At 34.9% G+C, this 72,089-nt stretch overlaps 4 pseudogenes; 2 read left to right on the forward strand and 2 right to left on the reverse strand.

Moving 5' to 3' along the window:
- Positions 1–1,391: 1,391 nt before the first annotated feature.
- On the reverse strand, positions 1,392–29,435 carry LOC149577863 (metal tolerance protein 11-like; annotated as a pseudogene).
- Positions 29,436–29,569: 134 nt separating this feature from the next.
- On the reverse strand, positions 29,570–34,250 carry LOC149577864 (65-kDa microtubule-associated protein 3-like; annotated as a pseudogene).
- A 3,955-nt stretch (positions 34,251–38,205) lies between these two features.
- On the forward strand, positions 38,206–49,289 carry LOC149577865 (type I inositol polyphosphate 5-phosphatase 4-like; annotated as a pseudogene).
- Positions 49,290–56,942: 7,653 nt separating this feature from the next.
- Positions 56,943–58,398, forward strand: LOC149577866 (heterogeneous nuclear ribonucleoprotein 1-like; annotated as a pseudogene).
- The last annotated feature ends 13,691 nt before the right edge of the window (positions 58,399–72,089 follow it).

The following is a 72,089-nucleotide window of genomic DNA, read 5'->3' on the forward strand; positions in this document are numbered from 1 at the left end:
TGGTGAAAGCCTTGAAATGTGCACAGAACGTGTTATTGTCTACTTTAAGGAACAGGTGTGGTACATTTTTATGAATCAGATATGCTGCATTAATTTTTTTTTATAAATGTGCTTTTTGTAGTGCTGTATAGATATATTATGATTGGGTTGTTTGCTAGGCTTTCAAATTCTGTATGACTGCTAGTCACAAAACAAGTAACTTGCACATATCCATCTTTTGGATCTAATATGTTCTGAGAAGGATCAAATCCTTGTGAAAAATGATCTTTTTGTGTTTAAATTTATTGTAATGACTAATTAAAATATGTTATACTACACATGTAGGTGATGTTATACGGAAAGCTTTCATATACTTTTCATAGTGCTACTTTCTTAGGAAAACTTTGATTTATATGGTTTTTGTATGTAATGTCCCCTTTCTGTAAATGCTTGAGTATTTGCTTTGAATCAAAGATTCCAAGCAGAACAAGAAGTAGAATAGAATGTGTAACATCATGTACTTGGTCCTGCAACATTTTAGGAAATCTTTGACACATAATCCACAAATAGATCTTCCTTATTTGTAATATTAAAGCATATATCATTCCAACTAGGATTAGGATAGTTAATTTAATCATATGGAATACTGAATTTGTTGATGGAGTTCAACTATAGGAGAGGTAGGATAAGGGGCATATTAGGGTGCCTTAATCAATCATCTACTCTAGGTCCAAGAGAAAATGTCATCACTCTTGGTTTCCTGTGGCCATTGCCATCTATACAAGTGGGTGTACTTAGTGAAAAATCCATATCTAATCATTCCTCTACCTAAGGCCCAAGAGTGGATACCATTCCTTGTGGCCTTATGTGGCCCTTTACCATCCATTTGAGTGGGTGTACCTAGTGAGGAATCCATAGCCATTCCCCTCTTCCATAACCACCCTTATCCTCCTTCCTATGATTAAAGTTCCTTCACGTAATGGCCAAAATGGTAAGGATATGAGAAAACTGCAATAGGATTTTATGCTCTTCCTTTCAGACTAAATAAGTTTTTCCCGTCTGTCTAAAGAATTAGCTCTATTATGTTAAGGTTGGGAATACCTCTATTATAGGTAGGTAGGCAAATAATAATTTTGTATTCATTCGATATAATTTCATCGTAAGAAAGCCTTAGGTCTTAATATTTTACTACTTTTCCCCATATAGGGAAAATTTTTGAGAACTTCCTTAAATAAGTCTATGCCCTGGTCAACAATCATTTAGATCTTTTTGATGGCATGTGCTTCATACACATCATTGATAGTGGTTACATATAATGTTGCAAGAAATGTACTGGTTGACAATAATAGGTTTACAAAAAGGGCAAAAGATGCTAGAAAAGTTAGTTAAAGTATACAACCTATCATAGACATCTAGGAATTTTTGTTCCCATGCTCAAGTCTATGAGAATATTCATAGTCTAGATGCACAAAAGCCCATTCTATGTCAGGAAGAGATTCCAATTTTTCTTGAAGTGCTTCTCCAATGTCATGAGCATCCTATAAGGGCATATCACTGGGTAGCACAATGTCAACTTCAACAAAGAAATGAGACACAAATGTGCCAGCTCTGATAGTATCAATATGGCATATGTCTTTGTGATGATTCCAACAGAGATATGTGAATTTCTACAAATAATTAGGCAACACTATTTTCCCCACCAAAGAATTCACATTCTCCAAAATTGTGCTTGACCATGTCCTAATTGTACAGAGTGCTAACTGCACAAAAGACCCACTATCAGCTTTAGTATATCAAATTATACACATTAATATAAACTTGAAGCATAATTGGCATTGTTGTGGTCTCCACAACATAGCTAATAGTTGATCCTCAGATCTAGGATATTGTTGACATACATGTGGTTGACATCCCAGAAACATATAGATTACTCTTGAGCAGAGAATGGACAAAATGTCTTAGAGGATGGTTCTCTACAGATTTCACTCAATTATGGTTGCCATGGAAAGGTTTGAACAATCAAATCAAGATAGATGTTGAGCCCAAACTGAAAACAATGATCACGAATTAAAATGCCCCGAATGAGGTAGCATTCTTACAATCTAACTTGGGTTTGTACAAATTAATGGCATTGAACATGGTTCCAACCAAGACATATCAAGACCAAAATGAAGAACCTAAGGTGTCGATACCCAAAAGTGAGACCATGACACAATTCATAGAAAGTATGGTGACTATACTACATTGTTTAGGAGAGGAAGCTAACCCTAGTATCCTCCTCCTTCCAAGATTTTGTTGGTTGCACAAAGCTAGTCATTCAAAGTTCAAATGTTCACTATGCCAAGAAGTAGTAGCAAAGGTTTTGACACAAATAATGGAAAACAAGAGTACAAAGACTGCAAGTGATGGAATTATTGAAATTCAAGATTCAGTGAATTCATCCAACCTTATTGAACAAACTGAGGAGGAAAGTGAAGATCTAAATGTATCATACAGTGATACTTCTTCAGATGGTGGAGGTTTATCTCCTCCTCCTCCTGGGATGATTAAAGTTCAGAGAAGAAGATGATATGTTAAAGGTAAAGGAAGGATCTCAGTAGTCATTCATCCTAAACCTAAAGTTGAACAAATCACTGAGCTAATAGGGGAAATTTAGGAGAAGCAAGAAAAACACACTCTTCCTCTATCCATGGGGTATGAAGGAGATTCATCAAGCCCTACATGAGAAAAGTTACAATGGGTTCCCAAGAAACAATCGTTCAAGATTCAAGTAAAAGAAAAGTTAAGGACAAATAAGTACAAATTCAGAAAACCCAAGGAAAATGTAGTTTGGACACTCCACTTTGATGGTTCCAGATGCAAATTAGGAGCCCGTGTAGGTATTGAACTAATCAACCCAAAAGGTAGGTCTTATTATGCCGCATATTGATTGTAGTTTAGATGTACTAATAATGGTGCAGAATACGAAGCCTTGATTCGAGGACTTCTCTTTGCATTGGAAAAGGGAGTCACTGCTCTTATAATTGAAGGGGATTCTCAACTAGTGATAAGACAAGTAAAATCCATATACTCATGCAATGACACAAGATTAATCACTTAGAGGAAAAGGGTATGGGATATAATGGATGACTTTGAAGCTCTGAACATCAAATTCATTCCAAGAAGAAAGAATGTGGTAGCAGACGCCCTTGCTATTTCAGCTAGCTCTTTGCAACTAGTAGAAAGAACGAAGTTGAAAAGATTCTTGGTTGAATTAGTTGTCGTTCCTGCCATTCTTGACAATATCACAAACTTTTAGGTTTTTCAAGATGATCAACATATACTCGAGTTTATTATGTGTGGTCACCACTTCCAAGGACAAGAGATTGATGATACACCTAAAGACAAGCTCGAAGATGATGAGCTTGAGGATGATGATGGAATCCTTAATTTGAAAACCAACAACATTTTGAAAGGGATGGTTGAACTTGAATGCATCTTTGACCATGACGAATCAGCACTTAATAGAAGGGAAACTCAAGAGAAAGGAATTAAAGAATGTGACTCATACAATTAGGTATCGATGAGGAACCAAAAATGGTGCAAATAGGAAAAGCATGCAATCAAAAGGAAAGGGATGACAAGTTCAAGTTTCTCACCGAGTATAAAGATGTTATTGCTTGGAGCTATGAAGAGTTAAAGACTTATGATTCTGAGATTATCACACATGATATCCTATTGAAACCAAATGCTAAACCTTTTTGGCAAAGACAACGACTGGTAAATCCAATAATTGAACCACTAATTATGAAAGAAGTAAAAAAACTACTTGATGCTAAGATCATATTTCCTATCTATCATTCCACCTGGGTAGCAAATTTGGTCCCTGTACAGAAAAAGACCAGAGAGATTCACCTTTGTGTTGACTTTCATAACTTGAACTTGGCATCTCAGAAGGATAACTACCCTCTACCCTCATTAGATGAAGTGCTGCAAATCATTAATGGTTCAAAGATGATGTCATTCTTGGATGGTTGGTTAGGATATAACCAGGTGATGGTTGATGAAGAAGATAGGCTAAAGATTGCTTTCACAACCAAGTGGGGAACGTTTGCCTACAGAAGGATGCCTTTCGGGTTGATTAATGCAGGAGCTACATTTCAACGAGCAATGGATGAAGCTTTCAAAGGATTGATAAATAGGTGTATAGTCATATACATGGATGACTTGACTATCTTTTCAAAAGATCAAAGTACTCATATTGCTGATCTAAGGCAGGTATTCAATAGATGTCATAGGTATGGCATATCGCTCAATCCTAAGAAATGTTCATTTGGTGTTACTAAAGGAAAGCTCCTGGGACATGTCATTTCTAAAGTTGGAATTTCCATTGATCCAGATAGAGTTGAGTCTATTTTGAGGTTAGCACCTTCTCATAATCAGAAGGAATTGAAATCATTTTTTGGAAAGATAAACTTTGTATGCAAATTCATAAGTGGTTTCACAGAGATAGTCTGCCCCCTCAATGATTTACTCAAAAAGGGGGCTAAAACAGAATGGGTACTAGAGATAAAGAAATCCTTCCAAGATATCAAGGTTGCCATTTCCACAGCCCCAGTTTTGGTAAGTCTAGATTACAAGTTACCTTTCAAGATCTATTCATTTGCTTCTGAACATTCTTGCGCAGGGATCTTGATGCAAAAAAGAGAGGAGGATGAATGACCCATTGCTTTCATGAGTTGTCCTCTATGGAACACTGAGTTGAAATATTCAAATCTTGATAAAAAGTCCTTTACGTTAATCAAGGTAGTAAAGAAGTTCCATCACTACATACTCAAAAGTAAGGTGTATGCAATTGTACCTGACCCAGCAGTAAATATGCTTTTGATGTAGAATGAACTTGGTGAAAGAAGAGGAAAGTGGATGGCAATACTTCAAGAATTTGATCTAGAGATTCAACCTATACGATTAGTTAGAGGCCAAGGATTATCCAAAATGATCATTGACAACCAAGAAGGAAATCAAAAGGAATTTAAATTTGATGATGAAGCTGATGAAGATGATCAAAAGAAGATGGTTGTATCACAAGTTGATATTAGTCAAGGTGTGGTGATAGATGTGTGGTACCAGGATATTGTCTATTATCTCCTACAAGATCAATGCCCCAAGTGGATGAATAGTTCACAACGTAGGGAACTTAAGATGAAATGTGAGTCTTACAAGTTACTTGGTAACAAGTTGTATAAAAGGAACTATGAAGGGATTTATTTGAAATGCTTAGGAGATAAAGAAGCTAAGGATGTCCTAGAACATTTTCATGATAAGTATGGTACGGGGCACGGTTCAGCAGAAGCAACAGCTCACATGATTTTAAGATCAGGTTATTTTTGGCCCTCAATATTCAAGGATACTTTTGAACATGTGTGTTCCTATCATACATGCCAAACTAGTGCTAACAAAGACATGCACCCAACAATGCCATTGCAATCGGTATATGAGGTGTGCCCTTTCACAAAATGGGGAGTGGATTTCATTGGCCCAATAAACCCACCATCATCAAATGGACACACATTCATCCTTACAGCTATGGATTACTACACATGATAGATGGAAGCAGAGACTTTCAAAAATTGCACTGCTAAGGTGGTGATAGACTTTTTGGAAGAACATATTGTTACTAGATTTGGAATGTTGTTCGCTCTTGTATGCAACAATGGATTTGCATTTGCATCTTCATTCTTGACACAATGGTCATTTGAAAAAAAAGTCATCATTAGATTCTCCTCAAATTACTACCCACAAAGAAATGGGGTAGCAGAGTCTACAAACAAGAATTTAATCATTGTGATAAAATGAATGCTGAAGGAGAACCCTAGGGATTGGCATACACAATTGAAATATGCCTTGTGGACAGATCGGGTTAGAGTGAAAAAGGCCTTGGGTAATTCTCCCTATCTACTTGTTTACGGGCAAGAACTGGTATTCTTGCTCAATCTCAAGATTCTTGTTTTAAAATTCATGAGTGGGTATGCTAATGACACTGACAGAGTACAAATCCGATTGATGAATCTTATGGAAATGGATGGAAAATGAACAACTGCATTAGAACACATGGCTAAACATCAAGCCATGGTTAAGAGATGGTTCGACAAGAGGGCCAAGATAAAATTCTTTAGGATTTTTGACCTAGTCCTACTTTGGGATAAGGCGAAAGAAAAGCCGGGAAGCCATACCAAGTTTCAATGCTTGTAGACAGGCCCATATCAGATTGTAGAAATTCTCAGAGAAAACACATTTAGGCTAAGTTCCTTACAGGGGAAGTTTCTACCTTTGCCCGTAAATGGGCAATTTCTGAAACATTATTTTGAAGCCTAAGAAAAAAAAAAAACCAAAAAAATAAAATAAAATTAGTTAGGTTTCATTTCCACATGTAGATTAAATTTTCATTTCTGCAAGAGTGTTTACTTCTGCAAGTGTGTTTCCTTTTTTCTAAGTTGTGTGTTTGCTTTCAATCGTGTGTTTTCTTTCAAAGTTAGGTCAGTCCTAGGGGGTAAGGTGTACTTGGAATTTTTTCTCGAGATTTCATTAACCACTTTTTGGTCCTAATTTTAGGAGGAGGTATTTCTTTGTCAAAATATTTGGACGATTGTTTGTTTTATACCAACCAAGCAACAAACATCTCTTGTGGAATTTAAGGAACTTTCAGTCTAGAAATCAGAAGCCTAGACTAACAATCTCTCAACACTTTGCAGATTTAAAGATTTGATTGTGTTAGGTGTTGTTCAATTTCAAGTCAAAGATGACAAGAAATGATCCAAATTCTGACTAGTTCAAATAGGAGGGGTCTCCTCAAAAGGTTGCTAAGATCATTGTTTGGCGTAAGAGTTTCCTTAAAAAGTTCTAAAAGAGGAACGCAAGGGATGTTCATAAGAGATCAAATCCAAGAAATGACACCAATGTTCTGGCTACACAATCTAAGCGTAGTCAAGATACAAAATAAAAAAGAAAAAAGAAAAAAGGGACAGTGTTAAGTCAGAAGGATTCTACCGATCTGAAATGGCTAGAGATGTGTTACAAAACAAAGCGCCTTGCAGTCAAAAGTATTGTTTCATCAAAAGTAATGTTTTAAATGATATGGATCAATTATGAAAAAGGCCTACAATTGAAAGAACGTGGCATCCCGCCAAGAGCCCTCGAACTGATTCTCTTATCTGGTCAAGCAATTGATGAACAAAGAGCCTTCATGGAAATTCCAAATGAATGAGCTAGGAGGGGTGCAAGATTGTTTTGAGTTGACAGAGGACTTTGATTGATGACATCCTAATATGTCAAAGAGAATGAATACACAATGCACACACCGAGTTTGAAGGTTTAGACTTCAGAAATTTGGATTGCAAGGTCATCTGAGATATGCTTGAGGTGTTTGAAGTTCGATTGGTGTTTGACATACAGTGGAAAAATGTTTGCTGATGAAGAAATGCCTTGGTCATTTCTTCCTTTTTTCGGGGCTATTTGTTGTGGTCTCCACAACACACGACCCATTCCTTACTAGGAATGGGGACCCCCTACTTTTTTTTTACTCCCAAACTCATAGTTTAAAAGTTGGGAGAAGAAAACTCGATTAAAGTCAAAAAGTCAAAAAGTTAAAAAGTCAAAAAATAAAAAAATCTCACATGTGCATGCATATCGAGGTGCATGCACTTTGCAAAGACAAGGAAGGAAGGGAGGTTATAAAACCCCCTTCCTCCTTTTTTCACTTCATTTTTTTTTAAGAGTGCTTAGAGGGAAAGGTATGAAACCTCCCCCCCCAATGTCCATGTAGTCTTCGTGCTTGCGCGCTCACGTGACCAAGAGAATAAGTGTGCGGCATGATGCTGCGTGCACCCTTTTGGATGCACATGCATCATCGTAGTGCCTTTTTGAGCTATGCGCAATGCTGCACTATTGTGGCACCTTTCTAGGAGTGCGCACGCAGCGTAGCGCTATTGTTGCACCTTTTTGGGCACATGATGCCGCCATTGCTGCCACACCCTTCTATGCACACGGTGCAACATTGCCATTGCGTGCGCCTTCTAGACCACACGTGGTCACCACTGCACGCACCTTTTGGGTGTGCATGCGCAGTCACTACCGCGATGCCCTTCTGGATGCACGCGCGTGAATGAGCTGGGAGGGGTGGAAGATTGTTTTGAGTTGACAGAGGACTTTGATCGATGACATCCTGATATGTCAAAGAGAATGAATACACAATGCACACACTGAGTTTGAAGGTTTAGACTTCAGAAATTTGGATTGCAAGGTCATTTGAGATACGCTCGAGGTGTTTGAAGTTCGGTTGGTGTTTGACATACAGTGGAAAAATGTTTGCTGATGAAGAAATGCCTTGGTCATTTCTTCCTTTTTTTGGGGCTATTTGTTATGGTCTCCACAACACACGACCCATTCCTTACTAGGAATGGGGACCCCCTACTTTTTTTTTACTCCCAAACTCATAGTTTAAAAGCCGGGAGAAGAAAACTCGATTAAAGTCAAAAAGTCAAAAAGTCAAAAAGTCAAAAAATAAAAAAATAAAAAAATCTCACATGTGCATGCATATCGAGGTGCATGCACTTTGCAAAGACAAGGAAGGAAGGGAGGTTATAAAACCCCCTTCCTCCTTTTTTCACTTCATTTTTTTTAAGAGTGCTTAGAGGGAAAGGTATGAAAACTCCCCCCCCCCCATGTCCATGTAGTCTTCGCGCTTGCGCGCTCGCGCGACCAAGAGAAGAAGTGTGCGGCATGATGCTGCGTGCACCCTTTTGGATGCACATGCACCGTCGTAGTGCCTTTCTGAGCTATGCGCAATGCTGCACTGTTGTGGCACCTTTCTGGGAGCACGCGCAGCGTAGCGCTATTGTTGCACCTTTTTGGGCACGTGACGCCGCCATTGCCGCCACACCCTTCTGTGCACACGGTGCAACATTGCCATTGCGTGCACCTTCTAGGCCACACGTGGTCACCACTGCACACACCTTCTGGGTGTGCATGTGCAGTCGCTGCCGCGACGCCCTTTTGGACGCACGCGCGTGACCGCCATCGTGCCATGCCACCACACCCTTTGGGCCCCTGCCGTGTTTCAAACCCCATTTTTTTTTTTAATTTAATTTTTTAATGTCAAAAACCAAAAATTAAAATAATTTAAAAAAAAAAAAAAAAAAACACAACAAATTAAATAAGTGCTAGGAGATCTTTTTTTTTAATGTTTTATATATCCAATAATTAATCATTCTTTTTCTCTTTGTGACATGCAAGTAATATAATCAAATGGCATCCACATCTGGATCAACAACAAAGCCAGTTGCGTACAAGTTCCAAGGTGTAACCTCAAAGTCACGATTGCATGATGAACACTCTGAGATCAAAGACATAGAACTTGGACACACGAACTTGGGAGAGTTTTTGAGGGTTTGTAACAACCCAACTGAAAGATCTTCTTTGAGATCTGCCATAATACAGTTTGGATTGGTAAATGCAGCATCACATCCTGGGACCGTTCAGTTAGCTGAATTGATTATGACCTTATGTCGACATTTTGTTCCTGAGGAAAGGGTGGTAAAGAGCATCGCTAGGAAAATGGTCTTAGATCTACGACCTGATAATATCGAGAGGGTTTTTCACCTACCTAGAGCTGATTAGTTTATTAGGCTTTCATATGAAGTAGCCAAGAGGTGGCATAAGGATTATCACTAGGAGGCCATCGACGTCATATATTCCTCATACTTCATTAAGAAGCCATCTCAAGGAAAGACAATTAGTAAAGTAGATATGACTCGACTAGGGACTGTATTGAGATAAAGTTGGTGAAAGGCCTATCTTAAATACAGAAATTGATAGAGAGGAAGGAGATGATATTAATCATTGAGCAAGACATGTCATCAGGATGACAAAGAGTTGGATCAAGAAACCCTTTCCAATTGATCCAATTCTGGACACAATGATATTCCATGCACATGCTCACCCAAAAAGGGTAAAGGGGAGGAAAGTCATAGTTCCTATCCTTGTGCTCCAATTTCCTATCAGGCTAGAAATAGTCTACCAGATTGATCACCCAGTGGGATACTACCATCCTTTAGAGAAGAAGAAAGAAAATAGTAAGAGAGCCTCTCCTCAGAGGATCCAGATAGAGCATGTTGAAGAATAGGAACCTTCACAGCAACATGAATCTACTCCCTAGGACCCCCGAGACCTTGGAATTTCTCATATCCAAGTTGATTTTCCATTGCCTCCTATTTTGTCAAGCCAACAAGAAGAGGGAGAGATTCCAGAGAATCCATTCATCCGATGCATGAAGAGCTCGTTTCTCCTATGGTTCCATAGAAGCAAAGGAGGGTTAAGGTTAGAATGAACAAGAGGCAGAGAGTTCATAAAAGATTAGTGCCTAATCCATCTATTCTTGAAACCATTCCCAAGGAAGAATTAGATGAGGATGAAATAGAGTAAGATGGGGAGGAAGAGCAAGTGCCTCTACAAGGGAGAACCTGACTGGCCAAAGCCATAGAATTGGAAAGAAAGAAGAATGTCACAAATACCCCACCACCCCCCAAGCTAAAATGGTAGAGCTCTCTTCTTTAGAAGATGAAATACAATGATGGGTGAATGAGAAAAGGGAGCTAGGTGATGATATTATCTCCATTCAAAATTTTGATTTCATGCCAGTGTTTATAGAATTGGTTGGAGATAAGATTAGAGATACTCCTACAAGTGAATTTTAACAGCAAGATTGGACGCAGATGCCACCTAAGACACAAGGTCCTCATCCAATGCCCCCATCTTCACCTCAGGCTATGATGGTAGATAAGGTTTTAGTGACACCTCCACCTCCAACTTCAGAGGAACATGTTCAAAAGGAATCATCATTACAAGGAGAACCAGAACCAAGGGTTACTAGTGAGCCATCAAAAGAGGCACAAGTAATGGAATGTATACAACAACCTTCTCAAGAAGTTGAGGATCAAACTATGGTATCTATAGAAACTGAGACTATAGAAGAAGAACCCTCACAATAGGAAACTCCAAGAAAAAGTGACAAAGGGAAGGAAGTAGTTGAAAACATCCCTTCATCATCTAGAGCCAAGGTTACAGAAAGACATATCTCGAGGTGGTTCCGAAAGGAAATAATGAGAAGTGCTAAGCATCAATTCCTTTCTTTAGAGGATGATATTCATGCCATTACAGAGATTTTGAACAAGCCTAACTCTCAATTATAGGATGCAACACCATTTTCATTCAGTACTACTAGACTCAGAACTAGGACTTATTTGCACAGGTGGCTCACCCTCCGAAAGGTATAGATGAAGAAGTTGTCAGCCTTCAGGACTATGAAGTGAAGGATATCATGTTAGGGAAGCGTACATAGGATACTTCTTGACAGATGATGACTATGGGAGTCAAAGAGGTTCTTAACCATATGGAACGTGATGAGATTGAAATCAGAGCACTTCAAAGGCAAGTTGTGATCTTGAAAGGATATCTAGCTGAAGTTATTGGTCCTCTTGATTTTGAACACCCTGAGGAGACTTTGACTACCATTCTTAAAGAAGGGGAAGGTGTAAAGCTCAGTCCATTCTTATGAGCTTGTTAGGATTGGTGAGACAACCTTGAGGATAGGGGTGTCACTACAATTATAGGAAGTCTAAAGTTATTACATACTAAACAAGATAATGTTGATAAGATCATGGCAATTTTGAGATAGGACTTTAGTATTATGGATGAGGTATGGGTTTCGAGCAAGGATTTACAAACTCTACAGGCCATAAAAGGACAAAGGTACTGCATTCTGATTGATGTATATACTGGAGAAGAGCTAGACATGATAGATGATTGGATAGAAAAGATTGTAGAGGGAAATAAAGTGATGAAAACATTGCATGATGAGATACATAGGCTCAAGGACCAAGCTCGAGAGCGAATTTTGGAAGTAGAAAAGTTATATAGTGATGCATGCTTGGATATTTTTGAGGACGATGAACAAGAGAAGCTTTTACCAGTTGAGGTAGTTGTTGAAAACTTTAGAAAGACTTTAGAGGAAGCATCCAGTGATGAAGACATCAGACAAGCCTTCAAGATAGAAAAAGCATTGTTAGAGTTGGATACCAAACTCAAAGATTTTGCAGAAACTCGAATTGAGGTGGACAACTACAGATAGAAGGTCAAAGATAAGTATGAGGCTTTGGATCTTCTTGATGCTGCTAAGATTACTAAGATTATAGAGAAATTCAAGGGCAAACATCCAAACATATCTTTAGGATAAAGATGAGCAAAACCCAGATGCCAGAATTTCAATTTTGACACTTAGTAGAATTTTGAGATTTTGACCCAGTTGAGGTCTGTAGCTCTGCAGGTCCGCAGTTCAGAGGTGCGCCGACAGTTGACTGCTAGTTCCAAAAATAGCACTTTCCATGCATTGGAAACACCTTTTGATGGCAAGTTAACTCTGACACACATCAAGTAAAGGGCCAACTTCTATTTTTGGTGTCTCCATGCACTTCTACTTCGACTGATGACTTTCTCCTACTTTTTCTCTCATGCTTTCATTATTTTCGACATGTAAAGGGCTCATACATCCAAATAATGAATAAAATGTGGATGGAGTCCCTCTAAGCACTAGTTAGATTACTAGTTTGTATATATTTAGTTTTTTTTAATGTTTTAAAAGCATTTTATTGCATCAAGATATCTCTCACTCTCAACACAAATTGAGGAGATGATTTCTTATAAATACCCCATTGTAAAATGTAAAAAAGGCCACCGTTATTATGCAATAAAATTATGCTTTTGGTGCTAGCATTTGGAGTGTAGTTATTCTTGCCTGAATGTGTCATTATTTTGTGAATTTTATTCATGGGATTGTGATTGAACCAAAGGTTTATTGCATTGTTTCTGGTTGTGTGATCTTTTAGTTCTGGTGTTTGCTATAGATATATGAATTCCATTGATGTAATGAGCTTGAGAAGAGATCATTTAATTGTGTCTACATATCTTTTTGTCTCGCATGAGTGCACTTTTCGTGGCCTAACGATTTGATGAAGAGTGAAACATCATTCAATTTGTTAAAGATTCTCACTGACGATTGCATCAGTGGATTCTAGGAAGTGCTACTTCTATTTTCATTGGTTCCCTACTGATTTCTTCAAAGGTTTAACTCGCAATGTGTTGTGTTCTGTAGCTTATGTCCGTTTAGGAATTTCAATTTCAAGTTATTTGATTTCATGTTATTTTATTTTATTTTCATTATTTGCTTTGCTAACTCCCCCTATTAGAATAGGACCTCATAGTAGTTGCATTGTTAGAATTGCATTCATTGAAAAATAGAAAATACAAAAAATATCGTTCTTTCAGTGTGATATTTAGAGACAGCGAATAGATTTTACTTGATTCCAAGGTAAAAGAGTTTTGGAACCAACAAAGGCCTCCTCGTGAACATTCACATTTATCTTCTACTGAGCGGATTTTGGTACGTCCCAAGACAAACATTGAACCTTGGAGTGAGTCCTTAAAAAGATTTTCTTTTCAAGAGAGGAATTACACTATGGATTCCTGCCATTGACCTCATGCAAAATGAATGCCCAACAGGCATCTTCTCGGAGGAAGCCTGGTAATCTGTATTTTGGCTTTAGTGATCACAAGATTATACATCCTTCTTGCTACTACCACCACACAAATAACTTGATAGACACTAATGATCAAGTTTAAATAAAAAAGAATACATCCTCTTCGTTATTGTGCATGCCTGCAGCTGTTATTATTCACTAGCATTCTAAATACTTCTAGGATATAATAGGTTTATAAAAAGGGCAGAAGATGTTGGGAAAGTTAGTTAAACTATACAACTTATCATAGACATCTAGGAATTTCCATTCCCTTGCTCAGGTTTGTGAGAATATTCATAGTCTAGATGCACAAAAGCCCATTCTATGTCAGGAAGAGATTCTAATTTTTCTTGAAGTACTTATCCAATGTCATGAGCATCCTATAAGGGCATATCACTAGGTAGCACAATGTAAACTTCAACAAATAAATGAGACACAAATATGTAAGCTCTGACGATATCAATATGGCTTATGCCTTTGTGATGATCCCAACAGAGATATGTCAATTTTTGCAAATAGTCAGGCGACACTATTTTCCCCACCAAAGAATTCACTTTCTCCAAAGCTATGCTTGACCATGTCCTAATTGTATAGAGTGCTAAATTCACAAAAGACCCACTATCAGCTTTAGTATTTCAAATTATACACATTAATATAAACTTGAAGCATACTTGGCATCTGCTTGGAGGAAGCCTGGTAATCTATATTTTGGCTTTAGTGATCACAAGATTATACATCCTTCTTGCTACCACCACCACAAAAATAACTTGATAGATACTAATGATCAAGATTAAATAAAAAAGAATACATCCTCTTCATTATTGTGCATGTCTATAGCTATTATTACTCACTAGCATTATAAATGATTGTTATCAGTGTTACCATCTATAAAGACAAAAGTCTATATCCCTATATGTACATACAAAGAGAGGTTAGATATGGTAATCTTGAAGGAGCCAACTAGTATTATCTATAGTCATGTGCTCTAAATACATTGTATACATACATATGCCTTGCAGTAGTCATTACTATCATCTTTAAGGAAATGAAACCCCAATACTATTATAAACAAATAAGATCTCTAGAATCAAGTAATGCAAATGGTCACATCTACTTGGACTCTTTAAAACAACTACTAATTAGTGGAAAGTGGAAACATATTCTATATTTGATGTGGGTTATACGAGTTAGCTAGGAGCACATATATAGACATTATTTGGCTTTATTAACTATGTAGGCATTATTGTAGAAAATCAAAATGTGAAGTATCCTATGTTACAGTGTAAAGTAAAAGGTTAGAGAAGTGCTTACCACTATTGCTCCAGTTGGATCAATCCACCAGTAAAATTTACTTCCAAGAACTACAGCGGTGAGACCAATTGAACTGGTGATGACATCAAAGAAATGATCTTGGGCATATGCCTTTACTATATCATTTGTAAAAGTCCAACAATAGATTACAAGGACCAACTTCACAACAGTAATTGAAACCATAATTCCAATAACCCAGAACCACCTATCTCCTTCAAACAATACACCTCAGTTCTGCATAATTTAGGAATGAAGTTTGTGTAAGAGTATTACTTATTTGTAATATGCAAAGTAGTTCATTTAAAAGAAAATACACTAATGATGGAACAGATGGAAAATAGCAGAACAAAAGTAGAATATTTGGTGCAGAACAAAAGCATACTCCATATCACATTTAAGCCCAATATTTTACAGCTCCAAAATAATGACCAGAATAAACAAGTATAAAACTTAACTTTTAGGACAAGGAAGTATGCCTTCATTTTGTTCACTTTTGCATCACTGGCAAACCATGTAAATCAGGCCAAGTAAAACTCAACATCAAGGATTTCCATGAGTATTTTCATTTTTATCCACTTACAGAATTTTTCATAAAATAGAAAGCTAGAGCTTAAGCCACTTATACCATGTAATTCCTTCAAAATAGTGAAGGGGGTTTACTAATCCACAATATTAACACTCCCCTGATGATGTTGTATTTAAGAACATACATATGGCCTCCAACACTTGAATATTATTTTAACTTAGCAAAACCATGTTGTTTAAAGGATTTAAATCATGAGCGCAAAATTGTATCTATGGTTGTAATTATGTCCAATAAAATATACTATATTTGCAGTAATAGGATACAAAGCTAAACAAGTGACCAAAAAAGCATCTAATATATCTTCCATGTTCATGAAAAGTTCAAATCATCACGAGAACCATTAGGGGGAAATATATATCTTGTTCTTAAAGGTATATCCTTGAATGGGGAATTTACCTTTGAAACAAGTTGTCGAATAGACTCTAACACAATCTACAGTCCCAACGTAACAATAACTGAAGCAAAAACTAGAATTCCCTACACATGGAGCATTCTATTATGAATTAACACTAAATTAGTGTTGGACAATTCACAATGCTCATTCTTTGAGCAATTAATACAGACCATGACAAAAAGAATATGAACATTCACACATCAATGAGTAACCATAGCAATAGAAAACACAAACTACAATGAACAATCTAAAACAATTTCTTACATTAATCAAGAATAGAATTCATCTTCAGTTATATTGATATCTACTATGAAATTACTCAAAGATCTTAATGAGTCTCATCCTAATCTTATTCATAAATTAAAATGAAACCCCCATTACTAAGGATGCACGATAACACATAAATGCAATTTGAAACAATAAAACATCAAGTTGCAAAGGTTAAGGTTAAAAAATAGTAACATCTTTGAATTTTGGATTTTGCAATGAAAAAGTTTCCTATATGGATGCTTCCCTATTACATGGGATCTCTTATCAAATCTCAAATAAGAAACCAAAGGATAAGAATTGAAGAGGCCATGAGAAGAGCTTAAAGTACATAATATATAACAAGCACAACTAACAAGTGGAAAACCTAATTAATAACCATCAAAGTTGCATAAGTTTTAGGTGATGATATTTAAATACCTAACCTTTTAGGTGATGATATTTAGCTATCTTATTCCTTAACTATATTAATACTAATATCATGTTATTTCTTCCCTAATTTTTATCTAGAGCATTTTGGTGAATATTCAAGATACAAAAACTGGGGGTGAAACAGTAGTAAGAGCATTACCTTCAAGGATGAATGGGTTTATACCTGTGTGAATTTGTAAAAAGTGATCTTTTCTTTTTTTAGTAGATTGTCCTTTATCCATAAGAAAATGATATACCTAGATAAGTAGGCATATTGATATACCTAGGAACTGGCATTATGTGATGGGACTCAGCCAACAATATATTTGTACCAAGTATAGTGCACTGTAATAGTATTGTTCATACAATGTTGATATTTACTCAAGAGGACTATTTTTATTTAGTTTTATTTGCCAAGTTTCCTTTTTAGTTTTATTTTGTGCTGGTGATGCTTCAGACTCAAATGCCTACAAATGCTTCATGCAGTGTCCAGTCTCAAGCCCTAATCACTAGGCAAGCTCCTAGCTCTTGTTACAGTTTTCTTATTGCAATGTCATATCTAGTTTGCATGTGATTCTACTAACCTAAAGGATTCTTAACCACAAACAATAGTAGTCTCCTCTGCCCAAGATAAAACAACTTTCTTTGGATTTAAACAAGAAAATCACAACAGCATTATTAGTGAGGATTTGTGTTTGCTTGAAAACTTCTTATCTAAGAAAGCCTTCCTAAGGGTTGTGAGCTTGTCTATTTCTGTTGGAAATATAGATGAATTAACTGAGAGGGGAGGGGTGAATCAGTTACCAAATTAAATCAATTCCAAAATAAATCCCTTAGATGTCTTTATATACTGTTGATACTCAGTAAACAATGTAGGAAAACTGTAACTCGATAGATTAATTAATTACTATTTATCTAGCATTCATAGTCATTAATATGCTTGCAAAGATTAAAATAAATGAACACAAAAGACACCAAATTTAACGTGGAAACCCAATATGGGAAAAACCACCAAGTAACTAGTCACCAATTTTCACTCTTCTGAAGTGAGCCCTATTAGGAGCCAACCCTATTAAAGGTTACAAAACACACTATTAGGTGTGACCTTGTTAGAGGATTTAATCACCCTGTTAAGAGTGGCCTGGTTAGAGGTATTGAGAACAATTCAACTGAACTGTCAGCTTATTAGAGGATTTAAAAAATGGCTGTTAAACCAACTCTGTTAAGAGATTCTAGATTCACTATTACAATGATTAGAAAGAAACAATGAGGTGACCTGAATGATATGCAACTTATCTTTTTCTGATTACAGATCTCTGTTATGCTTTTACTGGATCCTAGCTGATCGAATACAACTTTGTATTTCCTCCAGGATATCTAATCCTTCATCAGAGTTTTTTCAATTCGCTTATTCCATCCTTATCCATATGCTCATTTTCACATTCACACACTAATTCACAACTTGAACATCTATATATATACCTTTCAGATTATCAACTCGGCTTAAATATAGGTTCCAATAACCAAAAAAAAATCATTACATCAGTCGGCCGCATGAAGCAATTAAACTTAATATCAAAATAGTAAAATCCTTTTCTGACCGACCAAGCTCAGTAACCACTGCTCCAGAATGGTTTTCTAGTGTTAACCAAGTGAAGCTCAGTAAACAATGCAAACCTTACAGAAATCCTTTGGAGACCGAGTGAGCTCGGTTAGCATTGACCTTCCTTTGTTGACCATGTGAGCTTGGTAGACATTGAATTTCCTTCATTAACCTTGGGAGCTCGGTAGACATTAACTTTCCTTTTTTAACCTTTTGAGCTCAGTAAATACTAACTTTTGCTACAAAATCCTTTGATGCCCGAGTGAGCTTGGTAAACATTAACTTTTCTTTTTTAACCTTGGGAGCTCGGTTAATACTAACTTTTGCTACAAAATCCTTTGATGCCCGAGTGAGCTCGATAAACATTAACTTTTCTTTGTTAACCTTGGGAGCTCAGTTAATACTAACTTTTGCTACAAAATCCTTTGATGCTCGAGTGAGCTCGGTAAACATTAACTTTTCTTTGTTAACCTTGGGAGCTCGGCAGACTCTGTCTGATGACTGATATGACATTTGTGTAACATCAAAGACAATACACAATTAACAATTGTATCTAACAATTTCTCCTTTACGTCAAAGGTTCAATGCAAGCATGTTGCTAAGAGCCTGCCCAAGGTTACAAATGCAAAGTGAACTAGTTTTTTATTACCTCTTTTATTAGAGTAGATTTACTTGTGGGGTGTAGAGAACATGGAGAGCTTTCCTTAGATGACATTTCATGGAGGTAGTCAATAAAACAATTCAAATGCCTTACCTATGATTCCACATTTTGTATGCATGTCTACCAGGGCAGTTGCAACTTAAACAAATATATTCTCTCAATATATCTATTTTGTGCATATCCAACAACCATGGCTTTTGATGACCACATTACGTTCAGGCATCCTGTCAAATAGTTCACATGACTTATCTATGCTTCCATTTTGCAAGCATGTCTCCCAAGGAAAATGCTACTACTTCATCTACATCATCTGAGAAAATCCTTTATGCTTTGATGGATGCCTATAGCTTATCCCAAATCTCTCATTCAACAATTATGAGATGATCAATCAAGAGGAAACAATTGAGAGCTTAGAGTGACACAATTTTTAGATGATCATATAAAATGAAATGGGCGTGTGAGTAGAAAGAAACTAGAAAAACATTGTGTAAAAATGATGGCATGAAATGGATCATTTTGGAGCACTCAACATAGACACCTAGCATTAAGTACATATCATCATTCGAGATCAAATGGGTGTGTGGGATTATATGCATAGTGAATAATAAAAGAGGGAATTGAACCCTCCCTAAGGCTCACACTTGTTGAGGTCCACTTCAGAAATGGCCCTTCCTATGAAATTGTTGTGTAAAACCTTTCTAATGAGATAATGTGTTATGAGCTCTTCATCAGTGGGATGGAATGTGAATCCAGGAGGCAGTTGTGCATCACCCATATCATGACTATAACTAAAGTTAAGAGAATTCAATAGTAGAGGCTCTTAACTTTAGTTACAGTCATGATATGGGTGATGCCCAACTACCTCCTAGATTCACATTCCATCCCATTGATGAAGAGGTCATAACACATTATTTCATTAGAAAGGTTTTACATAACAATTTCACAAGAAGGGTCATTGCTGAAGTCGACCTCAACAAGTGTGAGCCTCAAAAAAAATTTGACCAAGCATTGGTTGAAATTTTGACCAATGCCTAGTAGTTTTCTACGAAGCATTGGTCAAAATTTTGACCAATGCATGGCTATTTTTGACCAATCATTGGTCAAAATTTTGACCAATACTTAGCAGTTTTTGACCAAGCATTGGTCGAAATTTTCACCAATGCTTGGCAGAACTTGTGCCAACATTTTTGAAAGGTTTTGGCCAACATATTGGTCAAAATTTTGACCAACTAGTAGGTTGGTAAAAATTTTGACCTAAAATTTTTTGACCAATGGGTTGGTCGAACTTGGTCAAGATTTGGTCAAAAATTGGGTCAAAATTTCGACCAATAATGGTCAAAAAATGACCTCAAATGTACTAGTGCCTTAAGTAGATTGGTCAGAGTTTCAGGCAATGGTGCAGTCCAACCCAAAATCTATTGAGGCCATTCCCAACATTTTTGTGTATATGAACACTTATATAATAGATGATCAGTGTCTTCATTGTCATTCTTGCATAGCACACATCTCAAAGGTCCCTCAATGCCTAATTCTCTTTGTTTGTCATTAGCTAGAATCCTATCCTAAAAGGCGGTCCACAAAAAGAAACATGCCTTTGGTAGATAGGAAGAATCCCAACATAGTTTAAGGGGAGCATACACTTCTTCCCATCTTTGAGACTGAAGTTTAATTGCTTTATATCCATTTTTCACATTATACCTTCCATCTTTTCATGTTGCCCATATTACTTTATCATTCCCCTAATTGTTAAATTTTCTCTAATTAATGATGTTTTAATAAACCTTTTTAACTATTGGTTCTAAGTCAATTTATCTAAATTTTTCCATTCCCAACTTATACTCCCATTTATATCTTTTGTGATTTTATAATTGTTGACTTTACATCCCTAAACTCTAACTAATTGTTCTTTAAGACTAGCTGGGATACTCATTTTGTCTATCGAGGGATGCTCATCCCAAGAGCCCTCCTAGAAGAGAGCTTCCTCCCCATTACTAACATCCCATGTGAGATATTTACTAATTAGAGATCTTATTTTAACTATAAAATTTCAACTCTCAGATCCTTTAGGAAGGCTCCTCATTCTAAACAAGGAATAAGGATCAACTACATTTAGTATTTACTATACATAATTTTTGCTCATTTTTTATTTCTTTTTGTGAATAATCTCCATGTCTATTTGGCCCCTAATGCTTCATTTTGCCAGCTTAAATTTTTGAGACCAAGATCTCCTAGTTCCTTTGGTTTACATAATTTCTCCCAATTAATGAACACCAATTTGTTATGCTCTTCATTATCATTCTAGATGAAGTTTTGACGTTTTTCCTCAATCTTCTTATTCAAAATTTTAGACAAAGGTAAGCAAGAAAGTGGGTAGGTTGGAAGGGCCACTAAAACTACTTTGACCTTTATAATTTTACCCATTTTTGTGAGTCATTTATCTTTCCACACTCTTATCTTCTTATCCATTCTATCTAGTATATTATACCATCCCTTATTTGTTTTGCTACCTTTTTCTAACTCTATTCCCAAGTATTTGCATGGGAAGGTTCCTTTTTTATACCCCAAAATATTACAAATCTAGATTTCTCTTTTGGGTTTAGTATTTATGAAAATAATTTTTTATTTTTCTGCATTCACTTTTTTCCTAGACACTTCCATATACTGTTGAATAATAAATTTGAAGTTTCGGGCCTCTTTTATTGTACTTGTAAGAATTTGCCTAAGGGCAAAATTCACCTAGGAACTAAGAACTCAAACACTAGCACACAGTAGACCAAGAGAGAGAGAGAGAGAGAGTATGATTAGAATAACAATGTATTCAATAATTGGTTCTCCATAAGAGTACACTAGGAGTGCCTGAATATAAAGGCCTTAGGAGAGCTTCTAGAATGCATAGAAGTTAGCATCATAATGTGTCATACAACCAAGCACATGTCCATCAGATATGGATTATCTTCCATTAAGCACAGAAGTAAGTGTTGTGATGAGAGGATAAGCCTACAAGGGTGGGACACGTAGAACAGTGTTGTAGACACCATGTGCTCAAATAGAGTTGTGTACTCCTATGTTGTCTACATAACAACTCAAAAGGTGTGCAAACTCCTAAGTGTCTCACAAATAAAAATAATAAAATAATGCAAAATAATTAAATAATGTATTAACCTAAGTAAACTTAAGTAAGTGTAAATAGTAAAGTACATATTTACACCAACACCCCCCCTTAAGTGCAACTTAGGGGAATGCCCTTAAGCTTACGAACTAGGATGAAGATGCAGAATGGGTCCTGACTAGTAGGCCATATTAGGTACCCATGTACATAATGAAAATGCAAATCTTCCATAAAGCGAGGAAAGAGGGAAAACCTCATGGGAAAAACCCTCCCCCAAAAAAAGAGATAAAGACTGATGCATCGATGGATGGAGTAATCAAGACCCCCCCATTACGACATACATCCAATATATACATAAGAGAATAAGAGAAGGAAGAGAGACAGAATAGGCTCCCCCCCCCCAAAAGAAGAATGTTGACAAGTGAAAGCTGCTCCGATGAAGAAGCTGGTCCAAGAATGCAGAATGGTGTTCCTCCCCTTAGGAAGAAACAATGGCAAAGGTACTGTCCTAAAGATGTGTGTTGGCCCTGAAACCTACTCAAGTATCCCTGTACTGATGCTGAAGTTCACCCCTTCCAACTGTGCTAAAAAGAATGAATGCAGATCTGTCAAAGATGTCTATTGAACCTAGTCCACTAAACCATATGTCTCCTCAACTAACAAAGAGACCTCCACTAATTTTTGTTCATAAGGATCCATAATCACACCAACCTATTCAGATTGATCATGTAGAGAATCGACATGAGGGTCAGAGTGAGCCCTCACAACAATTGTAGAAGAATCATCATCAATGAGAAGATGTAAGTCCTCAAGTCTATCTCCCAAGTTAAGTGAAGCTAGAGCTGGAAGATGAGATGTACCATGTTGTGATGGACCTTTCACAGTGGCAATATAAGCACATGTACTTGACTGATGTGACCTCTCACTACAACTGTTGATAGAACCCCACGTGTTTGAACTTGTTGAAGCACTATCACTGGTGTCACTATTAGTTTCCATTGTGTATGATGTGTGGAGAGGAGTAGAGAACAAGCTGGGAGAACTTTCCTCAAAGTGAACATCCTTCTCCACAAAAATCTCATGTGTCTCTGGATCCATTAGTCTGTAAGCCTTTGCATTGTCTTCATAACCGATAAAGGTACAAAGCCTTGGTGTCGGTGCCTTGCAACTCTTGGAAGAAAGGTTAGCCCATGCTAGACAACTGAAGACTCTAAGGTGACTCACAACTGGTTTTCTACTGCACCATGCCTCAAAAGGAGTCTTTCCATCTAAGGTTGGATGAGGAGACCTATTAAGTATGTGAGTAGCACTGCTAATGGCTTCAACTTCAAGTGTAGGATTGAGAGACTTGGCCTTTATCATGCAACTTGCCATGGTATTGAGAGACCTAATCCTCATAGCTACAACATCTGCCTTTTGTAGACTGAATGCTGGTGAGTTCTGAAGATCAATCCCCTCAATTTTGAAAAAGTTCTTAAGCCTTTTGTCAAAATATTTGTTCTCATTGTCCACCCTTAGTACTTTGATGGATTTTCTTGAATTGTGTTCAACATGAGTCTTGAAGCCATGAAGCTTATGAACCACTTCATTCTTATGATGAAGGAAGAAGACCCAAGTGAATCTTGAAAAGTCATCAACAAATATGAGTATGTAGCAGCCTTGGCTGACTGAAGTCATGGCAAATGGTCCTGCTAATACCATGTGAACTAGCTGAAGAACAACTGGAGCTGGAGAAGACTTCCCTTTATCATACTTCTCCTTGAGATTCATATCCACTGAACAAGATGAACACTCTCCCTTAGAAAAGTTGATATTAGGTAGACCTTTGACCATGCATTTTGAGAAAAGTTGCTGAAGAGAGCGGAAGTCAAGGTGACCAAACCACTCATGCCATAGGTTGATTTGAGAATTAGAGTGAGTTAACAAGGCTTGGGAAGGACTCTTAGGCATAAAGTGGGAGGAGGAGTATAACCTCTTGTCATTATTGACTTTCCCAACTGCTATCAATGAATCATCTTTGAGACTTCACCCCATCACTGAATCGAGAAGGAACTCAACCTTATGACCATCTCCAAGGTGAGTGATTTGGTAAACTGATAGTAGATTGGAGCTTAGATATGGAACATAGAGAACATCTTTGAATTCCCCATCTTCCATTTCAACATGTCCTTTCCCTTTAACTTTCATTTTAGCATCATCTCCTACAAACATGTGTGGCACCTTTGACTGTTTCAATGAAGAAAAGTCTTCCCTTGAAGAACTCATGTGGTAAGAGACACTTGAGTCAAGTATCTATTCCGAAGAAGAATTTGTGTTAGCCATAAATGCTTGACCTCTACCCTTCAAAGAGGTATGAGTAGAATCCTTGGAAATACCTGGCACTTGAATCTTGTTCTTCTTGAGTAGATTTTCTATCTCATCGATTCTTTTTGTCTTGCAATGATGCTCATCATGATTTGGCTTTTTGCAATATGCACAAAAGAGTTTGTCCTTCTTTTCATTACTTCCCTTCTTGTTTGAAGAAGAACCACCTTGTTGAGAGGAGTCATGTTGTGTCTCAGATTGTGTTTTCTACTTCCACTGATTCTTCTTGTTGTTGCTTTTTCCCCCTTGACTAGATTTCTGAGCATCACTAGCCACCAAGGCTTTGGTCTTAGATAACTTGAGAAGTCCAAAATCCACCAAGTGAGATTGTTCAACAATCAACGTATCTACAAATCCATCAAAGGAAGGCTTCTGGTAAGCAGATCCCATGGTTAACTTGTGAGTATTAAAACTTGAAACAAAGTTGGCGTACTCAGAAGGTAGCCTCTTCAGGATGTGATGTATCAACCTATCATCCTTCATGGGATTTCCACAATCTTTTAGAAGTGCCCTATACTCATTGACTTTGATGATGTAATCTTGAGTTGTGTCATAATTTTTAGGATCCAAGAGAAGTAGACCATCCTCAATTTGAAATCCCTTTTCTTCATCCACTTTACCATACAACTGTTCAAGTTTATCCCAAGCTTCCTTAGATTCTAAACAATTTTTAATGTGAAAGAGAAGATCCCCATGTACACAACTCCTAATTACACCTAAATCTTGTCAGTTTTGTCTTGTCCATTCAATGAATTCTTTAGCATCAGTAGGTTTGGTAATTGTACCATCAACATAAAGACTATATCCTTTTTCCATTAATCTACTCCATGCAATATCTTTCCATGTACAATAGTTGTGTGAAGTTAAAGAAGGACATTTAAAACCCATGATGCAAAAATGAAAAGAGCACAAGAGAGAGACACAAGAAACATAGTACACCCCCCTCCCCCCCCCCCCCCCCTTTTCACTCAATCAAAAGAACCCCCCAAAAAAGATGTTGTTGGCACTTTATAAGTAGTGCATTTACAATGGGCCACTTGTCAAAATGAACAAAGTGAACTTTCTAATTTTACTTGTACAACTACCTTATGAGGCTGAAATCTATCACTTAAGCACTGTAGCTTAGTTTTACAATAATTATGAAAAAGAACCAAATCTTTACAATGCCAAAGAAGGCCTAATTTTGAAAGTGAGAAATTTGTCCACACAACCCTAGAATATAATTTTAGATCTTGAAAGTAGACCAAAAAAATGCACTTTTAAAAAAAATAGAACTTGAAAAAGTGACCAAATGTGCCCGTACGGAGCTTCTAAAGTTGTAAAATGCAGGATTGTGCAAGTACAATCACCAAAAAATGCAATTTCTGCAAAATTTGTGCACCAAAACTAGAAAACAAGACCACCACTAAAAAATTCAAAAAATTCTACCTGATTTCAAAAAAAATTGCACTTGAATTGGAGTCCGGATGTCCAAGTTATGGGCTCACAAAGTCAGGCTGCCAAATTGAAAAACAATCTAGAGAGGGGTCTGGAGGAGAAACTGCAAGTCTAAATTTGATGGTCAAATGACCATCACTGCAATTTAAAAATGACTAGGAATGATGTCTTGATAGGCATCAATTTTAACCCAGTAAAATGATGATGTCAGCAAAAAAATCTACCCTAGGTGACGTGGCAGGCTGAGTCATGCATTTGTACTGTATGGATCTGGGGACATGGCAAACTCTGTACAGATGATGTGGCAAAAGAAATTGGATTCCACGTGGCACGTAGTAGTTTTGGTGCTGACATGGTTGAGGGCCTACATGGTAGAATGTGATTTGCCCAAGTGTCTGCTAGCGTGGGCAGGAGTTTTAAGGGCACCGAGGGTTTCAAATGACACCGTGAAATCAAAATGCATCACCAGTAATATCAAATCTATGGGAGAAAGACTAGGAAAAGAAACCCCGCTAGAGTCTCATGATGCAGGGCACAGTCACCGAGAAACGTGAATGCGTGACGCTGCTAAAACGAAATCGATGCTAAAAAAATATTGTTGGTGCCAATGCTTGGCGGGAAAAGTAAACCTGTTGTCAGGGAACACCAATGTGGGCTGGAGTCTCTGTAGATTGGAAAAGTTTGAAAAGCACGGGCAAGAATCTCACCAATGCTGGAAATCAGACTACGGGCATCAAAAAACGTGAGCTATCGTCGAGATCAGTCGCGGGCAGGAGGATTAGAAGCTGCCGGAGGTAGGTCTGCAATGCCAAGAAGTTTTTTTAATGGCTAATGGGGTATGTAAATAGTCCCACATGCATTGTGTTATGGGTTTCACGGTTATTTAAATAAATTATGCCGCGTTAAGCAACATAAATGTCGCAAGAATCATTTGAAGGGCTCCACTAGTACATTTGAGACCATTTTTCAACCATTATTGGTCAAAATTTTGACCCAATTTTCGACCAAACTTCGACCAACTTCGACCAACCGATTGGTCAAAAAATTTTCGGTCAAAATTTTGACCATCCTTCTGGTTGGTCAAAATTTCGACCAATACGTTGGTCAAAAAACCTCCATAGCCATGGTGCAAGTTCTGCCATGAATTGGTCGAAATTTCGACCAATGAAGGTAGAAAATTTCGACCAATAAAGGTAGAAATTTTGACCAATGAAGGTCAAAAAATTTAACCAATGAAGGTAGAAATTTTGAACAATGAAGGTCAAAATTTTTGACCAATAAAGGTAGAAATTTTGACCAATGAAGGTCAAAAATTTTGACCAATGAAGGTAGAAATTTTGACTAATGAAGGTAGAAATTTCTACCAACAGATAGGTGTAAAATTTTTGTAGGCATTCTATAAAATAGTCACATGCCTTGCATATGATATGACATTTTGCATGCATCCTGCACTCTCTCATCCGGTTGATGATGGATTATGGAGAGTGATTTGAAACCATCGTGCTAAAAAACACACACAATCAAATCCAAAATGAACTTGCATTACAAATGGATTGTGGAAATCTGATATTGTTAATTTTGCATGCATGTCTACTAGGACAAATATATGTTTAAGTTGTAATTGTCTTGGTAGACATGCATGCAATTTTACCAATATCAGATTTCCACAATCCATTTGTAGTGCAAGTTCATTTTGGATTTGATTGTGTGTTTTTTAGCATCATGGTTTCAGATCACTCTATGTAATCCATCATTAGCTGGATGAGAGAGAGTGCAGGATGCATGTAAAATGTCATATCATATGCAAGGCATGTGAACTGTTTTATAGAATTCCTGAAAAAAACTGATAGTAACTAATATGAAAAATATATAATTAGTTATATGATTGAGACAAATCATGTACTAGTGAGTTGGTCAAAATTTTGACCAATGGGTTGGTCAAATTTGGTTGAAAATTGGGTCGAAAATTTGATCAATGAAGGTCAAAAAATGAACCCAAATGCACTAGTGCAAGTATGCTCGCCAAATTGACTCTTTGAGTTCAGTCATCAAGTCACCCCACCAAAGTGCCTCATCAAGGTCAGTCTTTAGGTCTGCTCATCGATCTTGCTCACCAAGTCAGCTCACCATGTCATGTCTCTAAGTGGCCTTGCTAAGTTGGCTCGCCAACTTGCCCCACCAAGTTGCCACTTTAAGCCCACTCACCATGTTAGATCACCAGGCCGACTCCCCAAGTCAGTTTGCCAAGGTAACAATTGAAGTACGCTCACCAAGTCGACTCTCTAAGTTTGCTCACCAAGTCTGCCCCCTAGGCCAACTCTCTAGGTCAGCTCACCAAGTCACCCCCACCCAGTCACCTCAACGAGTTGACTCATTAAGTTAGCTCACCAAGTCTACTATTCAAGTATGCATGCCAGGTCGGCTTGCCAAGCAAGCCCACCAAGTCATGTCACCAAGTCAATTGTTCGAGTATGCTCACAAAGTTGACTCTTTAAGTTCACTCATCAAGTCACCCCACCAAAGCACCTCATCAAGGTCAGTCTTTAAGTCCACTCACCAAGTCAGCTTGCCAAGTCACCGCACCAAGTTGACTCACCTCTCGCCTCACCAAGTGGACTCGCTAAGTCGGCTCACCAACTTGCCCCATGAAGTTGACTATTCAAGTATGCTCGCCAAGTTGACTCTTTGAGTTTGGTCATCAAGTCACCCCACCAAAGTGCCTCATCAAGGTCAGTCTTTAGGCCTGCTCATCGAGCTTGCTCACCAAGTCAGCTTGCCATGTCGCATCTCTAAGTGGCCTCGCTAAGTCAACTCACCAACTTTCCCCACCAAGTCACCACTTTAAGCCCACTCACCATGTTAGATCGTCAGGCCGGCTCCCCAAGTCAGCTCGCCAAGCTGACAATTGAAGTACACTCACCAAGTCGACTCTCTAAGTTCGCTCACCAAGTTTGCCCCCTAGGCCAACTCTCTAGGTTAGCTCACCAAGTCACCCCCACCCAGTCACCTCAATGAGTTGACTCATTAAGTCAGCTCACCAAGTCTACTTATTATATTTTGTATCTCACAATGATCACTCTGTAAGAGAGCATATTGGCTTTGGCACCCATTCAGTGCAGGCATATAAAGTCTACCATCAGAAATGGCATCATCTTTGAGTATATTTATATTCTCATATCAGACAACTTATCACAATATTTAGAGCTTAAATATAAAGTTATATTAGAGACGGCCTGCATATTTGCAAATTCTTACTTGTATATCAGACACAACGAACAGTACAAGGTACTGAGAATTTCCTCAATCATTGCATGTAATTTCTTGTATATCAGAAATAGCAAATATATATCATCTTGATTGTTATGCAATCATAATTATTTTGATCTAAACCATATTGTATATGCATTTGGAAGTAAGAATCATTCAAATATTACTTTAATACAAGAAACTGTTTCTATATTCATTGAATTGTGAAGAATTCAAGTAGTATCTCGTAATCAGAAACATAAGGAAATTACAACCACCAAATTATGTGACTGAGAAGTGAGTTTTCAGAGTCTACAGTTGTACATTTTACTATAGACAACATTTTCCTAAGAAGCTTTACCCTAATCAGGAATTGATACTCCAATGACACATACTCACAACCACTAGTTTTCTGTCCACCAGGGTCCCTGCCAATATTTGAAGGTTGCATATGATGCATGACTACTACTAGGATTTTCTCCACAAAAAGAAATTCATGTTATCATAAAAGCTATTGTCTAGTAACATCCTAGAAAATCTCGTGCCTCTAAAAATCTAATGATGTCTGTATATGTCGGATCCCAATTGTGACGGTCACAAATAACACATTACATATCTTCCTAGAATGTTCTTGACAGGAAGAGATCCCCTGTTTTAAAATAAGAAAAATCAGAGTCAATCCATTTAAAATTCAGATATAAAAATATAGGTGGCACATAGTCTATTAGAAACTTAAGCTTCCACTCTACTTACCAAACATGAGAGTCACAGTTGTTGTTTCGGTTATTGCCCATCACAAAAACATAGCCATGAGGCACATGCTGCAAATCGATATAACATGAAATGTAGAGATTTTAGTTAACTTTTTTATTGATCGTGTAATCAATGAATAACAAAAGGATATGTGATGTGTGAAACCTATATCTTTATGGAACACATTCACACAATCAGCAAGGTTGGATTTTTAATCAGTTCAATGTTTGGTTTGATATGAAATTTCAAAGTTTGGAAGGAATTACTCTAGTAAGAAGTAGAATTCTGATTTGCTTGAGAACATCCACAATCAGAATCAGAACTACAAGGTTCTAGTGATGAATCTTTTGGTCCATCCAAGCTATATGGTGAAAAACTTGTATAGATGTCATAGATAAGAAACAACATCCATTGCAATGTCATAGATGTCTGAGTAAACAATAGTTGATCCTAGCAGTGAGCTCTCCAAGTTGGAGAGAGCAGGTGCCCAGTTTTTGTTGAAGTAGAGTGATGCATCATTTATTCTTACATTGCATGGCTTCGCTGCCATAGCAAGAAATGTTCTATTTTAAGGTGAACATCCCAAGATTGACAGCCCTGCTACTATGAACTTTTTGGCTCTAGCATTGTACAGATCCTAGCACAGTTACTGTTAACATTTCCTATATTGAAGAAATAACTAGCACCCCAATCAGCATTCCCTGCAGCCAAGTAGTAAAGTGAAATGCTTACAATACTCAAAGAACGCTTTGCCCCAACAACGATTGTTATTCGAGATGTATATTCCCTAAAATACTTTACTTTCTTCCACAATGCTCATTTAACAATACCTACACCAATCAGCAGACACCAAAGAACCAGCAAATTCAGAGCCAGATGTTACAAACACATTGCAAAACTAAGTCTTATATGACAAAGCATTATCTACAAAATTTGTGTTGGGTTCATTTAATAGAATTTGGAAAGACTTTAGCAAGAATATGATAAGGACCAGACTTTTGCAAGAATGGGACCAGACTTTGGGCTTGCCAATGAAGAATTTGATAACATAGTACTCAACGAAAAATTCCTGCAAAATATATTCTTTCAAAAGAAATTTTGACCAGAAAGGCACCTGATAAGCTGAAGGTTCAAGACAAAATTTTGTAGGAAGATCAGAGCGGAAGACACCACTTTCAAGACATTCAACATGACCTCCAATATATGTTTCACTCTCAAGTAGATGCCCATTGTAAAACTTTTCTGGTTCAGATTGATGCTTGTTGGAACAAATGATGTTTGCCTTGAATGCTTGCAAAGGTTCATACATTAATAAAAATCCAACAATAATACATGCATGTATCATATCCCTGTTGGATTCATGCATAGCATTAGATAAAAGCACCGTACTATTGTAAATATAGAATTGACTATTTGTTATCTTGTATACCTTGCTATAATCCTCTAGCCAGACCTCCTCTTCACATGCAAATATCCATTTTTCAACTTTCTCAAGGATTTCCTTCCTACTAAATGCCTCTTCTTTAGTCAAAGCAATTTGTTCTTCAACAGTTTCAAGAAGTACTGATGGATCAACCAACCCTGAAAACATTAAGAGATGAAACCAAAATCACATCAGTTGTCTAAGTGAAAATAGATATCTTTGGTTATATTCTAACATAAGAAGCAAAACAAGCAGTGCGAAAAATTTACCAGAATCCAGGGAGGCAATTGCTTCATCCATAGCAATATTACTTTCTGAAAAAAGATGAGTTCTTCTACAAATTTCTTCCAACTCTGTTCGCTTCTTTAGAACAAGTTCCTTCATCTTGCTTCCTTTCAGCTCCTCTAGCCTTGCAACCTCTGCTTCAACCTGCAGAATCATAATCATATTACATATACAAAAAGAAAAAGTGAGCTTACATGCACAAGAATGACATCAATATCTACAAACATCAGATTGGATATAGGTCAACCTACATACATTTTCAATGAATTCCTTTGACAAAGAATTGGGAGAGAAAATTTCATGCTCTGAAGCTACAATATTACAAGTAAATCTCTGGAACATGAGTTTCTCTTCAACAGGTGTGTCCATTAAATTGCAGAGTTCAAGCATAGTAGTAGCCAAATCTTGAAGCTGTAAACATCCACAATAGAAGAGTTTTAGCACTGACACAGATCACAAAACACACAACTTGCACAAAACAATACAACAAAATAAAATAAGTTGTGCAATTAAAACAAATTCCCTATAAAAGAACTTACCTTTTGCATTCTATTTCTTTTTTCTTCTCGCAATCTATGAATTGTCATTGCTAGTCTTTCAATAGTATCATCACTAATGCTCTTTGCCTGTTCTGACTCATCCAAGCTTGGATGCACTTCTTTCACAGTGTATGAGAAATCTATGCCAAGGACTGAGCATAATTCATGAAGGGTATTACAATACTCAATTACTTTGAACAAGTGATTATTCTGGGGTAAAAACAACAGAGAGTGAGAACAAGGAAATGTGGAATAGAGACAATGAATGTAATAAAGGTTTCAGGACACATTAAATGAAATGATGTGGTAATCAAGAGGAAGTTTACGATAAATTAAGACAAAGCACAAGTAGGTTGACATATACAATTTAAGAAATGGTATTTTGACACATCTTATGTTACTGGCTACCAAAATTCATCAAATGTTAGCAAAAAGTAAATGAAAAAAAATCAGTCTAGCGTCTAAAAAAAAGCCCCTCATAAATGAAAAATAGACATGAATGACAACTACCTCATAATATGTTTTCAAGCCAGAATCAGATAAGAATAACTAGGGTCACATATTAGAACTTTATATGTAATCTAGAGAATAAATATTTTAAAAGGATCTCTACATATAAAACAAGACTTCAAACATTCAGTAAGATGGAAGAGTGAAGAAAGCATTAAAAGCCCCTCATAAATGAAAAATAGACATCAATGACAACTACCTCATAATATGTTTTCAAGCTAGAATCATATTAGAATAACTGGGGTCACATATTAGAATTTTATATGCAATCTAGAGAATAAATATTTTAAAAGGATCTCTACATATAAAACAAGACTTCAAACATTCAGTAAGATGGGAGAGTGAACAAAGCATTAAGATTAAAGCAATGTGTCACTGAAAAGTAGAGAAAGGTTAATTAATAGCAGGAAAAACTGATTGAACTACAGTGATTGCAATTGATCTCATGAGTAATAATATTACCCCATACTTGCAAACAATAATTCTATATCGCAAATTGGCCATTGGACTAAAGAAAGTCTGAATCCCTTAAAATCGCCAACATAACATAACAAAGCCTAGATGTTTGAGCAAAATATGAAATGAACCAGTCATAAAATCCTTACCTTCTCCTCTTGAAGTGCTTGGAGTTGACTCTGGTATTCTTGAAGCTTTCTTACAGATAAATTGCTATAGTCTACACTAACAACAGAAGGATTGAGCTGCATATATCCAGTAATTTCATTTGAAATCCTTTGAATTTTTGTCTTAACATCCATAATCTACTTAATTCGGTCTTCCTTTCTCCGTCGCATTTCTTTCAAGTTTGGAGTAATAGCTTCGAGTTGTTCCTTCAAGCTACCTAGCTTTCTTTCTCCCTACATAATCAAAGTGTGTGCACATGTTCCGCTTCAAAATTTTGACATAAAAGGTAATGATAGAAAGACTCATAAATTCCATTAAGCCAAAGTGGTCTGAAGAGTCTCTCATAATGTGTTTAGGAGATTGTTTATCTATAATAATTAAGTAAGAAACATTTTACTAAATCTTATTGCGAGTTATTACTGAACCTGCTTGAGTAGAGGGCGATCTCCAAGCACTAAAATTATGGAAACAAGCTCTGATTCATAATCTGCTATCATCTGATGAAGCTAAGCCCTCAATCAGTTCGCTTGATCCACTTTTTGTGTGTATACCTCCAAACACTCTTGTTCAAGCTGAAGCAACATTTTAGCTCTTTCATCATCCGGTTCCCCTATTTCATCCCATATCAACTAAAATCAACCAACTGCTAGTTAATATCTCACCCAAATCTCTTTCAGGCTATTAAAACATTATGATTCATAAGCTTCATTATGTTATCATCATCATAGATATCATTAATACCCAGAAAAATAAACCCGTGTAAATCTGCAAATTCTTTTATCAGAAACATATTTCGACTGAAAGGAAATAGACTCAAAAAGTTAAAAGAAATTCAGCAAGGCCAACAAACTTTAAGATACAATTCCCCAGTGGGAAAACCGGCATGAACTCAACTAAAATAAGCACACAATTTATCCATTTTGTCAACAAAAAGAAAGAATCTCATATAAAACAATTTTACCTGCAGCTCGTATAGAAGAGAACCACAAGTTGTTTCCAAATGGTATAGCTGATCCCATTGCATGCTTGACATTTTGAATATGCTACTAGGTGATTCCAAACTATTCTGTATCCACCAACAATAGCAGCTTTATTAGATCAGGAATTTATGTAAAATAGATTTAAACATTTGTAAAATATGAAACCCTACTTAATTTGATTTCCATGAAAAGATGCTTATTTTCAGGCCTAGACTTCCAGGTCCGGAAAAGATAAATGCTTGGTAATATTAATTTGCCGCCAAATACTTACATATTTTTGATTCATTGTCTATAGCTTAAAACATGAATACATCTACTAAACAAAATACAAATCACTCAACAAATTTGAATGTGGTAGAAGAGTGATCAACAACACAGTGAATCGAGTCTATAGGTTTGTGGCATTGACGACACTTGCTGGTTTGAGAAGAGATTCAAAAGGAGGCCTGGTTGAGGATGCATTTCAACAGCAAGCAAGAGCAAAGACATGATGCATGCATCACTCAGATGAAAAGACTGGAAACGAATAACATGCAAACATATGCTTATTTTATAAACTTCAATGAAATCTTTTTTACTCCTGATCAGATCAAAAGACTGCAAGACATCACTCAAGGCATTCGCATCATGATCTTATCCAAATTACAGGAAGTCATTGTAATCAAATTACTTTTTTTCAATATAATGGGAGGAATCTCCTTTCACAGCAATTCACCAAAAACAAAAAACTCAAAAAATGTAGAAAACAAAATGTAGAGAATGCCATTTAAAGAGCTTTTTCAGTGTGTTGAAGAAAGCTGGTAGGAAATACGGTACAGAACTAGATTAAAAATATACCCACCATTTTAATCTCAAACAAGACATCCACTGAATTGTTATCCTATCTTAAAACAAAATCAAGATTCATGGAACTACCAATTTAAAAGGTTCATAGTGCATTATATCCATTAAGCAAAGTGCAACTTGAGATAAAATTGTTTGAAAAGTAACCTTCCAGAACACATGTAAAATGAAACATACACTTTCTACCAAGTTTGGATCAGGGATGTTCTACTTCTAGATGAAGAGGTTTTGCAAGTCTAGAATAAAACTACAGCTCCAAAATTAATGACAATTTTTCTGTTTATAGTGTTACTGCTGCCACAAACATAGGAAATATACATAAGAATATGCCCACTATTTAGAAACATCAAGACAGTAAGACACAAGATCTTGAAGGGAAAATAAGAGGAGGTTCATAGAATTAAAATTACAATTAACAAAAAAAAAATCATTTTGGCATATATGTGAAAAAGGAAAACTCACACAGTCTAAGCCAAGGATAAATTCCATTTTAATTTCAAGCTGGGCATAAAATGCATTCACCAAGCACAAATGATTAAATAATATCTGGAGCAAGTCTTGATCTATTTCTCTAAATTTAAGCTCCTTCTAAACATAATATAGAAACTCTAACAAAAAGCTATTTAACTATTAGAAGTTACAATGTTTTGATAGACAGAACTAGCACCTTCAGGCCCTGGCTACCTTGTGGTAGATAACTGTCACGCTTGACCCAAGCAAAACAATCTAGGTGGCATGCAAATTTAGCACGACATTCACCTTGAATTTTATCACAATGGAAGCCAAGTTCCTATAGTCAACCAACAGTAATATCAGAATGATACAGTATCTTCACATAATGCAAACAACTTTAGGATAACGATTTACTAGAGATGAAAACTTATAAGCAGCCAAACACAAATTAAAAAATCACTTTGATAGGGTCTAGGTGAGAAATTGCAAAACCTTCTCCTATTTGAAAACATAAATTAAACTTGAATTTTAAACTATATTAGTTTTCATGAATAAGGGGATTAGATAAACAACATTAGAGTGCCAGTCTCAAATAACAATCAACTGGAAATGATATAGGAAGAGTTGTTCCTAGAGCAAGAGAATAAAAAAAATCAAAAGAGAGAAATATACATACAACATTTAAAGTTTTAATTTTAATTTTAATTCTATCCAAACATAGGAAAAGTTAATTCTAAAGCTCACACAAGTCCCAGCTAAAAATATTTTTTGTAAAATAGACTTAATTAATGGGGTCGTGAGACTGAAGCCTAAGAAGCATCAATGCATTCAGACCCGGACAAATGAGGTAAGAAAAGAGTAAAACATTCTAACCATAATTGCAAAACTTGTTTAGTACTCACAAGCCAGATTGCTACGCGAGTCGTTATTAAATTCATGGTGATTCTTCCCTATAAAACTGATTTGGCAGTAGGGAAAAACACAATTTTTGTGCTAATACTTGTCCAAATCCACATTAAAACCTTTTTTTGCCTATAGTTTTTAAGAAAAACACTATTTTTCACTTCATTTCCAAACACAATTGGCAACTTAGTGTAATTAATCTTTCATATTTTACTTCATTTATTAATTTATCTTGGCTGTGCATTTCATATTTTATATTTCAGTATGTCAGCAACAAAGGGTTTTTTATCAACAAAAGTATGAATAATATTTTGTCACATGCTTGTCTTGAGGTCAAATGGGATAAGTAATGGAATATACTTCTTTATACATAAGAACATAACAAACACTAATCTATTAAATAAAGAAATATCAACTTTCATGAATTTAAGATTTTAAAATCTCAATTCTTATAATTTCAATTTCAATACATTGCTTACTTACAAATAATTTGTTTACTTTTAAATACTTTATAGAAATTATTAACTCCATTCAAAGTAAGAGATGCTTCTAACATGTACCATCCAATTTCAAATTTTAAATTGGGTAGCCATTATTCTTCCCATAAAATATGATTTCTATCAACTTTTAGTAGTTACTAAATTTGAATATAAAATCAAATGTCAATATGATAATTCCACATGTCAATTTCTAAGCTAAAACATGATTTCATAACATTTTCCCCACTCAACCTATTGCTCAAACTTTTAGATCTTAAACTATAAATATCCACGAAAAGAGAAGCTCGGTGTAACCATGTGATTAGTTCAAATCATACTTTAAAATACATAATACTTTTTATAAATTGCAGGCCATGTAAACCTTGACATTCCAACTAATAAGTCAAAATCATTCTTCTCCATTGATAGAGCCTTCTATGTCTGGTCTTTTGGTTGGTTGTCAAAATAGTGGTTCTCCATTCTTATTTACAAATATATTTCTTCTTAGCTGTGACATCAGGCCATAGCTAAGCAGAATCTCTATAAATAAGAAAATGTTTCCATCCGTTCTCTGCTATCTATATAAAAGAGTGGTAGGGTTGCTAAACTCTTAAGACCCACATTTCTGGCTACATCATCATTATATTCAACTTGTCTCTACCAATGGATGAAAAGAAGAATAAGGCATGTTTCACCGAAACACTCTTTTAACATTACCATATACATTGATCGACCCATATTTTGTAGACAATGAAGTTGATTAAATGATCTTGCTTGGTTTTTTGTATGTGCAGTATTCATGGCCAAAGTTGGTTGCCAGGAAATGGCTAAATATAAAGTCAAAACCTAAAAAGTTTCAAGCTGATGGATTTATTGAAGGTAATCCCATTCTCACAAGGAAGAATATGCACCTGATTTTTATAACTATGGTTTAGTTTGTCCTTGTTTTGGATCTTCATGGTCATATTGCACTATTGCTTTTACTTTTGAAAACTTTCTAGCTTGCTTCAATGAAGTGTAGTTTATCCTAAGATATTTCAAATTTCTCAAGGAGACCTCTAATACTACAGATCAATGCTCTTAAAAAAAGTTAATTTTTCTAGTATAAGGTCAAATATTTTGGTGCTCAAATCACTGTTTTGAAAACACTGATAAGTTGGGTGTTAATTTGATAACTTACCAAAAGACATCAACTCATTGCGAACCACTCTTTCCTGTCTTTGCATTGCTGTCAATTGTTATTAGATTTTCTAATGAGGGGAGGTCTATTTAGTGGCCAAGTAGAATTCAAGTTTTCAAGGTTTCATACTTGATACAAATAAAAATGATAAGTTGGTACAATTAGATTTTGTATTAATCAACATTTTGAATCAGCTTCCATGATCCTATTTGTATATTTGAATTAGCACAGCTGTAATTCTTACTACTTTTCTTGAACATGACAAAAAATTTGGTGACCAGACCTACATATGACACACTAGAAAGACATGAGCCATATATGTCTCAGGATACAAATGTGCAAGATCTAAGGTATATCACTCATTAAAGTGGATTCAGATAAATTCAGCTGAGATTTGATAAGGTGTTACTGTTTTGCCACTGCCTATAAAATCTTTTCTTCTAAAACACTGAGCTATCAATTTAACCCATGTTGCATTACAAGAAAAATATGACTTCAATTTGTTTTTTTGGGGTTGCAGGGTATTTGTGGGAACATGGAATGTAGGAGGTGAAGTGCCCCATAGTGGCCTCAATTTGGATGAATGGGTATCATCAACTCTAGCAGATATCTATGTTTTTGGGTAAAAACAATATCCTCTCATCTCATTCCAATCAGTTGTATCAATAGAAAACGTGTTTACTCTTCTTTTTCTAGTCAATTGGGTTTCAATTCATGGGTAAGTCATTTTGTTAGGTGCATACAGGTAATCCTATTCCTGTTGGGCCAGGCTGATTCCTCCTTTGGCTAAGTGTTCATCCAATATTTTGATTTTCTTGGAAGTTGCCCTTGATCAACTATCTTCTAGAGATTATCAAGTGGAATCTCATCTCACTATCTTTAATTGCAGGTGTAGTATAACAACTGTGCCTGTGTAGCGTGCATTTGAGGTCTAAAAATAAATAGCTTTCATTTTACTTTTTTCAGTTTGATTACCCCAACATGCCAGTTAGTCAATTTTACTGCATGTTGACCATCAACAACTAACAATAAACAAATCAAATACAAACTTCACAAGCATAGATAGCAGCTGCCAAAAGACTGAATTTCTTGGATAAAAACTTGAGTTAGACTAATCAAAAGCTTGGTGTCTGAACAAAAAAGATGTCATGAATGAAGTGTATATTGAAAAATGTTGGCAATAAGAGCTGTATTAAATGTAATTAGCTTGCTGTCAATCAGTTTCAATTAGGAACAACAACTTTCTCCTAAATAATATTCTGTTGCATTTTTTCTACTATTCATTTTTATAGTTTAAAAAATAACTGCTTAAACTTAGAAAATTATAGATTGCATTGGCAAAACTAAGTTCTCAATCTCAAAATCTAAACCTTTTTCTCAAAAACTTGGAATCTGAGCATTCAATATATTGATAGAGCAACTAATAAATTATGAAATTCCATGAACCTTAAGCAGTGTCTTCCATAATGGGAATCTTACTCACATAAAGCCATCAATTTGTGGATAAAAAGGAAAAAGCTAAAAGTCATGGTAATACTCTTAAAAAATGATAGAAACATCACTAATTAAGGCTTCACAATCCCTGAATCCCATATTTTACAAAACCTCTCTTTCAAAAGTAAAGGATCCATTTAATTGCATTTAGTTACTACGTCATATACATACATAACTAAAACTTTCAAAAGATACTCATTTTAACATTTAATTATTAGTCTATTTATGCTTAATGCATTTGTTATCAAAATTAATTATTTTTATATAACTTATAATTTATATATAATGAATATATTTATATAATTAAAAATCAACTAACTAATTGTTCTCTCCAAACCACTGAAAGTGAAAGATATTCATCGAACATCAAAAAAGAAGTCTTCCCATGACCTTTTCATTTATTGACATTGATATTATCTCCTCTCAGAGAAGATATTATATTCCTTAGTTTTAACCCCCTTTTTTGGATATCTCAATTGTTTTTGCAGGTTTCAGGAAATTGTACCATTAAATGCTGGGAACATATTGGGTATAGAAGACAATGGTCCCGCTGCAAAATGGTTAGCCCTTATTCACCATACATTGAACAAAGATAGAAATCAAAGCATCAGTTTTACATTTTGTAGAAAGGATGGGTCAATATCTTCAGAGGATCAAATTTACAGTTTTGATTCTGATTTTGAGGGTTGTCAAGGGCATAATAATTTTGCTCCATCTGGGTCACTTTCATCAGAAGATGAAAGTTCATTCAGTGGGAGAGATTCACCATATTCTCTTTACCATAGCCCAATCTCATATAGTTCTTCATCAGAAAGATCCTCATCCAACTTGGGTGAGATGAATTACAACTTTAATTCAAGTGGGCCAAATTATTGCTTGGCAGCTAGCAAACAGATGGTTGGCATTTTTCTTTGTGTTTGGGTTCGTAGTGATCTGAGAAAACATGTCAGAGATATAAAAGTTTCTTGTGTTGGTTGTGGAATAATGGGCTACCTTGGAAACAAGGCATAATTAGAAAACTTGTTTCATGTTTTCCACACTATTCAAATGAACTATTATTGTAGGGAATAGTTCATTTCAAGATTTTAAAAGTTGTTCAATATTCTTGTATCTAAGATTACTCATACTCCAGAGGAATACCTATTTAATAGATATTTTACTTGTTTACATGGCTCTATTTCGATCAGCATGCTATTCAATCAGACAAGCTTCTACTTTGTTTGTAGCCATTTGACATCAGGAGAGAAAGAAGGTGATGAGATATTGAGGAATTCTGATGTGAGGGAGATAATGAAGAAGACCCACTTTTGCCAAACAAACAAGATTCTCTCACAGAAAACCCCAGAGAGAATTTTGGAGCATGAGTAGGTTTTAATATTGTATCCTTATACTCCCAAATAGATATTAAATAACTCAATACCATTAAATTTTTAAAGAAAAAGAAAATGAGAAAACTTCATATGAGATCTTACAATTATCTATAATAATTTATAACAAAGGTTTAGGTAATATGCTGTCTGTCTGATTTGGTTCTATGTTTTCTTTCCTTTTGCTGGTGAATTATTTGGCTTGGAGATTTGAATTATTGTCTTGCACTCCATTATTCTGACAATAAACAACTCATGGGAGAAAACAACTGGGAAACTCTATTTGAAAAAGATCAGTTAGATACATAATCTATGCCATTGGATTGAAATGCCAGGGTTTGGATTAATTTTATGACCCAAATCATAAAAAAATCATTCTTAATGAATAATTCTATTAAACATTCATAGATGTGCTAAGATTTTATTGAAACTTTTTTTCAAAAATCTTTTTCTCTGTATATTCAGTGGGATCTGAATATCCAAGGGCATGTAGTAAGGTGTCTTAGACTTGGCTCCTACTCAAGGCCATGATGGATTTGATTTGAGGTAAGTCTTTTGAACCCAAACTATGGTCTTCGAGCACCAATATTTAAACATGAGTTAACAAAAAGAAAACAAACTTTGAAAAATATTCAAGGTAAGTCTTTCAAAAACAAACTGTAGGTTGGGGGTCTCCTCGATAGGGGAGGAGAAGAGCTCAAGATCATTTATCTACTCAAAAAATTGAAAATATTGGCAGAGAGATTAGGTGGAGGATTCATCAAAATGAGAGGGAATCACGAGATCATGAAAAATGGAAGGAGATTACAGGTTTGCAACCTAATTCCTAATTCTATAGGTCTCATTATGTGTGATTGTTTATCATTTAGTTCATAACCTCTGCTTTTCCTTGGGTCATGAATCTGTGACTAATTGCTATTGATTAGAGGTTTTATGCTTGACTTGGAATTTCAGGTTTATGGCTCCACATCCCTAATTGTGTGGCTGGGTAGAATAGATTTTTATGGTGGTGGTTCAAGATGGGGGATGCAGAAGAGATTGCAGAGTTATCACTATCTGGCAGGGCCTAGTCAGCAGCAGCGAATACAGAGGAGGTTTCAACAGTTCATGTTTTCATTGTTGAACACACAAGACTTGATATCCCTGGTCGCCACAAGATAAGTTGAATGATAGCAGCGATGGGAATCAAATCTTTGGGGGGACACCCTTATATTATCTAATATGTCCTATCTGCATTCCAGTTTTCCATTCTTCCGATAGCACTCATATACTCGAAGTAGAGTCGTGAAATTTGACATATTTTACTCTATGCGTTTGGAATGTTATCCCTAAATGAAACTGATATTATGTGCCCATTCTTCCTCCCCAAAATTTAAAGGCATCTATCGGTTCATTGGAAGAAACAGAAGTTTGAAGCTTAAAAAATGACAAACTAGGGCACGCCCACGGCTTCCACTATTATAGCAAGTCATTCTTCCTCAATACTCCACCAATCGATCTCAAATCAAAATGAAAATGGATGAATGAAGACAAGAGAAACTTACAAAGAGCATCTACCAGCATTTCACAATGAGGACAGATCTTTCTGAGGCATTCAGAAGAGTGAAAACCATTTTTGTATGCAGCTCTCGCATGTGGGCAAATGCATAACAATGAAATAGCGAAATCCCTTTTTCAGTTTAACATTATGAAGCCTGTGTTGGTCAAAATTTTGACCAACACGAAAATGGATTTTAAAAAAAAGATGTTTTTCTTTCCATATGTCGACCAATCTAAAACATTTTAATAGATGGTCAAAAATTTTGGTCGAAAAATAGGGTCAAATGTACTAGTGCTCAGCCGGGCAGAGAGTTGGGAAGATGTGCCGGTGGGGAAATTTGGTCAGATTTCCCTCTCTGCAAAATGAAAGTAGGATGGCTAGTGGGTGTAAAAATACTTTGCAAAAAAAAAAATCCTCCAAATGACAGATCTAGGGTGTCACTGCCCGGGTCTGTCAAAAAAAATTTCTCTATGTGCCCGAAGGGCTGAAAAATAATTTTCAAAATTTTGACCAAAAAAATGATGAATACAGAGAAAGAACATATCCAAATTAAAATTAAATCACAGATCTAAAAATGAATATCATACCCATACTACAAATCAGGGCCTCTGAGTTCCAATTTGCAAAAAACATTTTCCTCGTGGTCGACTTTGGGCCAAGGTAGTCAAGTTTACAATCAATTTTCATCCGTTTAGTGTTTCAAACGCAATGGCAAGGTCAGATCTGGTGCTGGACGCTCCCAATTTCTGTAGCACTCTAGATTTGGGCTGAGGTGATGAAGCAAACAAGAGATCTCGAATGACTTGTGATGAGAAAATCTCCAAGTTTCTCTGATACTATGTAAGAATTTGCCTAAGGAAAAAATTCACCCAAGAACTAAGAACTCAAACACAAGCACACAATAGACCAAGAGAGAGAGTGAGAGTATGATCAGAATAACAATGTATTCAATAATTGGTTCTCCATAAGAGTTCACTAGGAGTGCCTGAATATAAAGGCCTCAGGAGAGCTTCTAGAATGCATAGAAGTTAGCATCATGATGTGTCATAAAACCAAGCACATGTCCGCTAGATATGGATTATCCTCCATTAAGCACAGAAGTAAGTGTGGTGATGAGAGGATAAGCCTACAAGGATGGGACACGAAAAACAGTGTTGTAGACACCATGTCCTCAAATAGAGTTGCATACTCTTGTGTTGTCTACATGACAACTCAAAAGGTGTGCAAACTCCTAAGTATCTCATAAATAAAAATAATAAAATAATGCAAAATAATTAAATAATTCATTAACCTAAGTAAACTTAACTACTTGTGTAAATAGTAAAGTACATATTTACACCAACAGTACTTTCCCCGGGTAGAATGATATCATCTGCACATTGTTGATGGGTTATATTAGTTATATTCTTAGTTACTGAAATACCACTAATTTTACCATCCAATTGAGCTTTAGTAATTGCTCTAACAATAGTTTCTACCATAATGATGTAGAGGAATGAGGATAGGGGTTTTCCTTGTCTAATATCTCTAGAAGTATCAAAGAAGCCTTCAGGAGTTCCATTAGTAAGCACTAAAATTTTACTTGTTGAAATGCATTGGTATAGAAGATTAATCCACTGGCGAGAGAATCCGACGGCTTCTAGTATTTTGCATAGAAATCTCCAATCAACCATGTTGTATGTTTTTTGAATATCCAATTTCATGAACATGCTTGCCATTTTATTCTTATTGGCTATGTGTAGTGTTCCTTGAATAATGAGTATCCCATCTAAAATTGATCTTCCTAGTACAAAACTTGTTTGTTCTTTTGATATTATCTTATGTAGGATTGGTTTCATTCTATTTGCTAGAATTTTGGATATGATTTTGTACATGGTATTGCAAAGGGCTATAGGTCTAAAATCCCTTGGAGTTTCAGGGTCATCTTTTTTGGGTATTAAGGTGAGAAAGGTGTTATTAATTTTCACTAGTAACGAACCCCCATTTCTTGATGCTTCAATAGCTTTCCATAGATCAATACCAATAATATCCCAACATTTTTGGTAGAAGAAAGCTTGAAATGCATTTGGTCTTGGAGAATTGTCAGGATTCATATTGAATAGCACAACTCCAACTTCTTCCAATGATATGGGTGCATTTAATGTTTTATTATCTTATTGAGAGACTACTTTTGGTATGTTTTCAAGTATTTTTGCTTGAGCTAGCCTATTTGAACTATCAAAATTATTTAGTAGCTTATAGAAATGTTCTACAAATGTCTTTGCTATATTTTCTAGATTTTCAATAATGGAACCTGACTCTTCTTTAATTTTAATAATTTTTCTTTTAGCTCTGTTGTACAAAGTCCTGTTATGGAAATATTTAGTACTGTGATCCCCTTCTTCTAGCCATCTTTCCCTAATTTTTTGCCTCTAGAATATTTCTTCCCTTTCAAGAATGTTTTCCTACTTCGCTAGTAGTTCTTTTTATAAGACAAAAGTCTCGTAATTCATACCTTTTGTAGTTACTTCCATATTTAATTATTTTATTCTTTCTTCTATTTCTATTTTTTCTTTAAATATATTGTTAAATTGTTCTTTATTCCACTTATGTATATTTTCTTTAATCATTTTCATTTTAGATACAAATATATACATTTTCAAGCCTTTAAAATTGCCTTGATTCCACCATTTTCTCATGAGATCCATAATTTTTATTATTATCTAGAAACCATAGTTTTTTGCATTTAAAAGGATTTCTGACATGTTTAGTGGGTTCACTAATTTCAATTCTAACAAGAAACTGATCAGATCCTACTATAGGAAGTATTGACGCTTGTAATTCTAAATCTAATTCACCTTTAAAAAAGAATCTATCCAATTTCTTAGCTATAAATGAAAATTCTTTCCTTCTATTATTCCATGTGAATTTATTGTTGTTAATAAGAACATCGATAAGGTTATTACTATCTATCCATTTTTTAAATTCTAGTGATGCTTGAGAGCTATGCTGATTGCTTCCAAATTTTTCATCTAGATTTATGATAGTATTAAAATCTCCACCTATGAGAATGCATTCATTACTATGGTGTTTTATAAATCCTTTTATTTCTTCCCATAATAATTTTTTTATCTATGTTCTGTATTGGACCATATATGCTTATTAATATTATTTATAGGTTAGTCTCAATGCTTTTAATTCAGTTACTCATCTAAGAGTTATTAGATTGAATTAAATTTAGAATTTTTTTCCTGGGGTTCCAAATCATTCCTAATCCCCCTGAAACTTCTCTCGATTTGTAAAAGTTAATGTTCCAATTTCCTAGTTTCTTTTCTAATTTAATTCCTTTTTCCTTATTTAGTTTTGTTTCTTGTAACATTATAATTTTAGAATCAAAATTTTTTAAGTTATGTTTTAGTAATCATTTCTTGCTAGGTGCATTTAAGCCCCTAGCATTCCAAGTGGCGACCTTCATAATGTCTTGGGAAGGATCTTCCCCTTCCCTCTGTTAAGTAACTGATTAATTTTTTTCTATTCTTTTGCCTGACCATCTACTTCTATGAATTCTTTAAGTGACTCCCTTCCTCTTTTTTCTTTAACTCTGCCATAATTAGGGGAATTTATCCCTTCTTGATTCATCCAAATACCTAGTTGCTCTATATTCTCTTGTACATTTAAAACACTTTTAGATTGCTTTCTCTCTTTCTCACATTTTTTTTCATTTTTTGATTCTTTCATTATTAATTTTGCAAAATTTATTTGATTATCTGTGTGTATATTATCTGCTAAAGTTGGATTGCCCCATGTATTGTTTAATTCCATATTGTCTCCTTCATCTATTATTGTTTCAATTTCAATTTTTTGTGAATCTTTATAACTCTTATCTTCATCCTCAATGAGTAGCATATCTCTTCTCAAATCTCCAAATGTGTAATTATCTCTGCCTATTTTTAATACTTACTATAATAAATCTTGTTTTTGTGATTCATTGTTGTTATCAATATTGTCAAAATTAAAAACTTGTATCAATTCATCAGTTAATTGTTCTAGCTTCTCTTTCTCTGCCTCATCTAAAAATATCATTTCCATCTCTTCATTTTTTGTCACATCCTTATTCAAGAATTCTTGTAAATCTTGTATTATAATACCTTCTATCTTACTTTGATCCTTTACCTTTGTTTTATGTTCACTCATCTAATAGAATAGTGATTCTTGAGTTGTGCTTGGTATCTGCCAAAATCTGGTACATAGTTTTATTGTCTGTGTTCTCTTTGACCTACTCTACCCCTTTTTGCTGAGGAGTTTCCCTTATTTCTTTTGGACCCTTTGCATTTTCTCTTTCTAGAGACTTTCCAGAGAAAAGAATTTTGTTTTCTGATTCTTCAAGAATCTTCTCATTATTTTCCATGCTCTTTTCTTCCTTGAACCTTGATTCCTTTCTGGGTTTTTTTTTTTTCCAGCTTGTATGCCTAATTATCTTCATTTTTTGAGTTTTCTTCTTTTCCTTGCATAATTTCTTGCTGCTAATGGTTGTCGTTAACTTTTTTATTCTAGATATATTCTAGATATGTGTAGGACCAGAAAATGGGCTAAAAGCATAACATACTATGAGGAAATCACAAACTCAATAATCATATGTTAGCACCCACTAGTCTACCATGAAAGCCAAACTAAACAAAAGAAAGAAAACATAATCAAAAACTCCCTTTTCCATTTGTAGCTCCCATGTCCTTCTTTCTTCTCCAAATGATTGTAGCTCCAAAGTTTCCTATAGTGCACACAAAATTGAAGCAAAAGCCTATGATAGTGATAATGCCATGAGAATACTTGAAGTGTGATTTTATGTGAGAGAGAGAATGCAAAATGCAAATTAGTAGAGACTCAAAAACTCAAAGATTCAAGGACTCAAGACTTAAGCATCTAGCTCTGAAATGAGAGGAAGGGTGTCCATTTTATAATTTTCATGGAGAGTGAGAGCATTGAATTTTCCACCCATAGATATGTGATGTGGCAAGAGATTCCTATGATGCATACGACAGAATATGCCAAATGTAAGATTCTATGACACATGAGAGTCAAATTTGGCTAAATGTGGAAGAGAGTCTATGACACGTCATAAGATTTCTCAACCCACTTAAAGCGAAGAATCTATGATGAATAAGCCAAATAGGGACATGCGTAAGAGGTAATAATAATTCCTATGATGCATATGACAGAATATGCCAAAAGTAAGATTCTATGACACACGAGAGTCAAATTTGGAAGAGAACCTATGACGCGTCATAAGATTCCTCAACCCACTTAAAGCCAAGAATCTATGACGAATAAGCCAAATAGGGACATGCGTAAGAGGTAATAATATTTGATTATGACAAATCTCAGCCAAGTGTCAAAGGAGAATCCATGAGGTGTCACATCCAAGTGTCATGATGATGAAATATTTTATGGAATATTTGAATTAAAAATCCTTTTATTCCACAAAATAAGAATTAGTAGAAAATGGAATTAATGATGGAAAATGGAACTTAGGAAATTGTAAATTTCCAAGGTTTGCAGATAATGAATCAATTAATTAATATAATTAATTAATTGAGGATGATAATCAGGAGGAATAATTAGTGAGAATAATAGAATTAAATTATGGGTTATTTAATCCTATAGAGAAAATTAGTAGACGATTGGCCAAATTGATTAAATGAATGCGATCGTATCCTTTGATGAAAATGTGACGATGATGGATATTGAATAAGATGATGAAAAGGTAGACCAAATCCATGGTCAAATTAATTGATAGATCAAAATTGATAACATGCCAAGGACACATGACATGAATTAATTGATATGTAACATTTAACCGACATTGTAAATGCTACAGGATTGAAATTGATTGATAAGGTTTGATCATAATAACGTTGACGAACACTATCAATATTATTAAAATGGTTGATGATGCCATGATCTGACATTGGAAGCCTCAACAATGTCAAAGATTGAATGACATGAATGATATTTTGACCTAGTACTGAGAGCCATGACAGTACTAAGGTCAAATTGATAAGATTGATAAGTTGATAGGTTTCCAAGACACTGAAAGCCAAAACAATGCCTAGGAGCGAATAAATGATGATTGATCTAGGATGTTTGATATGTTTTGGGTTGATTAGGACCGATTTTGAGTGATTCTAAGTTGATTTATGGTGATTCTGAGTTGATTTGATATGATTCTAAGTTGATATGAAATTGGTGTGAAAGGGGATACAAATGACAAAATATGGTCAATCTGGCCAAAAGATCGAAGTTAGTAGAATGACAAAATGGGACAAATTAGTATGAAAAAGTGATGAGGTCATAGATGCAAACCATTTTTGAGCATCTACATTTTGCCCCTCTTTGATACAATGTGATTTAGAGTGTTGTATCAAAGAATAACTGATGAGAAAGCCACAACATACCCTAGTAGGGATGATATATATGGGTTCCCCCTCGAGAAATTGACTAAGATAAGCATATGATAAGTCAATTTATCGACAACAAGAAGAAAAAACCATAGCAACTGACAGAATGACCTGAAACTGTGCGTACATGCCCAAAATGATGGAAAGATGTCATAACATGAGGGAAATCATCAAAAATGGTTGTATTTGGTCGAAGATGATGAGACAAATGTCAGACTGAGGTTGAACCAGGTGGAAAGCCAAAGAAAGGTGATTGACAGTGTAGGATGATGCAAGAATGCGTGAATGCAAGATAAAGATGATTTGGTGAATTAGAAGACATGATCATGGTGATGGAGAATGAGATGAAGAAGAAAGATGAGATGAGGAGATGTTAGTATGATGGAAAGACTTTTGCTTCTAGAAAGTGCAATATATGTCAAATGGAGCTTTATTTTGATATGGCAAATGGAATGCAACGCATCATGGCATAAAGGGCCAGAGCGCAAATGCAAGCCTTTTGCATAAACAAGCATGATGCAAACAAAGAATGACCTTGTCCTTCCTGAGGCATATGTACATGCCCCAAACTCTCAAAAGGTACATTGTAACAGAAAGAAATGGAAAAAGATGACCATGAACCATCCTAGCCACTCTCATAGATCAATTTATATCATCGAGTAGCATAGGGACATGATCAAAGAAAAAAACAAAGCAAAAATAATTCACTCACTAAATAGCGTGAGCCAACAGCTATTCTTGTCCATTATTACATTCTTGTTAATGTTTTAGGTGTGTAGATAGTGTTCGACATGTTGATAATGTGATAGTTCTAGTTGTGGATTCAGTTGATAAGTTCATAGTGACATGTTAGATTGATTGCTGGTTCATGCTGCACAGATATTATGATTGGCATTGAAGCGTAGTGCTTTGGATTTCAGTCTGCAAAGTGCAAGTGTGAACGCAAAAGGGGTGGTTATCCACAGTGAATATGTACAAAGTTTATTGCAAATTTTTGATGAGTTTTATGATTTTTAGGGTTTTTGGGGATATTTGATTTTTTTATGTGACTGATTTCTTCAGGTCATTTTATGATTTTTAGGTTTTTTTTCAGGACATTTTATGATTTTTAGGTATTTTTTTAAGATCGTATTTGAATTTTGAGGATTTTTTTCAAGACATTATGTGATTTTTAGTGATTTTCTCAGGACATTTTATGATTTTTAGGGATTTTTCAAGATCATATTTGAATTTTTAGGATTTTTTCAGGACATTATGTGATTTTTATAGATTTTCTCAAGATAGTTTATGATTTTTAGGGATTTTTTCAGGATTGTATAAGCATATACAAGTGTTAGCTCCAATCCATTATGTGATAGGTCAAATGGATAGAAAGCACTTAGGGATATGCCCCCAATTCAAATTCAAACTCATGCACCATGTAGGTAATATGCCCCTAGACAAGATGCAAACTATGTACAAAGGCCAATGACAGAGTGTGTGTGCAGACTAGTGATGCTTAGGCAAGGTAACAAAGGACATTAACCAATTCGTGAGCCATGATAAGGGACCAACAATGTCTTGCAATATGAAGGATATGATCGAGGAATGATGGAGGGGGAAAAGACCAGATGGAATCCTGATTGATGGAGGAGCAACATTGATTACACATGGTGCCTATTTGCCAAGTTTTCACCATGGTACTTGCCCAAAGCACCTGTTTGCCACGTTTTCACTTTTGGACGGAATTTTTCTCTTGACTCAAATTTTTGTGCCAAGATGCCTGTTTGCTAGGTTTTCATCAAGGCATCCATTTTTTCATGACTTTTTTCACTTTTTTCTTTACTTTTTTTTTTTTCAAATTTTTTTTGATATTTTTTCAAGACTTTTTGCAATTTTTTTGATATTTTTTCAGGACTTTTAAATGGAATCAAGAATAAGAAGATATATGTTGTTGATGCTGCTAGCTAATGAGCTTTGAATCCATGACTGACCATAACTACATAGGATTTGTTCCGAGTTTGTAGCTAAAATCAAACCACTAGAAAGGTCTCGAGAGATACCATCGTGTACCGTATGTAAAACAATGTCTATCTCTTGTGAATCAAGGCATCTAAGGATAATTGGGTCAATAGAAATGTCATGTGAGATGTCACTAATGATGACATATGCAAAGGCTTGTTGGATAAAAGACGGATTTTGGTTATAGGAGAAATTAGGTAGCTGGATTGGGGGATAAACAAAGGGATATAAGGGAGGGTTGGGAGGGTTGAGACCAATGACCTTCCATATAAATGTTGATTGAGAGAGCTCCAAAAGACTTTGTGGCATGTTGAACACTGGAACACTGATATTCATGGCATCATATTTTTCATCTTGTATCCTTGGGAGCTGCTTAGCTTTTGATTTTTTATGGTCTAATGGCGCCTTTTGATTTTCACCAAGAGACCTATGCTTGCTATCTTTTTCTCTTTTTTCTTTGTAACTAGAAGGTGGAGTTGGCTCACCAAAATATGCCAATGTGTTCTCTTTAGGAGAAAATGCTTCTTTATGATCTTCAGTCATAATGCCTTCAAAGTCTATTACAAGAGTGTCATCATCGTCGAATTGATCAAAAATTGGTGGTCCACGTTGGACCCAATCCAAAGGTTCAGGATAACTTGAGGAGATGTCATCATCAGTGTTGAATGGGCTTTGGTTGAAGGTAGATATATGGGTAACTGATTCAACTGGGTCATTGGGGTTATGCTCAGAGGCTAGGGGATTGTTGATTTCAAGTGGGATATCCTCATATGCCTTTTCATCATTCAAAACATCCATAGTCTTACATATAGGTACCATGGTACTAGGAGGACCTATTTGTAATGGTTTAAATCCAAGCCCCAAACTAGGAGGTTGTCCTTTTGTAGTGATGGGTTCAATGATTCCTTGTTTCTGAGATCCAAGACCACTATAGCCATCATAGCCTTGTTTTTGCATGATAGTAAACCCAAGTCCATACTTGTTAGGAGATATCAAAGTGGGTTCTTGTTCTACTTTTGCTTTCTCAATACATACGGATGTATTCTTATTGACAGAAGTATCATTCTTTGTACTAAGCTTTGAATGTTGTGCTTGAAGTGGTTGTGATTTACCATGAGATTGGGGAGAAACTAGTGACTCCCTAATGTGAGAGACTTGAGACATAAAGTACTCTCCACACCCATTGTCTTCAATCTTCATCTTTTCCTTGGCTTTACTAAGTAGTATATCAGCATCCACATACTTAGAGGAATTTGTGGGCTGTGCTTCATTGTTTGTTGGGATTTGGAATGCAGTAGCATCTCTTAGATTAGAACAAAATTGAAAAGGATTTGGATCGCCAGGGATGGTAACCTCTACATTGTGATAGGAAAACTTCAAACATTGATGATATCTAGAAGGGACTGCTTTCATAGCATGAAGCCAAGGGCGTCCTAGTATCATGTTACAATTCATTTCTATATCTAGGACATGGAACAACATATCTTCAATAGTTGGACCAACTCTGATAGGTAATGTGATGATGCCCCTAGAGAAGCGTTCACCATCATCATAAGCTTTTATTGTGATTCTTCGAGAGGGATCTACATCATCTTGAGAATAACCCAAATTGTTGACAACCTTAAGAGTACAGATGTTTAGTCCTACTCCTCCATCTATTAAGACACGTCTGACTTTGGCATTATGGATGAAGACTTCAAGATAAAGGGGATCATTATGGTTAGGTTTGTCCTTAGGAATATCATGGGGTGAAAAAGTGATATGTTGTGATGCGAATAGGTTCCCAACCATGGCTTGGAATTGGGCAACATCAATGTTATCTAGGACTACTGACTCTTTAAGGGCTTGATCCAAGATCTTTTGGTGTTGGGGGGATACACGCAGTAGGTCCAAAATGGATATTTGTGTAGAGGTTTTTTCGAGTTGTTCAACAAGGCTATAATCAGATAAAGTAGGAACAGTAGGTCTACTTGGGGGTGCAAGTCTAGTAGAAGCAGTAGGTCTAGATGGGGGTCCAGGTAGGGTGATCTTGCTATGACATGTAGTGATAGCACAACGAGGGTCTTCAGCCTTCAATGTGAATGTGGATATGCAAAAGTCAGACTTGTTAAAGAAATTGATGGTGTAGTCATAGCTGGTGCATGTGTAATTCACATTACCTTGTGAGTTTGAGTTTGAACTTGAGGGTTTCTCTTTGTCATGATTACCCAAAGGATCTTTGAAAATAGTGTGATTAGAGTTGGATGCTAACAGTGATGGATCAACTGTGATGACACCATCATGAATAAGATCTTGTATTGCATGTTTCAATTGGAAGCATGATGAAGTCTTGTGTCCTTTGGTGCGATGGTAATCACAATACTTTTTTTCATCCTACCAATCTACTTTAGTTAAGGGTTCATCTTTGATTGGGGGTATCTGCATGAAGTTATTACTAAGTAACTGTTGTAATGCAGTCTCAAGAGGTATCCCCAATGGTGTGAATTTTCTATCCTTGGTTCTAGGATGTCTTTTTTCTTGTGTGGAAGTCTCAGTTTCTTGTTGTCGAGGTGTGGTTTGATTAGGAGTTTGTGAATTTGTAGGATTTACACCTTTCAAAGTTAGTTGAGGTTGTGTTGTGCTAATCATGCAGGCATCCACAATGCCATCATTAGTCACATTCATGTTTTTGGAGAAAAATTTTGCCTTGTCATTAGACGAGTTGGTGGTTGTGTTTTCTTTGTTTATCTTGAGGATTCCCTTATGGATAAGAGCATCTTCAATACTAGCCCCTTTTTTCATTAGTTTAGAAATGGTGCTTGGACTCTTGATTTTGAGTTCATACATTAAGTCTGGGACTAAGTTTTCAATGCACAGGTTTACTTGTTGTTCTTCAGGGATGTCTAATGAGCATTGACTAACTAAGCTTCTCCAACGCAGTAAGAATGTGATGAATGATTCTCCTATCTTCTGTTTAGTTGAGCACAAATAAAAAAGTGTCACCTCATTTGTAATGTTAAAGGAAAAATGGGAGATGAACTTGTATTCTAGCTCTAACCAAGATTTGATATTACCAGGAAGTTTGGAGTACCATTCAAGTGCAGACCCACCTAGAGAACAAGGGAACAATCTCATAAGGTAAGTGGGTTCATCACTGAGTTTAGTACATGAAGCACAAAATTCTCTGATGTGGTCAATAGGTTGCCTTTTCCTCAATATTTTTCAAACATTGGAGCTTCAAAGTGTTTTGGGAATGGAGACATATATAGACTTTTATCGAATGGGTTAGGACGTAGGTCCCTTTCCGTATATAGAGCCTGTTTCTTTTGGACTCCCAATGCCTCGAATTTTTTGGAAAGTTGTTTGAATTTTTGTAATAGTTCTTCAATGGGGTTTTGCATGATGGTCTTTCCTTCAAGTCTTTTGTGTCTATGAGTAGACTGTTTTCTGTGGTGAGAACTATGTCTACTTGGTTCTGACATTTTCGTGTATGATGAGTCTGATGAAGTGTCATTTCTTGTTTTTTCCCATTCTAGTATGCACATACACCAACATTCTAATATTCTTACCATCATTCTTCACTAACCTGATTGCTAATACTCAGGATCTATTCTTTAGATTTAACATTACTTCATTGCAAATTCGTGAGGGATTGACTGGGATAATGACAAGGAGATTTGGGGGATCCATTCTTGCAATGTGGTGGGATATAAGCAGGATTGGGATATGGTTCAAGTTTAGAATGATCTATCTCTCGAAGATTGGCTCCATGGATCCTGACATTAGGTTCAAAATGAAATCCTTTCTGCTGTGAATATAGAGACAAACTATTGTTTGCTGCATATTTGGTATGACTAAAAAAGAAAATCTATTTGTCTAAGCTAGCAATGGACAAAATGACATTAGGGCACCAACCTTTTGAAGTCATTTTGTTACCTAATTTTGAGATATCTCCTATACTTATTTACAGGGGTGCCTACATTTGATTTTCCTTATAATGCTCTAGTGATTGGGTTGTAAAGACCAGGTTCTTTTCCACTTTGGTACCATCTTTGTAATTTTTGTTGTCTTTCGCCGTTGGTCGAAATCCTAATTTATTTAGAGATTTTGCTATTAACTTTTGAGTGGATGCATCTACATTTTTATTACTAATCTAATGTTTGTGCTTTGCTTGTTGTTTAGTAGTCTACTTGACATCATCATACCCATTAAGGGCCATAAAAAAATTCAACATTTTAACTAAAAAATGAATATTTATCGATGGAGAAGCACTAAAATGCGAAGGGTTGATGTCCTAGATCCCAAATTTATTTGCTTCTTTGCTAATTCTTTGTATTGATGTTCTTGGTTGTTGTCTAGGTTGGTGGTTAAATTCCTAATGAGTTTTTATAGGTTTTGATATCATCATCATTGATGACCGTGAGCTTTTGCTGCTTTGATTATATTTATTTACACATTTTGCATATTTTGCTAGTTTCTCCCTGTCTGCAAAGTTTTTCATTTTTTGTAGATTTAAGTTTAATTTGGATTTAGTTTTATGTTTAGTTTTGGCACTACTAATGGGAGGCTCAAATTCATTCCTCTTAATGAAGAATTGCTCTCAGGAATTATGCAGGTCTTTCGTATTTCTGCCACCTATCAAGCTCGGTATGTCATTATAATCCTCACTTATGCCAATACGGTATTTTTTTTGTTGATTTAAAATGTTATGTTCATTCAACTACTTGTGATTTTTAATTCACAATTGTCTGCCTTCTATTTCACCAAAAAATCCACCTTACTTGTGTAGAAATTAGGGATAAATGTGTAGTTTTATTCTATTCCATCATAAGAGAATTGAAATTGCTAAAGTTGTTTTGGTTTCAGTATGCTCATATTTTTTGCTTGCGCTATTTCAATAGTTTTTCTATAGCAACAACTATGTTTTCCTTTGAAATGTCTTCATCTTTTCTTTGAAAGTGTTGTTAATTTTGCATAAGTAGTGTGATTGACCATTCATGTTTCTATAACTTTTATCTCGCCTTCCATCTTCATTTTTCTTTTAAAATTTTATTTTGCAGGACCCCATTTGAATAAATGTGTTCAACCAAAAAATTTTATTTTGAAATCGAAACATGTTGTAAACATTCAAAAACAAGAGTTCAGTTCCATTTATGTCCTTTACATTATGTTACATATATATGACTTCACTCATTTTAAATTTATATGACTTCACTTTTTTTTAATAATATATGAGTTCAATTGTGTAAAATATAGGAGTTTACTTCTATTTGAAACTCAAAGGTGTGCACTTGATATTTATTTCTTTCTCAATTGAAGTAATGACCTCCTATATTTTTCCATGACTTTTACATTCAAACATGTTTAAATTAATGTTCCTATATTTAATTAAATTATTAAAATTATTGTTCATGTACCATACACTAGTACATTTGCACTTGTTTTTCTACCAAAATTTTTGACCAAAGGTATGATTTTTATTTTTTTTTTTCTTTCATCCTTGTATTAGTCGAAAATGTCCTAAGTTTTCCCAAGTTGGTTGAAAGTAAATTAATCTTATATATTGGCATAGGCTTGTAGTCATATGATATTATTATTTTATGTTATTTCATTCCTGCCTACATATGGTATCATTGTGAGTAATATTGGGGCTATGCAGGTAAATTTTGCAGTGATATTGATCATTGGAGGAAGGTGAATGTGCATGTTCTTGCAAAGATATTGTTGGAGGAAGCCGAATGTGCATGTTCTTGCAAAGTCTGGCATAGGGTTTATGTAGTTTTGGAAATTTTATTATGCATCAAAACCTAGTTATTGTCAGTGGCACACCACCAAGGTGAGTTGTGAAGAGGTTGTTCACAGACATGATGCCTAAGTTGGTAGAGACCAATAGATAACTTTGGGGTACTCTGCACAAAAAGAAGGGCATGGGAACAAAATGTCCTTGGGCAAGCAATCTATTTACCTTGGCCTCCTCAATCTCCTCTTCTAATCCCCACAAAAAGCTTCAACCTAGCTGGTCAAAACTTCTTCTTTTTTTCATAGGTGATGTGGGAAAGGGGATTGGGATGCTTTGAGAATTTGGATTTTGGTCAGGATTGAGATATGAATTTGATGTAGGCTATTTGGTGATCTTGAAATTCAGGCATTTGGGATTTGGAGTGGGTGTCTAGTTAGACAATGGATTTAGACAAAGGGAAGCTATTTATTGGTGGGATCTCATGGGAGATAACTAAAGATTAGCTCAAGGACTATTTTAAGTCATTTGGAGAGGTCATTAAGGTAGTGATAATGAAGGATAGGACTACTGGGTGAGCCTATGGTTTTGGTTTTGTAGTTTTCTTAGACCCTGCATTTTTTGACAGGGTTGTGTTGGATAAGCATATTATTGATGGTCGAATAGTGGAAGCAAAGAAAATTATTCCTAGAGAGAAAATCAACAGAGTATAAATAGGTTCATTAACATTGGCCATGGATCACTCAATCAAGCTAGGACAATGAAGATTTTTGTAGGTGGCTTAGCTTCTACTATCACAGAGACTAACTTTAGAAAATATTTTGAGAAATTTGGTACAATTATAGATGGTTTTGTGATGTATGATCATGGTACTCAGAGGCCTAGAGGATTTTGGTTTATTACTTTTGAAAAGGAAGATGCAATCGACAAGGTTTTGCAAAAAAAAATTCATGATTTTAATGGAAAAATGGTTGAGGTTAAGAAAGAAATGCCAAAAGAGATTTCTCTTAGCCTCACTCAGACTCCCATTAGTGGATTTGGTTTAGGTGGAAATCACGATAGAAATTTTAGTATTGGATATGGAGTTGGACAGACATATAACTCAAGTCTTGTAGCTGGCTATGGGGTTAGGATGGACAATAGATATGGTCCTAACTCTGGAGGTAGAGGTGGATATCCTACCTTTCTAGCTGCTGGCTATGAAATGAGCACTATACTTGGAATTGGAATGAATTAGGGCTATAATGGTTCCTATTTTAGTAGCAATTTTAACTATGGCAAGGGCTCATCAACTATGGAGGAACTTCAAGTGGGTATGGTGATCTTGTTGGCTATGGTGGAAGCAATGCAGGAAATGGAACATACACCAACACACAATCTAGTGGAACGAATATGTGGAGTCAGGGAAGTTTGGATTACAATAGTCCTACAAGATCCATTGGTTATATGGGTGGAGGGAGTGGGAATATGACTAGCTATGAAAGTGCAACAAGAACTTGGGGTTCTTCTTCTACTTCTGGCTCAGGTCGAGCGATTAGATGCAGTTCAACCCTTGCTAGTGGAAGCTTTTGTTATGGAAATGTTGAAAATGGCTATGGTCCTAGTGCTCTTAGTTTAGGAAGCTATGTAGGATGAGACACTGGCTATGGAGTTGGGAATTTGACATATGGGTCATTTGGGTCAGTAATAGGGGGATATGGAGGAGCTTATATTGATATGTATCGAAGCTCTAGTTATGGTGATACCACTTGGGGATCTAGGACAAATGACTCAGGAGGTAGTTTGGTTGGTTATGGACTTAGTAGTAATGTTATAGATTGTCCTTCAAATGGTTCCAAAAGTTATGTGGGAGGCAATGTAGACACAAGTAGGAAAACGCATAGGGGAGTTGCAGTATAGTTTTTTGAAGTCAAGAAGAAAGTCTTGGTTGTGTATCATCTTTTGAAGTGAAGAAGAAAGTCTTGGTTGTGTATCATCTTTTGCAGCTTAGGAGCAACAAGGCTAGTACTAATGACTTTGAGATAGTAGTTTTATAGGTTTGATCCATTTGATCATATGTACAACTACAAATTCTACCTTTCATCCTAATTCATAGGTGGAGAACTTCACAAGTTGACCAATGTTTACAATACCTTGCAATTTTAAGGACCAACTGTGTGATAACTTTCATGTTAAACCTAATATTGGCTATATAGTTTTTTTTTAAAGGGTTTTGGATGAGGCATAAATGAGACTGCAGTGGTATATTTAACTCTTATGGATATATTGAAAAACTCTACCAAACATTCAAAGAGTGCCTGACTAAAGTGTTGGGATTTGAGTATCTTTTCCATCCAATTGTGACGATTGTCATTAGACTAGTGCAATGGTTAATTTGATGTTTTTTAAGTTGACATCCATCGCTACTATTAGTGTTTTTTCTATATCTTTGTAAGGGCCATAAAAAGGTCTAAATAACTAAGAGTGTGTATAACTTCATCTAGGTTATATAAGTCTACTAGGAAACAAATTTGATTTTTGGATTGAAGATTTTAGCATTCATCAAGAGGTTTGTTGTTGTTTGTTTGTTATGGGTATTATTATCGGATTCTCTCATGGAGAAGCAATAATAAATGAAAGTTTTGGCCTAAAAAAAAGATGGGCATGGGAAAGTTAGGCAAGCTCCTCCATTTCAAGGGATAAAATTTTTATTGGGTCATCCCTCGCATTATATGGCATGGCGGTGGTATCACCACTGGAAATGGAACCCACAATAAGAACACCAATGGCTCTCAGATGTGGCTACCTAGATGCCTTTCTCTCTCCTTTTCAACCCTCATTTTCTTGCCTTTCTCTCATCCTCCTAAATGATAATTTTCCATCTCTATTCATTTTCATAACTTTGAGGTTTTGTTTTTTTTTTCTCAATTTCTTCAATCATTATTTATTGGGCTGGTGATTTTAAAACTAACTTCTTGTAAATTCCCCAATTTTCATTTGTTGTGATTTTTTCAATGAGTAACAAAATATTGTATTGTCTACCACTTCTTATAGGATATATCACTTACTTGTCTTGAAGAAGTTAAGTGCTTTGCAATTCATTTTTTAGCCATTCTCTAAGAATGAAGACTTCAGCCATTCTCTGAGAGTAAAGACTTCAGTAGGGGTTCATAGAGGCAATGTAGTACAAAGCCCTTAAACATTGAGTACCACAATTCCCTAATGACTTTTCAATGTGAAGTTTAGTCCACAAATATTGGGTTCTAAGTTCTATTATTGTTTTTTAAAAGTATTTTTTTTTAATGAAAATTTGATCTAGGCCAAATGAATTCTTTGAGAAATTCCCAATTTGTAAAGAGTGTGTCATAAGACACCTGTTAAGTTGAAAGCGGTCATATATGTTATTTTTGCTTCCACAATAATGGTGGATGTAGCCTAGGAGTCTACAAATAGCACAAGTAGGGCCTATGTAGGTCACATACTTCTTACATGCAATAGAAAGAGGAAAAGGATGAGGATAAGATAAAGAAAGTGAGGAAAGTCATGAATAGAAAAATGATTCAAATCATCTTAATCTCCTACATCCCCAATGCCTTGAATAGATCTTCCCACAAAGTGGCCCTCCTCACAGAATTGGAAAACCTAACATCTCTAAAATCTCATCAAAATATAGTATCTTTTGCAATTTTGATTGGGCTTGAGGTTTTACATCATTATCTTTTCTAACCCTTATACTATTTTATCTTTACTTGTCTTAGGCTTCTTGGGCTCTGAAGAAGGAAGCTTCAGAACAATCATAGTTAGCACTCTCTCTTAGTAGCTTGCATAAATGACCTCCATTTCATTAGAAAGAGGAAAATTGCACATGAATTTTCCATCACTCCATGTAGATGAACTATCCTAATCTCTCTCTATAAAATTGTTTTAGAGGAGGTCACATCTGTAGGTGGCTCTTGTTTTTCTAGGAGTTCTCTTTTTAGGTACTTGATTGCTAAACTAGGGAGGAAGAACATTGACCCAGGCCAATTGTAGTAGATCAAGACTGCGCATAAGGTCACTTTGCAATCATCTCCTAAATTTTGATTTGTTCTAGATGGAGCTTGTTTTGGACTACATAAATGATGAACTCACAAAGACATGCCCTAATATTATTTTATTTAAGGTTGAGCATGTCAACAATATAAACATAGGAGTTAGGTTATTCTATAAGGTCTATACATTGTACCTAAAACAAATATGGAAGCTACCTATATGGATTGTACTTGCAATATCTATTCTTTATAAAACTATAGGGTTGGTGTCACTTGTAGGATTTAGAGCCACTCTTTCTGTGATAATGGCAAAATAAAATACCTATAGGGGTTGCTCCTCCTACATCATCTACTTGTTTGACATAAGATCCCATTGACTAGGTGCAGCTAATCCAGTGTCTGATTCCTTTATTCCTATCAATATAAATGGCTTCATAGTAGTTAAAAACTGTAACATTAGAAGCTCCATGCCTGGCATGTCGTAAATATTCAACTAAGAAGCATACCACCCTGCAACTGGGAAGAGTATAAATATCATGAATATGAGAAGTACAAGAATCATTCATTTAGGAACAAATTGGCATTGCATTACAAAATGCTTATAACAGAACCTATGAGGAGGCTTCACATCACTGATGAAGTACTCTACAATTACACATTTAGATAGGTAATGCAATAATTTGGAAACTATTGAGAGCTATATAATTGATGGCCCTACAGAAAATACTTTTTAAATCATCTTCTTCCAGTTAGGGAATTTTGTGTTGTTGAGGACACAATAATTTATTCATAAAAAATATTAGCTAATTCTATTCTTGGTTCTATGATATTATATTACTATTGATAAAACACTACTAATGTTTATCATAATATGATCATCAATATTGGTATAACTTCAAAGAACTATTTTTAGTTTCTATGGAGCTATTAGATTAACAAAATAGAGATTCTACTGGTACATATTAAGCTATAAAAATATATGGAAGCCAATGAAATTACCCCTACATTCATATTTAATCCTTCATCTCTAGTTATTTATTGTTGGAACTTGGGATAAAAGCCCCCTTTGAATGAAAGCCCACACAAAAATGTGATTATTTCATTCCCACCCACATAGGGTATCATTGCGAATAATATTGTGACTTTGCAGGTAAATTTTCCAGTGATATAAATCACTAGAGGAAGGTGAATCTACATGTTCTTGCAAAAATATCATTGGAGGAAGTTGAATTTGCATGTTCTTGCAAAGTTTGACATATGGTTTATGCAATTGATCTTTGAATATGGTCGATACTCAGACAAGCTGAATCAACAGCCAATTTTCCATTTGAAGGTTACAACCTAGTGAGATTTTAATTCCATGTGTCATAATCAATGTACAAAGAATCTAAATATATCATTTATATGCCCTTCTAGATTTTTGTAATATGTTCTTCTTTCAACATTGAAGAGTATATGATGTTTGTGCAAATCAATAACACAAACCTCTACCAATAACACAAAAGCTATCAAAATCATTAGCATGGAATTAAGGTGGTGAAGAACATGGCCCCAAATATTTCCAGTTGCTTTTTGAAATATGCATTCTTATATTACAGATGATGTCATTAGTTAGGTATGGTTTGCATTGTAGTTCATCAATGAACTAAATCATGTTTTAACAATAGGTAGAATTACATTAGTAGGGCATTGCTAACAACTTGTAAAGATTAATCACCCCTGGGGCTTGTCTGTAAAGGGACAATACTCTTGTTTTGCTGCATTTTATTATAAAAAACAATTTGTAAAGATGAGAATTCTATTCATTACATCAAAATTATCGCAAAAAAAAAAAACATGTTAATGAATGGACAAGAGAAGAGGCAATTTTTTTTAATATCAATTTAAATTGCAATACTTATTGATAAAATTTAATATTATTCTTTCAGCTATGGATTTTATGATGAATGTTTGAGAAAGTATGGCAATGCAAATGTGTGGAAATTTTTTATGAATCTCTTTGACTACCTTCCTCTGATAGCTCTTATTGAAAGTTAGGTAAATAAAAATCAAAGTTAAAAGTACAGTGGCAAAGTTTTCTAGGTTTGGTGTGCTGTATAAAGATTTTTTTTTTGCACCATATTTAGAATCCAATTTTCCTTTTTTTGGTGGTTACTGATGTTTTGCTTGCACAATGGTCTCTCCCCATTATTGGATACACTTGATAACATTCATTCCCTAGATTGCATCCAAGAAGTAAGTAGTTTGAGATATCAACCATCTAAATTCACATTTAGTGTTGATTTATATTTCATGTTATCATCATCAAGGTTTGTGATTTTTTGCAATGTTTTATATTTATTATTTATATAAACACTTGTATCTACATCTCTTTTTAAATTCTTTGTTGGCAATTATTTTGTTACTAAGTACTATGCATCTAACTTGATTCTCCTTATGTTATTGATATTGTTCTTCATTGAAGCTATAAGGTAGATTTTGTTTGAACTTCATGGTTTCATAAAATTTCTTAAGTAGGATATCACCAATCTATCTTTTATTTAATGCTTATTTATAGTTAGAGAAATTGATAATATTAAATCATTTGAAAATAAATAGATATGACTGGTTAAAAAGCTTCACAAAGGATGATATGACAAATAATATAGACTTTTTAGAAATACCAACAACTAGTTTGGAGCCTAATGTAAGATAATTAAGAATAAAAAATGAACCATAGAAACAAGACTTGGACTCAGTGTGGACTTGGAAAGGTTGAGTTGACTTGGAACTTGGTCAAATATTTGACCCCTGGGAGAGCTCTGCAAAAAATCTAGTTGCCATGGGTATGTGTACCCATACCATTGGGCTAGGTACCCATGTACCTAAGTAACCAGTACTCAATGGAGTGCATCATAGCTAGGGACCTTGATTAAGATTTTTGTTTTTGTTTGCGTATCAACTTGTTGTTTATTAAGCTTAATTCAGTATCAATATGTAATAAGTTTGAAACTTTGATTTGATACATCAGTGTTCAAGTTAGAAGTTTAACATTTGCAATGTGTCATTGTTATATGATTTATGATCTTCTTGTCATGTTTAAGTCTACCTTTTCTATTATGCATATAAACATTTAGCATATGTTATTATTACAAACATATTGCAAATATGAAACTAAAAATAATACATCACTGGTCTTGTTTTGAAAAACCATTGGCATGACTCATATTTTTAGATTTTTTATTAATATTAAATTACATTTAAAAAATTTACACATTCAAGTACTTTGAAAAATAGTTGTACCTGCACCCTAAGTACCCAACTACCCCTATCTATGAGTTCTTAAAGAGTTCCAAACTTTTAAGACTTAGCTAGGGTCACTTGGCTCAAGACTCCCCAATGCTTGGAGAGTCTATGAACTATGCATGAACATCATGTCAACCATTATGATTACTACCTCTTACCATTTCTCTGAATGGTTGGCTTTATTTTTCATCTATAATTTGTGATCTATGGTTTTTGGAATAAAATATCTTGGTCTATGTCTCAGATCCTTTGCCATTATCATCCATAGTTTCCATCACCTAAAGGACTAATTACAGATCTTTAAAACTTGGAGGCTAAAGTAAACTTGGCAGAGAATATATCTAATGTTTAGAAAGCTAAGAAGGAAGCTAAATTATAAGGTAATTGTAGGTTGAAGGTAAAAGTAATTTCATTAGCAGATATTTATTATATGCAAATTTAAATGCTCAAACAACATGTGGAGAATTGAAGTTTCCAGGAAGGTTGCTTTGATACCATTGAGATATCCTTGGTAGATATTTATTGTATGAAAAATTTAAATGCTCAAATATCATTGCCAATTGTGATATCATATATTTTAGAGACCTGTAATAATCTCAAGGTATTGGTTTAATTTGATAAGGTTTGAAGTCCAAAATGCAGTAACACACAATACCAATTATAAAAGGTGCTCATAGAAAGACTGAAGAATAAATGATTGTGTATCCTAGAGATGCTATTGCTACTTTTGTAACCCTCCTTTTCTTTTCTAATGTCAAATTACACACATCAAAGGAAAATGGCCATTGCCTATAGTGCGCACACCATTGAAGTCTTAATCATAAAATATAGCTTTACAAACCCTTAACATTGTAATGTTTCCAACATAAATTACCTATGTGAGCATTACAACATTGTCTTAAGCATAAGACTTCACAATTTTTTATGAATGTTGAACCTAAGAGGTGAATGCCTCTTAGAAAGAGTAGTGAAGTTGAAAAGTATTCTAGAGAATAACTGATTAAAGATTATATGTCAGCAAATCCATAACAAAAAAATGTAAACCGTACATGGCAACTTGAGAAAAATACTCAACATCAATAAAAGGCACTATTAGAACTGTACAAAGACTATTAAAGATGATGGAGATTCATATTATTGTAACATTTTCTATAAAAGTTAAAGGGGGCATATACCTAATGTTATAATTTTAGTTCCTAAATTATATATATATATGAACTTTTTGTGACTGCGACTAAGTGTGGACATCATGACAAATCATGGTGCTACTCCAATGTGGATTAACTTGTTACTAGACAGTGTGGAAGATATAATGTTTCATATGCCCCAAGTACCAAATTGATGTAAACATTTCTTAATGATAGAAATTAAGAAACAACAATCTAAAGAGGTAGATTGTGACTATGATGTTGTGACTAATTGCAGTCAACGAGTAAGGATGAAAAATTCCAAAGAAATAACAACTTGCTGAAGAGATAGGATAACAATACAAACTTCTCATCTAGTCATTGTTAGAGATGCAATAATAACATTAAAAGCCAGTATTAGAAAGATAATGATCTAGAGGATTAGATATTAGTAAATTGAATTCTAGATAAGCTATGATTTCAACCCTTAAAATGGACATGACATTTACCAAGTAGTTATCATGTTAATCAATAAATTGAAAATTTATATTAATCAATGCTATGAAGACAACCAAAGGTACTGATTAATGAAGAGACTAATTTGAACACAACAATTAACATTGAAAAGGTGTTCTTACAAATCTCATTATGAAAGGTAACAAGTGTGAATCTTCTTGTCCACAACACAAAGTATAAGAATGCATTCTCATCAAGTATATATCTATATAATTTGCTTAGGAAGATTTTAGAGAAGGAATAAGTAATCATGAAACAGAGATAAGAAAAGGCATCATTGAATGAGTGAAGTGGTTTATATATCATATTAGAGAAGAAAGAAGTTCATTTTTGGTAGAGATAATTGCTGGGAGAAGATTGTCAAGTTTAGGATCATCTATTCTTGGTATAAGTGTCATATTCTATATATATTGAATAGTAAATATTTTATGATTACTCTTGTTTGATCTTGTATGGTTATTTTAATATCTATAAATGATTATGTTTGACTTTATATATATATATATATATATATATATATATATATAGATACAAATGAACTAATTTGCACCTGTAATTGTCTAATGTAACAATGATAGTACCCTACACTAGGTAGTGCACGGAAAGGGATACATGAGGCCAAGAGGGAACTATGTCTCTACACTTTGGCCTACAATATGAGGTTTTTAGATGGAGGAAAATGGTGATTAGGACCTCCCACTAGGTAGCCCACCTCATATGTATGGCAAGGGCCAAGGGGGAACAATGTATCTTCAGTCTAGGGTAGGAGGTTTCTAGGATACCTCATCAAATCACCCTTCACTTCTATGGTTGGATTGCTTTTATGTTAATTTTATGAATGATTATACTAGTTACCCCCTAACTATGAGCTATTATCCCAAGCCCACTAGAACTTATATAAACATTGGAGAAGTGGAAGAGTCAAGTATCTTTTTGTTTTGCCTTATCATTTGCCAACCCTTTTCTAGAAATGTCTCTATTTGAGTTATCACCTTCCTGACAATCTCCATTTGTTTTTTGCATGATGACATGTTATATCTAGATATGTAAGCAAGGTGATATTTAAGGTGAAAGCTACTTCCAAAAGAAAATCATACTTGAACTCCTAAAGCTTACTTATGACAAGGACAAACCTTCTCAACCACCTAAACATTTTCTCCAGGCAAAACTAAATTTTTTTGGGGGACAGTGGTCATTCAATTTCTTTTTTCTTTCTTTTTTTAAATAATAATCATATTGTGATATTTGTTTCATTACCAAATTTTGGAGACAAATCTAAATAGAATGTGAAAAGGGAGGGAAGAAAATATGTGAGTTGTGTGGTAGGTTTCTAGTGCAATAGTGCTTGCATATTATAAATTCCCCTCTACATCTATCACAAAAGTTTCAAATCTTAGAAGTATAGTTACTCCAACATTTTACGAGAAGATTCCAAGTTGTGCATTGTCAAGATTAAAGAAGCAAGTAGCTACAAGGTATCGGGCATGTAAAAAGAGTAAAAAGAGTAATTACCTTTGTAATTTGGTAAATTGGATCAGGCATGTAAGTTTGACACCTTTCTAAGTGCATATATTATAGATCTAGGTCCTCCAGATCCAAGCAGTGGAAACATGCTTCCTACAAGCACTAAATCAGGTAGCCCCTTCTATCCAGGTCAAATGCTAGATTCTAAAGGACATCCAAAAAAAAAAAAATGTCAACGATGTCAAAGGATCTAAACATGAGCAATGAATCAATGCTGGGTATCAAGAATCTCTACCTCAGACACTAGAATTACTGGAGAAATGTTTTTTGGATGAGATTATGAAGTTGTCAAAGGAGAAAAATGATGCAAAGGATGAAGAAAACATCAGGCACCAAGAGGTCTGTAATTATTTTTTCTCCATTTCTTATAAATTCTCAAGTAGTACTAGAAAACTTTTCTCAAAATCCCTTTTTCCCCTTCAACTCTGCTACAATTGCTTTTGGAATTTAAAATGGCTTTGAATGGATGATGGAATCTATTTTCAATAGTTGAGGGTTGAATATGGTGTGTCAACACACAAAAGAATCCAATAAAAATGATCTTTTTATTAGAGTTGGGATTTCTTTTTATCTTTTTGCCTTATCATGCCTATCCTTCTATAGTGCCACAACTTCTAGGGCATTTTTTTTTATAAAATTCTTGATAAGAAATAATGGGGGTGATGGCTTTGACATTTCCCCAAGTCCTTGGAATAACCTTGCTACTATGATGTATCTAGTGAGATTTTGTTTTGGTCTCTCATATGGTTATGTCGTTGTTAGATTTTGATCAATAACCATATTTGATTCTGATATGTAAAACTATTGGACTTTTTTAGGTAAGTTCAAACTTTCCATTGTTCTTTGTGTTGCTAGAGATTAGCTGGTTGAACTAGAAAAGGACCTACCTCAAAATATAATTAAACTGATGAAGATGTACCAGTTGGTACCATTTATGGCAAGAGTAAGTATTGTGTTATTCAATATTCTTTTCTATATTTACATAACATTGAATTGAGTGAATCAAGATCTTTGTCTATGGAAGCATCATCATCAATGACATAATATTTTATGTGGGCTAGTTGAGAACATTTTTCCTTCTACAAAATTCAATTAGTGGTCAATCATATCATCCTTATAGGTTGCATCCATCAAGTCTATATTTATATACTAACACTAACATTCGAGTGGAGTTCATATTTTATGTTTTATCTATTGATTTATTTTATAAACAAGTTAGGTTATCCCTCATTCGATATCTTTAGTTAGCTCTATTGGTATTTGATCTCTTATGATCTATAGCTTTCCATGTTCATCGTTGTTGTAGAACACAAGGAAAAAAAAATCATAGCTGATTTATATTGTACATGTATGTCTGATTTTTTAGAGTCTAGAATTCCTCAATTTGTTGTTTTTGTCTTAGGGGGCTCAATCTTGATTTTCTTTTTCTTCCTTTCTTGAAATAACTTTAAATGGAACATGGTGTAGATTTTTTTAAGTTGTGCACTTCTATATTTATGGAAAGCTTTCTTTGTCATTTTTATTGTCCCATCTCTTAAGTGACTTTACATGTTGCACTCTGACATACTATCTTTTAAGATGATTGTATGCAAAAAGGAATTAAATGTGCTATAATCTTCTACATTTGAGAATTTTTCATATTGTTGTCAATATTTTTTACTATGTGTTCTTTGTTGCAAGATTATAAATTTGAGGCATACTCCAGTGATCAGTAAACTGATAAACATGGAATTTGGATACTTACACTTGAGCATGCAATTCAAACCCTTCAATTCTTTTGAAAGATGCTCAAAAAAATTCAAAGTATATAAGAAAATCTAATCATCTAATCATACAAATATTAAAAATAATCCAAGTCATATAAAAAAAAATAGTAGGAGACAGAGTCATCCACCTTGATTACCACAAGGAGAGCATACTTTTCTCATCCGAAAATGGAAACAAAAACAATACATTAAAATAGTACAACCCCTTTGAAGAAGCTTTTAAAGATTTTATTCCTTGAACTCCAACCTGCACCCATGATGACACAAAATATGTTGGGGCTGTTTGTTTTAGAGGCTTGCCAAACTCACCACATCCACCCCACATGCTGAAACCTTGTTGTCATGGAAGATCTTCACCTGAAACCTTGATGCTAGATGAGGGCTCACCATTAGATCAACTTCAAAATTGCTTAACTGAAGCACTATACAATGGCAACCATTGGCAAGCCTCTTTCGAAATTGCACTAGTCTAAGAAAATGATTTAAGAGAGTCCATAGGCAGACATTCGTTAGGAGATTCACCTGCTCTAATTTTTTTTTAAACCTCATAGTTTGGTCAAACTTTTCACCATCTCCTCATGGTTTTCCACCAAAAATTGGTCAAAATTTTGACCAATTCTTGAAATTTTTCTACCAATATTTGGTCAAATGTTTGACCAATTCTTGAAAGTTTTCAACCAAAAATTGGTGGAAATTTTGAAATTTTTCTACCAATATTTGGTTGAAATTTTTACCAATTCTTGAAAGTTTTTGACCAATATTTGGTTGAAATGTTGAACCAAAAATGGCAAATATGAGTGACCAGAGACAAAGACTTTTCAATGAATGTATTCATCAAAATTTTGACCAACTTGCAAGTTGGTCAAAATTTTGATGAGAAAAATTGCCACGAACTACTTGGTCAAAATTTTGGCCTAAATTCATTGAAAATTGAGTCCAAATTTATGAGTGATATACTAATATAATGTGTCATAATATGAATAAAATATGTCAAAATAAGGAAAATGATTCATACTTACAACATGATAACATAATAATCTATATTGGGCACACTAGCATGATAATTTAAGTCATAAAAATATATAACATGGTCTAACATGTCATAACATGATCTATGAAGTCAAAATATATATAATACAATTAAATGTCCTAATATAAAGTGTATCAGAATAAATAATACGTGTCATAAAAACACAATCTAAAGGTGCCAAAAGACCTAATCTATCTAATTTGCAGTTGTCTTTACTCTACACAAAGAGGATTCAGATGGATTATCTTGTGTAACATGATGTGTCTCATCATGTGGGACATCTTGTGGGGCATCATGTGTCACATCCTAAGAAGACAATATGTACAAGCTTAATTGAAATGAATTTCAAAATCTAGCTTGCAAATAAATTAAAATATTTAGTACTTATTTAAAATAATACCACGTCAGATAGGTGTCCCTCTATAACAAGAGGAGGTGCACTGTCAAAGCTACCAAATGTGGCTGTGGTGAGATCCTATAATAGAATACATAAATTTTAAAAATATGATAAAGATCATAATGAACTATGTATAAATCACAATACTAACCTAAAAGGATGATGTCCATCTAGCTTAGTCATGTATTCCCAACAACACTCATGGCGATATAGTCCTAAAATTATAGATACATAAACCTTGAGTCAAAATTATAAATACATGAATTACAAAGTATGTAAATTAAAAAGTACATAATTTACACTATATTTTTTTGAAATAAAAACATAAATATCATACCTGAGTAGTAGCCAATGTCACAATTGTGTCTAGAGATATGCTACCATGATGATCATTGACATGTCTGAAATGGTCAAAAGATGGAGTAAAAAAAAACTATATTAGGGCCTATATGGAAAAGTGTGTTCCATATCTAGTTCGTAAAACCAAAATACATTATTATACATTCAAATAAAAGTTGAAGATAATAACAATGTGTACAAAAAATAGTACAAATTATTTGTCTCAAAAGATCATGCTGTAGGTATTTGAGGCTATGCCAGTGGTTAATGGATCAAGACCTGTACAAGCATCAGATTGTGTCACAAATGACAATCCCTACAAAATGGGATAAAAAGAATATATGAACACATGTTATTAAATTTTAGTTCCAATGTACATTATTTATAGTGTAATTGGGTGAACCCACAATAATGGGTTCAAATTTGTGGGACGAGGAAAATCTAAAAAAATTGCAAAATCTGCAAATCTCATTTAACAATTGTTCACTTGAACATATTAACTATGTTTGCTGCGAACAAATATTATAAAAATTTTTGCAGCAAAGATATTTCCTATATATTGGGTATGTTCGAGAAAACATATCTCATTAATATGTTCACCCAAACATATTTTACAATGACTTCACCTTCATTTAAATGTTGTTTTGTTAGAAAACTCAGTGGTGTATGTTCACACAAACACATGTTCACTACGAACACATTATGTATGTTTGCGCAAACATGTCCAATTACAAATTTTTGACCCTCTTTTCTGGAAAAAAAAAAAAAAAAATTGGCTCTTTTGACACCCAAAATTGAAAATGATTGATCTCCTACTGTAAAATTAAAAATGTCAATTTGTGCTACTTGAAGCAAGCTTTCCAACGACTATAATTGTAATACATATTATATTCATTAAGATTTTCAAATATGAGTTTAACTCATTATAGGTTCATTACCAATTGAACATCAACTGACTTCGGCACTTTGGGAAAATTAGTAAATTGGGTCAATTTTTTTTTGAAAAATATCTAAGAAATAGGTTATTGAGATAGCTTTCTATTAATTTTTTTTTAAAAAAAGATTTATGATAAATTGAGTTCAAGTTATCTGTGTCAAAACGAACGTATGTCTAAATTATGATTGGTGTCAAATTAAAACTTCATAAACTATACAATATTCAACCAAATTGAATCAAACCAAATGCATCCTCTAGATATTGATGTTATAAATCCAACACCAAAAGAATTATCTCATTATCTTTTCTAGAAAAAAAGTTATGTGTGTCAAGCAGACTGTCACTCTTTAAAAATATTGAATTTTAATATGTACCACTTTTTGAAGGAGAAGAAAAAAATTGACATAAATAATTTTATTTTTTAAATTAAAAAATATGGTTACAAAGTATGAATAGAGTACTAGAAATCACTAATTTATGTCATCTTGAAATTATTCATAGTTTTAGAGATATAGTCACTCAAACATGAGGTTTGTTTCAAAAATATTGATTTCAATGTCAAAATTGGTCAAAAAGTGGAACCCATTATTGTGGGATCACCCAATTCAATGTGCATATTGTATGAGGGATGCCAATGTCTGAAGGTCTCGAAAAAAAGA

This window comes from Cupressus sempervirens, chromosome 1, assembly GCF_028749045.1.
Source record: "Cupressus sempervirens isolate cs-2001-9-10 chromosome 1, ASM2874904v1, whole genome shotgun sequence".
NCBI lineage: Eukaryota > Viridiplantae > Streptophyta > Pinopsida > Cupressales > Cupressaceae > Cupressus > Cupressus sempervirens.